Source organism: Festucalex cinctus, chromosome 1 (assembly GCF_051991245.1).
Source record: "Festucalex cinctus isolate MCC-2025b chromosome 1, RoL_Fcin_1.0, whole genome shotgun sequence".
Taxonomy (NCBI): Eukaryota; Metazoa; Chordata; class Actinopteri; order Syngnathiformes; family Syngnathidae; genus Festucalex; species Festucalex cinctus.
Genome location: NC_135411.1, coordinates 53,566,624 through 53,628,754, shown reverse-complemented (window position 1 = coordinate 53,628,754; position 62,131 = coordinate 53,566,624). Strand labels below are relative to the sequence as shown.

General features: G+C 40.8%; 1 protein-coding gene and 1 long non-coding RNA gene across 2 annotated transcripts; one reads left to right on the top strand and one right to left on the bottom strand.

Annotated features, from left to right (window-relative positions):
- Positions 1-9,609: 9,609 nt before the first annotated feature.
- LOC144000505 (uncharacterized) lies at positions 9,610-43,520 on the bottom strand. The gene is made up of 3 exons (XR_013278265.1): positions 43,472-43,520; positions 35,917-35,997; positions 9,610-9,811 (listed from the first exon to the last, which is right to left on the bottom strand). It is a non-coding gene; the product is annotated as an uncharacterized LOC144000505 (long non-coding RNA).
- LOC144000469 (neurexophilin-1) lies at positions 16,897-54,122 on the top strand. The gene is made up of 2 exons (XM_077494340.1): positions 16,897-17,499; positions 49,129-54,122. Exons 1-2 carry the CDS (start codon positions 17,200-17,202, stop codon positions 49,900-49,902), a joined length of 1,074 nt encoding a protein of 357 aa, XP_077350466.1. The 5' UTR covers positions 16,897-17,199; the 3' UTR covers positions 49,903-54,122.
- Positions 54,123-62,131: the final 8,009 nt, after the last annotated feature.

Here is a 62,131-nt window from a genome sequence, read left to right as displayed (position 1 = left end):
GTCAGGTAAATGCACCGCATGAGTGACACAATATCATTCTCTCACAGAAGGTCATCTGGAAATGGCCAAATTAACCCTAAAACGGGCGACATCCTGTGTCTTTCACGTCATAGGACTTTTTTTTTTTTTTTGTGGGTCTACCCATGATAGACTTACAGTGCCTTGTACAAGTGTTCTTCCCCCTTGAGTTTTTCAACATTTTTACACGGTACGACCACAGACATATACTGTATATATTTCATTGAAATTTTATGTGAAAGTTAAACACAAAGTAGCACACAATCATGAAGTGAAATAAAGTGGATATCTTATTTCAAAATGTTTTACAACTTAAAAAAAAAAAAAGTATGTGCAAAAGTATTCATCCCCCTGAATTAATACTTTGTCGAACCCCCTTTTGCTGCAATTACAGCTTCAAGTCTTTTGGGGTATCTAGGGACTGAAATTTTTGCCCATTCCGCCTTGCAAAACTGCTCCAGTTTTTTTTGATAAATCATACTTGGAGCCTTTGCCTCTGTCTCCATCATATACGAGTCTGTTTCACCAATCCAACATAAGACGAGCTAGCGATGTTTGACTCCAATACATCTATCAAAGAAAGAGCAGCGTGTGACTCGAGGTTGGCTGACTCTTGACTCAGATGACCTGTAGCTTTTTCACCCAGCACTGTGAATGGTTACATGGGGTGTTCATTAAAAACATGAAAACCCACAATTGTTTGTGTGCTATTAGTTGAAGCAGATTGTGTTTCTCTAGTGTTGTTACATGATGGAGACCAGATCATACTTTTTGACCAATTTATGCAGGTTCACATAGTTGCTCTCGCAACTGTATATCCTCTCAAGTTGTGGTTAGTGTGATGTGTAAATAAGTTTGTTTCAGGAGGGGATTCTCACAGTAGTGGTACCACTAGTGGTATGCATGCTTCCTCTAGTGGGATGCGAAAGAATTACAGCACAAGTTCAGTTATATTTAAACTTGAATCATTAAGAGCTTTTTTTTTTTTTTTTTTTTTTCTGTTTCTTTTAATGTTCAAACTGCGTAGTGATAAAATGGATTACAATAATGTTAAATTAACTTCTGCCCTGTGATTGGCTGGCAACCAGTGCAGGGTGTCTGCCGCCTACTGCCAAGAGCCAGCTGAGATAGGTGCCAGCACCCCCCGCGACCCTTGTGAGGAATAAGCGGTCAAGAAAATGGATGGATGGATGGATGGATAAATTAACTTCTTACATTAGGGGTGGGAGAAAAAATCGATATCACGATATATTGTTGCGCTCTCTGTTGCAGTAAATTATCGATACGCTGATGGTAGATATCGATGTCATGTGTCCAGTTGTGCAGTGTTATGTTATAAATGTTTATGCACTTTAATTTGTCTCACTTTACAATGTTTACAGTTAAAAGACTAAGAGGCAGTGAGGCACTATGCAGAACTTTGTACATTGTACAAAGTTTTGGGATTGAATAAATGCATAATTACACATTTTCCTGTTTATGGGCATTAGTTGGCTTTTTCAGTCACATATCGTGATATATTGCTATTTTTTTTGGACAATATATCAAAAATCGTAGATATCGTGTATTGTGATATTATCGAGATCGTGAGCCAAGTATCGTCACAGTATCGAATCGTGGTTTACCAGTATCGTCCCACCCCTAATAGACATGTTGATCATATTGGTGATTTATGAAGTATTTTTATTGGAGGAAGGCCTACTTGTGTAAAATGTTTGTCAACCACTCTTCTACAAAAGCCGCTGAGCTGGAACACCCCAATGCTAACCCTCTGCCAAAGGTCCACTAAATGTTTACAGGTGGACCTGCCGGAGGTTAAAGGTTGAAATACAACATTGTTGTTTGATTGACACTGGAGAGGGGAGCCGGAGAGCTCCATCATGCCTCTTGGCTGGGACCCCCAGACCCCTGGGATGTGTTTATTTTCAGTATCGATGAGGATGTGGTGGGGGAATTGCAAGCATGGAGGTGTTACAGCCGGGATGAGTCACTGGCACCATTTCTTCCGTGTTGTCGAGAGCCAAATAAACAGCTAACAGCTTGAGACAAGTCCATTGGGCCACAAATTTTGAAACTTTTGTTATTACCTCCACCAAAGACTTTTTTATTGTTTGCTGTGTGGATCTCAGAAATCAAGGAGCAACCTGTTCCATTCTGGTGCAGATCCAGAGTTACAGTCCGCTTGTATTGGGGCCATGTATTTTTTCTTTTCTTTTTTCACTTTAAACCCAGGAGGTTTCCAATTTTTAAACTGAATTAATGTTCTGCATACAGTAAAGGGCACTAATGCTAAATGGAAAGAAGCTGATCATCCAGTAATATTTTGCTTTGTAAGTACTGTAGTACAACACGGCTAACAAGAGGCCTGCCTGTAAGGCAATGCTGGGATGGAGTTGAGTTTCTGACACTCACGTTTCCCAACAAGTATTTCATATGTCATTGGGATGTTGTGTAGCCATGTGAAAGTGCACACATTTAGGGCAAAATCCAGCCTTGCTGTGTTCGCAAATTTAGATAACGGAAACTCAATCTAAAACAAGTGATCCTCGCCAATTTTGTGAAACTATGTCAGACAGAACAAAGTTGAGCAAATTTGAGGTGGGAAAGCGAGTTGATTGCATAAATGCCGCAGTGCCTGGACTTTAGAGGGGGGAAATTATCCGACTCTGGATGTCGCATACCTGCGGGAAAGCTTGAGGTCAGCAATGGTTTCCTACTGTGATGTGCCTATTTTGCAGAAACTGTCCAAGTCGATCTAAGTTTAGAATAGGGGCTAGTGAGCAGTGGTGGGGAAAAAAGTGCATTTTGAACAATACATTGTAATGTTCACTACCGACACCTACAGGAATGGAGTGGAAGTGCAGCAACTTTCACGACGGGTATTGAGAACATTTTGATCATTTTTCTTATTTGTTTAGATTCCTGTGTGGTCTTTGTGTGCCTATCAGCTCCTTGCATTGCCTTTCATGTACGAGTCTGGTAGCAGTTAATTTTATTTTCTTTTGCATTAACTGCATGCATAAAATTCTCTATCATCATTATCCCCACTGGGACAATGTGGGAAGATCACTAGGATGTGGCTAATTCCCGGAGTTCAGGAAGAGGTGAGGCGTAGTGAAAGTGATATTTGGTTGCCTGTTTTTAATCGGCGTTGATGTGGAAGGGGAGATGGCAGGGGGCTGTTTGGGGGTAATGTTTGACACATTCCAATGGCTTCTTCTCCAAGTGTCATTTTCTTTTTGTTTCCCGTGAGAAAGACAACGACAACAAGCCATTCTCAGGATTTCTGGCCACTTCGTTAGGTTATGTGATCGTGTTGCTTGGCAATGTGAACCCGCTGCCTCTTTGACATGTTCAAACACCCACAGCCGAGACATATGTTGTGATAGACCAAGGCAAGAAAATGAACTGGAATTAATCCAGAACAGATGCACAATCAAGCGTCCATGTTTTTTTTCCTCTTCTTCTTTTTTTGTTTCAAGTCTGACCAGTGCATTGATGCAGATGAGTCGTTTAGGTATAGGCTACACTGAATTCCTTGATCTACTCCTGACAACACAACCATAGCTGAACAGATTTGAAGTAACATTTGGACGAAAGATCTGCGTCTGGAAGTAATCCACTCTCCTCCTCCTCCTCCTCCTCCTACTCCTCCTCTTCAACACAAGAGGAAAACACAATGTGTATCATTTATCCTACATTCCTGCAACTCAATTTACCCTTTGCGGTTCAAATTTAGAATAACTGGAAAGACAATAAAGAAATATGTGTTAGCATTATGACCGATTATAAATCATTATTTTTCATGTTGAGGCTGTCAGAGCTAATGTGGTTTGGAATAAATGCATGTTGATGTGGCCTTACTGGAGATAGAAACCTGCGTGTGGTTCTCCCTGGGTTACGGCTCCCTCTTGTGGCTGTTTTGACAACACGCTGACTACCCACAAAATTACGCTTGCAGCGATTCTCTCTCTCTCTCTCTCTCTCTCTCTCTCTCTCTCTCTCTCTCTCTCTCTCTCTCTCTCTCACCACCTACAGCCACCGTGCCGCAAACATAAATATATTTCATTGAAATTTTATACTTCAGCACCCCCGCGAGTCCGCGACCCTTGTGAGGAATAAGCGGTTAAGAGGATGGATGGATGGATGGATTAATAAAATTTTGTGTGAAAGTTAAAAACAAAGCAGCACACAATCCTGAAGAGAAAGGAGTGAGTATCTTATTTCAGACTTGTTTAAAAAAAAAAAAAAAAGAGAAGTAGGTTGTGCAAAGTAGCAAAGGTATTCAGCTGCTTTTCTTCAGAGGTTGCCTGGTAATGTCTTAATGGATCACCTAATGACAAAATGTAATGTGTGTAATGAAGTCTCAGTATAGTTGTAAATGCAGATGTTCTGTGATAGTATCAGAGGTATGTTTAAGAGCACACAGTAGGGGTGTTCCATATCATACCTTCTACGGTATTACCGGTGTACTTTTTTGGGTGATAAAAATTTGAAATATCGCAAAATCGAGGTGATGACGTAATGCGTAAAATTATACGTCTTCGTGTCAATTTGGACATACACGCATCGTTTGCTGCTGCATAAAAAACAACGGAGCGTGTGAGGCTGCAAGACTTCTCAGCCAGTTCTGTCGTGTCTTCGGCAAAGTGGGAGTGAGTTTCGTTGTGTGGAGACTGTTTGGTTACAAGAGGTCGTGGTCGCGTATTGTTTGGCAAAGGTAAACAATCCGCGATGTTTATTTTACCGTGACCGGTAATTCGCCATTTAGTTTACGTGAGTTTGTGATGCTAATCAGTGGCTAAGCTAACATGCTCTCAACGAGATGGCGTGTGCGTTGCTGTCGCACAGTGGCGTAAACATGCACATTTGTGGGGGGTTTTATACCCGCTAGTAATGTCTACAAGCAATCACAGCATTTTCTCGCTCCTCTGATTAAACATTCAGAGACATTCACGGCAAAATAACGCTCGAAGAGGGTTGCCGGTGCCGGCGAAAAATAACCACTGCCTAAACAATCAAAGAGGGAAAATATTTTTTAATCATACACTTGCCTGCGATGTACAAAGCATGACGCCACAAACTAGCTACTACCGTATCATTGGCGATCCCCACCTGACTCATGTAATTTGCCACCAACTTCTGAAGGTATGTGCTTTAAGCAGTTATGTTACAATTCGCAGGGTGAACACTACCTGGCCTGTTTTATTTCAATTTTATTCCATTGCAGTTGCTATATTTGCACTTTGTTTACATTTCAATTGTGGGGAAAAAGGTGTCTTAAATATTGTTGCAGCAATAAAAGTGCTATTATTTCGAAGTGCCAATCACAAATCTATTTGTTCAGTAATTATTACCATTATCGTCATAAATATCGTCACCGCAAATTTCTTTGAAATATCGTGATGTAATTATTAGGCCATATCACCCACCCCTAGCACACAGCGCAGAAAACAGCATTATGAAGACTCAAGAACACACCAAGCTGGTCCGAAACAAATTTGTGGACAGATTTAAAGCAGGAGAAGGAAACAAAAAGATTTCAAAAGCTTTGAGCATCACAGAGTACTGTTCAATCAATCATCCATAAGTGGAACGAGTGCCAAACAACCACAAATCTACAAGACAAGGCCGTCCCTCCAAAGTTTCTGATCAAAGAAGGGCACTCAACAGAGTAGTAACCAAGAGGCCTTTGATCACGCACACAGTGGTGGGCAAACGCTGTCTTTGAGTCCTGCAGGTTTTAGAGGTTTCCCTCCGGCCTGAGTTTGCCCACCACTGCTCTAAATAAACTGCACAGCTCCACAGCAGAAGTAGGGGAATCTGTCCATAGAACAACCATCAGCCAGAGTACTGCACAAATCTGGCCTGTATGGAAGGGTGGCAAGAAGAAAGCCATTTCTAAAAGCCATCCACATGAAGCCACGTCTGTAGTTTGCCAGGAGCCATAGGAGTCACCGCTGACGAGGGGAAAAATGTGCTCTGGTCAGATGAGAACAAAATTGAACTTTTTGGCCAACATGAAAAACACTATGTTTGTCGTAAGAACAACACTGCTCAACGCAAAGTTGTTTTGCGAAGGAACACAATCTTTGCGAGGGCACGCAATCTTTGCGGATTGTGAGGGAACGCAAAGATGTTTGCAAGGGAACGCAATGTCACCTTAGGGGCTCCATATTAGTTCACCACTAGATGGCACTAAATATTACACACTGTCAGTTGAAAAGAATGCAAGATGAATAAACTGTCTATCAAATCAGTACTTTATTTTAGCATTACCCTATGAGACCACATTTCTGCATAATAAGTCTTGTAGCGAGCAGTGACGGGAGTCGGAGGCAGAGTGTTGAAGTCCGGAGCCAAAGACCGGCGGTTTATTGATATCAGCTTCTCATCGTTTAACAGCAACAACAACTCACTCTGCGCGAGGCTCACAGACGTACCAACATTTTGTTCTTTTATCCTTTCATCCTTTCATCCCAACAAACTCCCCCTTCGTCCCAACGTTCCGTGGGTGAATTATGTTCTAATCACTACACAAGCCCCCCCAGAATTCACCCACAATCAAACTCCGGATGACGGGGCGGCAAAACTGCCCGACCCCTGCGGGTACAGGACCCAGGGAGCGAGGGCGGGAGGGACACAGCAGAAACACCAGAACAGTCCCGCGCACCAACTGGCGGGGATGCAGGAACAACTGGAAGGGACCCCACACGGTCCACAAGGCGCAGCCCAGGGGGGCGGCCGCGGCGGGGGAGCGGGGCACGTCCAAGTGTCCGGCCAGGTCAACATGAGCCGGTTTAACTTGCAACCCGGTGTCGGAGCCCCGAAGCGACTGGGTGTCGGCCGCCATCTGGGAAAAGTCGAGGCCCAGCTGTACCGTGCTGACGGCTGCCCTGGACAGACAATCCGCGACCACGTCGTCCTTGCCAGCGATATGTCGGATGTCCGTGGTGTATCCAGATATGAACGGCAACTGTCGCTGTTGCCGCGCGGACCACGGCTCGGACAACTTCGACATGGAGAAGGCGAGCGGCATGTGATCGACGAAGACCGTGAACTCACGGCCCTCCAGGATGAAGCGGAAGAGGCGGAAGAACCTGTGGAAAAAAGTCACCATCCCGAGGAACTCCCGAAGACCCTGGGCCGTCCGGGGTCGAGGAAAAGCGGCAACAGCTTCCACTTTTGCCGGGAGCGGGGTGGCGCCGTCCTCGTTGATGAAGTGGCCGAGGTATTGGATGGAGGGCACACCAAAGACACATTCTGTCTTAGTGCCGTAGGTCCGGATCGGTGCATCGTTGGCCGCTGACAGGTGCGGGCCGTGAGTGCCCCCGGCAGCATCTTCAGCCGAGGCAGGCAACACGCTTCTGCGGGCGCCGGAGTCACAGAGGAACTTGAGTCTGGAGAGGGTGTCCATGATAAACAGCAGCCGGCACTCTGCGCCCCCACTCACAGCTGCAACTGAGTGGAGGCGTCGCCGTTTCCCGACGCAACAAAGGAGCAAGGGGCGCGGCCCCTCTTTGCCTTGGTTCAAAAACGTGCGTGAAAATAGCATAAGCCAGGGGCCGATCGGCCATCCACGGCAGTGCGTGCCTTATGAGGTGCCGTTGCGGCCGCCGGGACCGGGAAGGCGCGTGCAGAGGCCAAGACCTCGTGGTTGTGACGCTGGGTGGCCAGGAAAAAGCGGTCAGCTTCCTCCGCCAGAGCACGTGGCTCGGAGATGGTAGTGTTCGCTAGCGCCGTAGCTCTGGCCACCGTGGAGCTCCCGAGCGCGGACACGACGTGGTAGTAGCGCGTGGAATCGTCCGTAATTCCACGGATGGCAAACTGAGCTTCAGCTTGTACAAACCACGTCGCCGCGGCCGACTCCCAAAACTCCGGTAACTTCGCCATGTCGCTCAATTCGATCAAATTCTCAGCCTCGGAAACGTCAACGAGGCGGATGTCGGGGTCACCAATGTAGCGAGCAGTGACGGGAGTCGGAGGCAGAGTGTTGAAGTCCGGAGCCAAAGACCGGCGGTTTATTGATATCAGCTTCTCATCGTTTAACAGCAACAACAACTCACTCTGCGCGAGGCTCACAGACCTACCGACATTGGTTCTTTTATCCTTTCATCCTTTCATCCTTTCATCCCAACAAACTCCCCCTTCGTCCCAACATTCCGTGGGTGAATTATGTTCTAATCACTACAGTCTGATATTTATTGCAGTACAGATTAATTTATTGCTTGTATTTGTTTAACAAAAATACATGGTAAGAGGACCCTGAAAAAATAATTGTGTATTAAATCGCAATCACAATATCAAGAGGGGAGAAAAACATTGAAATTACATTGCATGTTATTTTTCAAAAATGTTCAGCTCTAGTATGTATATTTATGAGATAATTCCACAAAGATGGCATCCACTTGTCACGTTGCTATTTGTTTTGTGTTTTATGGTGAGTCAGCAAACCTTGCAGCCATGATTCAGCAAAGAGGGGAATGGGTCTTAAAGGGACAGTTATAACCAAAACAGCAGACATCATATGGGTCTTTTCAGGCACGGATTTTTATTTTTAAACACTATTGTTGTTTGACTCATGATTCAAATTTTCTGTCGCTCATTCAAACTGTCATATCCTGGGCTGGATTTTCAAAAATCCCACTAGATGGCAGCCCATGCTCACCATTCACACTGAGATGGTCCCCATCTGCCACATCTTATTGGCCTGCAGCTTCCCATTCAAAAGCAAATGAGTGTGTCCAATCGGATTACGCGGGGAGCAACAATAATTTAAAGGGAATTGACAAAACAAAATAGGCCTTCCACTTTTTTTTTTTTTTTTAATGATTATTGCGTGGGACAAGATTAAAATACGTTGATGGTATCTGAGGACAAGCATCTGCACACACACACACAACTAAATAATTTCTTGCGAGTGTGTGGAAAACCAGGGGGCGCTCCCGGGAGGCTGCGCAAAGTGAGTTACTGCCGGGCAATTATGTGCCAAAGTGAAAGTGTGTGGCGAGAACGTGAGGCGTTTTAGGATGCCTTTTATTAGGCTCGCTTTTGCCGACAATCGCGGGCCGGGGAGCTTCCGTCTCCCTTTATGGGGCTCAATGTTTTCCTCTCTCAAATAGCTCCCCCATTCCCCGGACTGGAATTATTCCCACACACGTTTAGCCTCCGGAAGGATCTCGCCAGGGAGACAAAGGAGGGGAAAATGGAGATGATTGGCATCTTGCGCCTGTGTCGTAATGACTGGGTATCAGGGAGACAAATTTAAAGCCACTTCCATCAAATTTAAGACCTCACTTTCACTAAATATAACCATTAGGAAGAGGCGGTAAGGGCTCAATATTATAGCACAATACAGGAGGATTTCTACTAACAGTTTCCAGAATCTTTACTTTTTATAGATCTTTGGCCTCACTGAAGCTAAAAGACTCTAATCACGTGCTGCAACACAAAGGTTTTCTGAACCTCTGCAAATTTGGCCCACGATTAAAAAACCAAAACAAAAAAATACATACACTACTAAATTCAGACACTAGCTTCTCAAGTTAGCATTCCTGTAGTTCTGAAGTAAAACGCACTATTTGTAACATTGTTGGAGAATCTGTGTACAACTATATGAGCAAGGAATGGCAAAGACTTGCATTTTGGCCACAGCTGGCTTCTGCTCCGTCTCGGCTTTGATCTCCCGGGGTGGTGTCTCTTGGTGTTTGCCAGGCTGAGCCAATTAACCTGCGACCTGGCCTCAGTTAACCCAACACCGCGGCTTCTAATCTTCAGGTTCGAGAAGGTTATTCTGTGGAAAAAAAAGCCCGACACTGACCAACCATGTCACAACCTCCCTCTCGGACAGTACAAGACAAAACAAAAGATCGTCTATGGTTCTAATTAAGGTGGAATTGAGCTGTGGACACTCGCTAACCTGCCGTTAATGAACTGCGGTGCAAGGCCGCTGTCTTTGTTCATCACGGACCTGCTGGGAGGAGATACAACAATAAACACTCTCCGGGAGAGCTTCACATCTCTGGAAGGAACCTGACAGACTCAGTATGTCACAAAATGTCATAAATCCTAATTCATTCCAGTTGGTCAATCATGCTTCAATTACATCACCGCTCCAGTGAAGTGGGATTTTCTTGCATGTCCCAATATTTTTTGTTCAAATTTCCATTCTTTTCTTCAGGAGTGTCCCAAATTTTTCACCTAAAAAAGTCATTCACTTCCTGTGGGTGTCCCAATTTTTTTCCCCCCCACATTTGCTACACTATCTGTGCCACAAATATCTTTGTCCGAACTGAACCGCCATCATTTCACATACTGTAAGGGTCACGGTAATTTTGTCCACATTGGTGGATGAATACTAATGTCAACATTTTCTTCACTTTATGTGGCATGCATCTGTTTGGGGACAAAAACAAATCACGTGTCCCAATGCTATTTTCCAAAATGACACACAAGGTAAATGACTTAAAGGGGAAGTCTACCCCCAAATTTTCCTTACAATTTTATGTTCTATGCAGCCCCACTAATCTAAACTAACCTGTGTTCCGAAGCTGAGCCGTGATTAGTCGTTATCTGAGCAACTGGGATGTCATTGTCAGTCAACAGCAAGTGACAAAATGGTCGTCACCTGAGATGGATAAAAATGGGTGTATTTTGCTGCTCTCATATTCTACAAACACAATATTAATCCGAATACAGTGTTTAGACTAGTGGGGCTGCTTAGATAATGTTATTGTAAATATTTTTTGTTTTGGGTTGGGTCCCAGTACTTCTTTCCATCCATCCATCCATCCATCCATCCATCCATCCATCCATCCATCCATCCATCCATTTTCTTGACCGCTTATTCCTCAGAAGGGTCGGGGGAGGTGCTGGAGCCTATCTCAGCTGGATTCTGGCAGTAGGCGGGGGACACCCTGGACTGGTTGTCAGCCAATCGCAGGGCACACGAACAACCATCCACACTCACAAGCTCACTTAGGGACAATTTGGAGCGCACAATTAACCTGCCATACATGTCTTAGGAATGTGGGAGGAGACCGGAGTACCCGGAGAAGACCCACGCGGTCACTGGGAGAACATGCAGTTCCAATACTTCTCTTTCCGCAATCATATTAAATTCATCACTAAAACAGCCTTTTACCATCTGAAAAACATATCCAGACTGAAGGACTGCATGCTTCAAGCAGACCAAGAGAAGCTTATCCATGCTTTTATCTCCAGCAGACTCGATTATTGTAACGGTCTTCTGACTGGACTCTCTCAAAAGAACATGAGACAATTGCAGCTCATTCAGAACGCTGCAGCTCGAGTTCTGACCAAAACAAAAAGATCAGAACATATTACCCCAGTACTTAAGGATTTACACTGGCTCCCATTCAGCTGTAGAATCGATTTTAAAGTTCTGCTACTCGTCTATAAATCGCTAAATGGTTTGGGTCCTGAATATATCCAAGAAATGCTGATTGAGTACAAACCCAGCAGGGCTCTGAGATCTACAGACTTGGGCCAACTAGTGGAACCCAGAGTTCGAAGCAAACATGGTGAAGCTGCATTTAGCTATTATGCTGCACACAGATGGAATAGGCTGCCAACAGAAGTGAAGTCAGCCCCGAGTGTAAATGCTTTTAAATCCAGGTTAAAAACTTTGCTTTTTTCAGATACCTTTGATTAGGGACTTTTAAACAGCTTTAATTATGTGGGTTTTTTTTCGTTTTTTTTTTTTAACTTCCTTATGTTAAATGTTTTAAAGTTTGTTGAATAATGTTTTAAGATTGTTATTGTATGTTCTTTTTAGTAAATTTTGTAACCTATTTTCATTTATTTTTCTTCCTCTGAATGTTAACTACTGTTTCTTGATGCTTATGTGTTGTCTTTCCTTGTGTAAAGCACATTGAGTTGCCTTGTGTGTGAAATGTGCTATACAATTAAACTTGCCTTGCCTTTCCATTTTTAATTTCTTTTCATTTTTTTTCATTTCCCATTTTACTTCCCACTCATGCGAATGTCCCAATACTGTTGCCCCATTTATAGTTTGCTCATTTGTGGGTGTCCAAATATTTTTGTCCACATTTTTGATAATGTTCCCTTCTAGTTAGTGTCCCAACAATGTGTTCATATTTTTCTTCACCTTTCCCATCTGGTGAATGTCCCAATACTTTTGAGCAAACTCCACATGTTCTATACTTATTGTTTCCTGTACGTGTCCTAATACCTTTGTCCACATTTACGTTCTCTCCTTCCAGTACGTGTTCCAATACTGTAGTCCATGTTTTCTTCACTTTGGACCTGACTCTTTCAATTTACACAGATTCCCCCACCTTCTGGCACAGGCACCACCCTTTAAGTTGTGAAATGAAGACATCCTTATCATACAGTGATTCACTGACAGTGAAGATTCTCTGGAATTCATGGGAGATGGGAGTCTATGAGGAAAAAATGTCATTTTCAATATCTGATTGTAATATTACTATATATGTAATGCTCCTGACGATTTTACATATATTTGTTTTCTGTGCCTACTGCTGTTTTACTTGAGGTCATAGTCGGGAGGTTATGTGATTGGGAGGTTGCCAGTTCGAAGAGCGTAGAACGCGAGTTGAATACAACAGAATGAACAGTTTGTCCTAAGTACTCCTTCAAGTCAAGTCGGTCTGAACAAGAAGACATTTGGCAGCAGTTCTACTTAAATTTTGAAGAAGAGAATGTTTTTTTTGTTTTTTTGTTTTTTTGTTTTTTACTGTGTGAAAAATAAATCCAATAAAAGTAATTTCATCAGAAAATGGAGCTCAAGACTGTGTTTGAAGGTTCATCAATAAAAAAGAGGTCCAAATACCGTGCTACACATGATTCAAATCAATAGCTACACTGTGTTGCAAAGTAATGAAATACATTGACCAAAATACAATGAAATTAATTAAAATGTAAAAGCACTCAAATTAGTCAAAGAAAATGAAGCCAAATTTGGTGAGGTGAGGCGGTGTGAGTTGAAGAACTGGTGCAGTGTGTCAAAAGGCAACATGCAGTGCACTTTGGTCAGGGAGCGGTGAAGGCTGACTTTTGCCAAAAGGGCACAATCTGGGCCAAAATTTTCCAGGATGTTGCTGCTATGAGGAGGTGTACATGTACCGCCAATGAACAGGAACACAAATGGAGACTTACAGACCTCTGTGAAAAACAAAATTTCCATGTACCACAAGCACATATATGTGTGTGGTCCAAGGTACCGATACCTTGGAATAAGGCTGGGTATCGGCCCAAAATGATACCTGCTATCAATACTCACACGTCCCTATTAGAAGTAACTGCCCTTAACACACACCATACACATAAAGTCATCAGCCACATTAGGTACACCCACATGAGCTCATAAGAATAGAAAAAGATTTTTCCTTTCTAAAATAATACTACTCACTTTATTGACACTATCAAAGAGGCATGAATTTTACTGTATGCATTAGGTTGTGTTATGGTATAATTGTTTCCCATATTTTTGTTGCCTTATTTTGATACATGAATGGGATAAAATCATAAAATAGGGCTGGTTATACCACTTTTTTGAGACTGATACCATTACGAGTAGGGATGTAACGATATGGGCAATATCGTGATATTAAAACTGACACAATATCGTCGTCGTCATGTTCACCATATTTAAAAGGAACACATTTGTGAAAAAAGTCAGGTTGATTTCCATTTGTGCAGTTCTAGCACCCTCTGGTGACTAATTTACTAGTGCAATTTAATTTTCTATTAGGGATGTTTTGGCCTTCTACGTTTAAAATCTATGCTAATTGTCAGATGAAGGGGAACCAAATTTGCTTGTGAAGCGATCAATGTGTGCTTGCATTACCAAGTAAGTGCCTCAATATTGTTATCAGAGATTGTAGGTGGTTTATATGCATTGCTGTTATGTAAAAAAGCACAATAATGTGCTTTTTTTTATTTTATTTTAATTTTTTTTAGTATGAGCTCTCTTTTTTTACAATATTGTGATCTTTTTTTAAATATCACCAACGCCCCCATAATATCGTGATAATTATCGTATCGTGACCTTCATATCGCGATAATATCGTATTGTGATGTTTGGATATCGTTACATCCCTAATTACGAGTACTCAACTGTTGAGTAGTTATCAATACAGATAATCAGTACTGGTACCACCAGTACTCGTACTCTGCACACCAAGTGCCGAGCCGAGTCTTCCACATCTGTCATGATATGGGGGTGAACTCAATTTGTGTGGTCACTTTATTCACCAATGTACTTGAGTTTTGTTTTTGTTTTTTTTGTTTTTTTTTTTAACCAACAACCCCTTGCATCACCTCAGGATAGCTCCAAAACAGCATTTATGATGAGTCTGCTAACATATAAAGCTACAACTTGGGCCATGGGCTTCTATTGCAGTCAACCCGGACATTGAGTATCCTCCTGCCCGATTAGACCACCCCGCTGATCCGTACTGTCTCCAGCTCAGCTGGGTCAACGACATGTGGCGGACACAGCCACCTGTTCAAGCACAGGTAATCATTGTGAGCGTGAGTACCCTGAGAATGAATCGGAACCAGAAATCAAAGACACTGCTCTCGGGTTCAGCGTTGTAGAAATCCTTAATTTTCGGGTACCAGGCACCACTTGGCTGACATAACAGCACCCCTTTACATTGAAACTCTCCGGTAATCCATTGTGACGTAGTGATTCCTTGTTATGTCTTTGAAGGCTGTCGTTCTGGGGTTACCATGGTTAAAATTTCCTAATCCAGAAATTAATTGGGACACTCCAGCAATTGAAAACTGGAGTCTCTTTTGCCATTCTCATTGCTTAATGTCCGCCGAGGGAAACAGTCCTCGCCAAGAAGACCCTAGTCCAGAAGTAATACATTTAAAAAATGTTCCCCCAGAGTACCGTGATTTAAAGTAAGTTTTTAATAAAGATAGGGCTTAATCTTTGCCTCATCTCCCTTATGACCATAGAACTCATGTGTAATGTCCATTACCCACTTTGAGACTGTATCAAGTATCATAACCTGAACAAGCAGCACTACGGGACAATATTTCCAAGTCACCAGATGCCAGCCTCGTTCGTCCATCGTCGTCACCCGTAGGTGTGGGGTTTTTCTTTATCGACAAAACGGCTAAAACCCTCCGTTCCTGCATGGACTATCGGGGACTTAATGACATAAAGATAAATACCGTTGCCTCTTTCGGATTCTGCGTTTACACCCCTTCAGTCTGCTACAGCCTTCACAAAACTCGACCTTCGCAGTGCTAATCACTTGGTAAGGATAAGGGAGATGGGATGAGTGGAAGACTGCGTTGACGACCCCATTGGGTTATTTTGAGTACCTTGTCATGCCTTTCTGTCTCACGAATGCTCCAGCTGTGTTCTAGAGACTTATCAATTATGTCTTGCGAGACATGCTCATTGTCTTTTTTTTTTTTTTTTTTTTTTTTTTTTTTTGTCTACCATATTTTCACGACTATAAGGCGCACCTAAAAGCCTTCATTTTTTTCAAGAGCTGACCATGCGCCTTATAATCCAGTGCGCCTTATATATGGATCAATATTGAGCCGCAACAGGTCTCGCAGTCAAGACGCTATCGGTGACCCTGCACGATCGGTGACGTGCATGCGCAGAAGATCCCGCCATCTTGGATTGCTAGCTAATACGAATACTTTACCCAGAGAAAATAATAAAACAGCTGTTTATTCATTTTGGGAGTAAATAAGAGTTATCAGAAAGCTGGTTTGTAATCTATTAATAAAGTTTGACTGACCTGTCTGACTGTTTTGTTGACATTCCCTTTAACGCAGTACCATCTAATGGATGCATAACGTAACCCCAGCCTCTACTGTAGCACCTTATATATGGAAAAAGTTTTAAGATATGTCATTCATTGAAGGTGCGCCTTATAATGCGGTGCGCCTTATATATGGAAAAGTTTTAAAATATGTCATTCATTGAAGGTGCGCCTTATAATGCGGTGCACCTTATAGTGCGGAAAATACGGTACTTAGATGATGTCCTGGGGTGTATTTCACAAAGCAGGTTTAGTGAGAAACCTGAGTCAAGAAACCGTGAAATGTGGGAAATACTGCGTCTTCCGTTTCAGAAAGGGAGGTAGCTGAAACCAGAGGATAAGCGGCAACTCGAGCCTGTGTCATAAAAAGAGGTCATTTAGTCTCTCGCTCAGTTATCATCGTAACATTGTCCATGAACCTATCCTGGTCGGTAGCAGGTTTTTCACAATGAACCTCAGGTTTTCCCCTGTACCTGCCTCCTTTCAGCCACACACGACAATTCATATCCTCATTCATAAAGTCCGCTACAGCGACTTTTTGGATAAATATGCCTATAATCTATAGCGTAAAGTCCACTTTTGTCACAAACATGGCATGTCCTTTTGACAATGAGCCTATTAATGAAGGTGCTGCTTTATTGCACAGGGAATTAAATATTCATTGCGAGAATTCGTCGCGCAGACATGCTGGCATTTCCGCATAGTTATCTTTTTGAGCGGTATCATTTCACATCACAGCCCATCACCTACATACACAACTTTATCCGTCCTTACATTTGCAACATTACCAGCCGTTGTCATATGCGCTCACATCGCAGCATATGTGTTGCGCTTCGTTTTTTCTTATTTATACCCCATTGAATGTTTTTATATTTCATCTAAGTCACCGCTCCCTCAAAATTAAGGAAATTGGCGTCGATCCAGATCCCGGCCGATCACCCCTAATCATAATACTTTTGTTCACATTTCAACTTTACGTTTCATGTCCCACTTCACTCTTCTGGATGTGTGCCAATACTTCTGTGTAAACACCACCGTCGTCTGGTGTAGCTGTTGTAGGTGTCAGGCACATTTGACAAGAGGCGGAGCGTGTTACATTCCTAATGAACGTGAGAAAATGGGTGCCCGAGAGTGAGTGTGTGTATGAGAGAGAGCGAGAGCGATAGAGAGAGAGAGCGAGAAGGCAAAAAGGAGGTGGTCTTAGGAAGAGAGTGGCGGGAAAGCGGCTAGAAAGCGAGAGCGAGAGAGAGAGGTGTTAAAACGTGTGCCGGCTCCTCTCAAGCTCAGCACCGCTCGGTCTGAGCCGGAGTCTGCAACTCAACCCGTCATCAATTCCCACCCTTCCCGGGGATGCGCACTACGCAGGAAGCTTTTGCCATGGATGATAACGGCATGGAATTCCTCAGACACAGGTAATCAGACTTTGACGCACAGAAAGAATATCAGAAAGGCCAGCCCCGAAAACGGACATGACGGGACGGCGTGCCAGCCAGGACGGACTCCGTGTCGAAGGCTCGTGAAGAAGAGAAAGAAGAAGAACAAGTCGACGAGCAGGAGGAGGAAGCGGAAGCTGATTTCTTTTTTCCCCTCAATAATTAGGAGGGAAGAGTTGTGGCTTTTCAAGTGTGGTGGAACAATGCGTGGCTTCATCCTGCTGCTCCTGAACGGAACCGCTTGTTTGGTAAGGAAGACAAAGTCACTCAAGGGGGTGCGGGGGTTCATAGGGATGCATAGGAGGATGTGGGCTGCTTAAAATTGGTTAAAAAGTTGTCAAACACAATGTGAGGAGCCATCAAAGTCAGCATGTGGGCAGAATATCAAAGACTTCAAGTAGCCGACAGAGCGTTGTGACTACAGATTTACGACATGTTTTTATATGGAATACATTCATACACCGTAAATGAATATGTACTATTACTATGAATTAAATACTTAAACAAGTCTGTTATCAAAATTTATAGGCAGTAACTTTAAAAATACAATGAATAAAATGATAGGAAACAACCAGCCCAACACGGTGATTTATTGGTTAGCATGTTTGCCACGTAGTGGACAGTTTGTGGGTTCAAATCCTGAGCTTTCAAATTCTCCCCGTGCTTGCGTGCTTTCTGCGGGCACTGCAACTTCCAGCCCCTTTCAAATAACTAAAAACAAATGCCTATTTGGCTAATTAAAGACAGCAAGCACATTTTTCTCTCAGTGAAAAGAATCCAGATTCAAATCTCGGCACTTTTCATTGTGGAGTTTGAATGTTCTTGTGTTTTTCTCTGCTTTTCTCCTACATTTCCAATTGTGAGTGTGAAAGATCATTTGTCGACGCTATATGTGCCCTGTGACTGACTGGCGAATAGTCCAAGGTGTACTTCGCCTCTTGCCATAAAGTCAGCTTGGACAGGCTCCAGTTGTACTGGAGAGTGCCACCTTAATACAAGTGCGATAAAAAAAAAATGGATGGATGGATGATGCAAAAATAACAACACAACCCTAGTAAATATGTCTGCCATACATTTCTGAGGTTCGGGGTTCGAATATGACCTTGCTTCATGGAGTTTTGCATGCTCTCCCTGGGCTTACTTCAGTTATTCTCTGGGTACTCCGGGGCTTCCTCCCACATTCCCAAAATAATCACGTTTGGCCCGCTGGCTTGCATGTGAACAGCATCAAATAGTCACTGTAGCAACAAATTAGAAATGCGTATCCTATCACATGATCTATCATGAGAAGAGAAAAAAAAAAAAAATTAGGGTCTGAAGCGATCCAGAGATTGGTCTGCGACCACTCCAGAGAAAGGGTGTCTATTTAACAATTAATCGAATAATTGGATAAAATTAAATTTTGCATTCAAGTGTTTTACAACACCATTTTTCTTGATTGCTGCTTATTATTAACCAGTTATTCTTTTTATTTGGTTTCAATTAAAGAACAATTAAGCAATATCACACAAGAGCGATTGATACTGTATACGGCAACTTTTGAAACAGATTCAGTTACGGTTTGGTCATTTTCTGAAGTAAAAGCCGATGTTTGCAAATGTGTTAATTGATTAAACACAAACAATGAGTCTGCTTTCATGAAAAATGACATAAATCACAGAATGACTGTTGAGAGACTGAAACCAGAAGATTTGGACAATTTGAACAGTTAGACAATGGCTCTAAACAACTACTTGATTATTAAAATCGTTTGACAATTGATTAACCATGACACCTCTAGTCCAGAGTTGACCATGCCTCTTGCTTCAAAAGTCATTTGGCACAGGCAGGAAGATTGATGGGTGAATGTGAAAAAGTGTAGTTTCTTGTACGAAAATGACATGGAAAAACAACTGCACCACAAGCAAAATGTCTATCAAGACAATGTGTTTGAAGACTATAAAAAAAATTAATACAAAGTATATAAACGTGATAGGATGCCACATGTAGGAGTGTGTGACTTTTGCCACATTGTCTCCTTTTGTTCACGCTCTGCATTAATTATGAATACGGTTCAATGTGACCGTATCAAACTTTTTTTTTCGTGCACTTACATCAACTTAAACGCATGGCGAATATGCCAGGCCACAGTCGTAACATCAATGACATCAAATTCGTATTCAAAAGGCAATCAGGAAGCTCGCATTTACCTGCTATTTTCAATCACTTGAACTGTGTAGTTACTATGTAATCATGAACGTTGCACTTGTGATAGTTTATCATAGGAAATACAGTGTGCATGCTGTACTTTTAGACATGTTTTATATGCATTTCACTCAATGTGACCTCTGATTTAAATCAACCAGCAATAATAAGAATTCACGCTGCAAGCAACAATGAATAAGCAATTAACCCCATGATCTTTGAGGGGTGTAAAATACGGGAGGCACGACGAGTTTAGAGTGTGTGATGCGTGTGGCAGTTTCTGCCAGCAGGGGGCGCCTATGACTCTTGTCATCCTCAAACACAGGATAACTTGGGAGATGATTATTCCACTCATGTTTTGTGGCGAGCCATCAAATTAAGCCACTACGGCCACACACCATGGCCAACACTCAAAATTCTTCACAATTTGGCATCACCCATCTGTTTAGAAGGCTAAGTTTCATTGCCACCAGACAAGCTCACCTTTGAAGGGCTCTAAGAAAAAGACCCAAATTTGTCAAATTTAGAATAGTTGCTTGAAACCAAAACGACAGACTTTCTGTGGGTTTCTGTGCGTCTATTCATGATAGGTATGCCAACAAAACTTGAAGTTGCAAAACAAAACAGGTGTGGGGTGATGAATTTAAAAGCATTCATAATCTGTTTCTTGATTTATAGCGAGTTATCAAACTTCACTGCTACGCTTCACCAACGAGCTAGCCAAATGTCTTACAATCTAGCGTGGCCCATCAAATGTGGTTGTTATCTGACAAAATCTGCAGAATGAGGTTGTAATTCAAGGACCTAATGGGCAAAATGACTTAAAATGGCCCGTTTCAAACTAAAATGGTAGACTTCTTGTGTAATTCATATCAACTTGAGACTTTTTTTTTTTTTTAATGATAGACATGTCTACCAAATTACATATTGCCAAGTGAAAGTGGCTTTGGGGGCTGAATTTGCAAAACATTTTATTTATTTATTTTATTTTTTTACTGAGTTAGTAAGTTTAGTTCTTTGTAGCGAATTATCAAACTTCGTCGCCGATAGCAGACTTCTTGTGCTTTTTCAGGTGTGGCTTCTTGAAATGTTTTTGTTGGTCTATTCATGATAAACAAGCTGAGCAATTTTATTGGCTTTAGGGACTGCGGTGCTACACAATTTTTGGGCTGTAAAAACAAAATGTGGATCGTTTGAAATTGTGCAAGTGTGATACAATTAAAAATATGTCAAAAACATTTTTTTAATCCCCCCCCCCCCCCCCCCCCCCTAAATTGGGCTCACCCACTCGCCTTTCATGTGTGCTTGCACACACACAAATAAATAAATAAATTTTCCTTTAATGAGAAATCAGCTCTTTAGTCACACGAGGGAAGTTGAAAACATCCTCCTCCTCTTCTTGCTCGGAAGCCCGCGGGCTCAGCTGCCTCATTACGGAAAACCAAGGGGAAAGGAGGAGGGGGGAGAGGAAGAGGAAGAAGCGGGTGCGAATATTCAGGTAATAGTTTAAAAAAAAAAATGTCAGACTACACGCTCACATTCACGTGATAATAGGATTAACGCTCACTTTTCTTGTACCCTGCATGTATGTAAGATGAAAAAGAACACATCAACAGGGGATGGGTAATTCATTAGCTCCATGACAGTGATGAATTATGGAGCAATTAATGAATTAAGCCAATTAATGAAAAAAAAAAATAGAGTAATTAAAAAGAGGATGATTTAAACTGCAATCATTTCTGTTGCAATGGTTTGCAAATCCACGAGAGAGAGAACGAAAGAAAGCCTGATCTCCGGGGACCTTCTGCAAATGGCCACAAAATACACACTCATTCGGTACACCTGACGAATCCTCCCATGTAACAACAACACTCCCTTTTGATACCATTGTACTATTTACTGGACATTGTGCTTCCAATACTGTATCATACCGACAGCAGCAGTGTTAAATAATTTGCTTATTTAGTCAGATGTGAGGATCTAAATGATCAAAACATCCAAAATATACTTTGTATTATTTTCTTTTACTGTACAGCGGCAAAATAATACTTTAAAAAACAAAAAACAAAAAAAACCCCACATATATATAAAAAACTATAAGGAATGTATCCAAACTGTCAGGTGGAAATCTTTTTTGTCAAAATTTGTTCAATTTAATATTTTTTTCCACAAATGGATACTATTGATATTATTATAAATTAGTGACTCATCTAAAGTCTTCCAAATGGTTTTCTCTTTTTGACGATGGAATGCTAATACAGTAACTCAATTAACAAGCTGTTTTTATGGTTGTATGAAAAGTGATTGTTTGCATAGCTGTGCGGATTTTGCCTGATGCCAGTGATTTAGTTATTGTCACAAAAGTGCTCTATCATAATCTTTAGTAAGTCATTGCTTATCACTAAATGTTATCAATACACCAATCAAAGAAATCATTATCAGTGATATTGTCGTGTTTCGTAAATATTCACCTTAATGGCCAATCTGTTACTTGTGTGCACTTTATACCAAGTTTCAATGTGCCCGTTAAATCCCCTTAGAAAAGCAGCCGTTCATCATCAAGCATGTGCGCTAAGTTAATTGGGAATTTAATGTTGACATATTCCAATAAGCAACAGTTTGTTCAGAAAGAAGCTCACAGAGAGACTTAGAGATTTATTTTTATACTTCTACTTTCTATCCTTAATTAAAGCTGCTTGGTTTTGAGCAGAGTGGGAGTAAGCAGAACAGTTTATACCAGAACCAAAAAGGCAATTCTATGTGCTTGTTTGACTCTATCGTGAATTGCAGCCAGAGTTATTTTAAATCAAACCATAATTTTAAACAAATTGTGACTTTGAGGAATGATTCTGAACTAAAAAGCACATTAAATCGGCCGTTCAGCATTTGATAATGTTTCCAGAAACTCTGCGTGAATAAGGCTCATATTTTTAGGTGTCTGTAGGTTGCGACCTCAACCTTGCAAGGCTCATAAAAAAGATAGATGTTGGTTTCCAACATTTAAAAATTTAAATAAAAATTAAAATACAAGATTTTGAGTTTTACGGTAGGACAGGTTTATTGTTTTTCATTTGATTGTTTTACATTCATGGCATGAAAGTCTTCGATACAAATTTAATGCAATTATGACTTTACTAGTACTTTTGTGTAGTTTAGTGATGGACTTGAGCGCATAACTTTACACTTTAGTGCCAATTTGCTGTCGAATGACTGCAACACCACCATAAACAAAGGACACAGTGTTCTGCAATGCTGTATACCAGGGCCACATATTTATTATGCACTATAAATGTCGCAATTATTTGCTGCTACAGTAGAAAACAGCCGGTGTTCTCCAAGGATGTATACTGTCCACCATTTTTTGCATTATATTCTAAACGTCACAATTACTCGAAGCGAAAGTACAAATCGAGTAGCATTCCACAAGGGTTGCAACGCAGTCCACATATTGTTACAGTATAAGCCAGTGATTTCCAACCAGGGTGATGAGCGAGACCACAAGGGATGACACTGTAAACTATCCAATTTATTGTCTGACATGTATTATCTATTAATGTACCTAGAAATATACTATATCAATTTGTGAATAAATTAAGACGTGATCATCGTTATTTCACTTTTTTTATTTATTTATTTGTCCATGTATAATAGGTGCTTTGACGCAGTAAACTGATGTTGTCCATAAGTCTTGATATTATAGCCATTCTACAATTACTTGGTGTTCCAGTACAAAAGGTAGATTAGATAGATAGATGGATAGATAGATAGATGGATAGATGGATGGATGGAAGGAGGGAGGGATGATAGATAGATAGATAGATAGATAGATAGATAGATAGATAGATAGATAGATAGATAGATAGATGGATGGATACATAGATAACGATAGCACACAATCTTTTGTGTTTTTCATCAAAAGTACAAATACTGTGGTAGGTCCCAAGTTGACTTGAGACATGCTGCTTAAACTCTAAATAATATGGCTGGGAATCTTTGACTGTCTCATGATTCAATTCGATTACGATTTTTGGGTCTACGATTTGATTCAGAATCGATTTTCGATTCTCGATTCGAACGATTTTCGATTCAAAATTATTTGATTGACAAATGATTTCTGCTTCAATTTACAGATATGGACAACATTGTCATGATCTACTCCAATCTGCATTGCAAGACAAAAGGACAAATAGAGACATTAAAGTGCCTTTTTTTTGTTTAAACATTTATTAATTTTGTATTGTGCCTTTTTTCCACAAAAACAGCATGTGGGCTACAACTGCCTTTTCCCCTTCTTCATTTGTAATTTAAATAAAATCGATTTTTGGATATTAAATATATCATTCGATTCAATTAATAAATGAGAATCTCGATTCTTTTATGAATCGATTATTTGGCAAACCTCTACTAAATAAGTATGCAAATGCGGACAGCAAATGAGTCCAAGCTCTAATATAGAGAGAGGGAGAGACAGAGCATGAGAGAAAGAGAAAGACAGAGAGAGAGAGCCTATGAGCCCTTTGATTCATGGACAATGTATCTGTACCTTCTTTCTGTACATACGTTACGACCCAGAGTGGGCGCTGTGATGTGGACCGCGGAAGACGGCTCAAATGGGCTTTTTAAAATAATTGTTGTCGCCGCTCCATATATCCGCAATTTCCCCCGCAAGAATCCCAGAGCGCCTCTTAAAAGTCATCCATCCAACTGAGCTCGGCCGCTTTAATTGGAAAGGCTTGCTTTGAGGTAGGCCCGATCAGCTTAGAAGATGAGGAGGTCGGTCTTTGGACGTTAAACGGCGCTGACAGCAGTCTACTTTCTGTCCAAACACGAGGGGGGCAGTAACAGGTCGTGTGTGCACAATTTCAAGATAGAATGTCCACTGTGGACTTTTATTATATTCTCTAGGAGAGAGTGATTTTAATTAAGATTCCCTGGCGGTGGTTACACCCAATTGCTTTCCCCCTGAGGCTTCGAGGCAATGCACTGTGCATCACCCTTCACTCTTGAAAAGCAACAATTAAAAAGCACCTGCAGTTCCCAAATCATAGTTTAAAAGAAAAAAAAAAATCACCAGTTTTCCAGGCCTACACAAAACTGAGCGGACATGTCTATACTAGCAGGATACACAATAAAGTCACTAGGACTCATGTGAAGGAACAGGAAATTGGTTATTTTAGCTGAAAGCTAAGATGTTGGACAAATTCCCTCAGTAGTGCCCCTTAGAAAATTAGAAAAAAATTCAGCCCCACTCAGGAATCACGAATTGAAATGAGGTATCTTAGCCATGTTATGGTGTCACACAATCAGAGATGGGAAAACTAGACCGCGTTTACCTGCTGGTTGAGAACAAACACCTGTAGCTAAGGCTAAACTGTGGCAAGGTTTTTCCTTTCTGGACCTGGATTTCCCATCTCAGCTCACAATGTAGATTCAGCATTCCAAAGTGTGCCGAACTGAACTCGACTGTAACCTCACAGGCCAAAATTGATAATTTTGATTCACTCAAGGGAGTTCATTCTGCGACTTCACTCATCAGATCCATTCAGGAAAGGAGGGACTTGCAGTACAATACTTTGAGCTGATTGGACGATGCGGCATCTTTGCACGTTTGTTTTGACCAATCAATGTCGTCTTCCGTCTCATCTTAGGGGACACAAACATCTTCATCAAAAAAAAAAAAAAAAAAATGCATGAAGTGCCTCTCTTGCTGTTCAAAATCAACAAAGAAATGGTAAGTAATTCTGTGAGAACAGAATTAATTGCAGCGTCCATTCATCTGTTAGGTTTGTTTGTCGAACCCCACCCTGAATGGTTTCGGCCCGCACTAAACGACGCCTGATTGGTCCGACCTAAAAAAGGTCGGCTGCAAACGTACCAGCGGGAGCGGTACAAGATGTATTCTCCGGAGTTTGTGAACTCACAAATACCGCGAGAATGCAGCATGCTGGCAAGGTTACTTGACTGTCCAACCGGGTGTAAATGAGCCTATCAAAGGCTACTCTGCTTTTGTGGTGACACCTCAGCTTGAGAGCCTGAGGGGGTGCAAGAAGTCAGCTGGTGTATGATGAACCCCTCTGCGGCGTGTGTGATCTGGTCAGCATCAGGTTGGTGGTTGTGCATGAGTCAGGCAGTTTCAGCCTGCGGGCAGGACGTCTCTATTAGCACAGATGCAGTTGTGCTCACCTGCTGCGTGCGTCTCTACAGTGTTGCGAAAGTGGGACAATACACGTAAGGTAATGTCAATTTACTATTGATATGCTAACATGAGGATAAACAAATTCAGAAAGAGGAGATTTTCAATAGAGATAGACCGATATGCTTTTTTCAGGGCCGATACCGATTATCGGTAGTCAAGGAGGCAGATAACCGATATTTGAAGCCGATATTCATTTGCAGTAAAAGTTAAAATGTTGGCATCAAATTTTTGAATAATGCAAACCCTAACCGTTCTTTACAATGCACTGCACTTTTCATTTTACATCCTTCCATCTGCAATAAGACGTTGGTGGCGGGGGGAGTTAAATGTGGGGGCCAATGTGACATTACCTTTTATAGCATTTGGGATACTTGTAGTTTTATTCTATAAATGTTATATTTTTATATTTTGAAGTAATAGGAGGAACCCTGTCATTCAAAATGTGCATCAGCTGTGGCATTACTTATTACTACAGCAAAAAAATAAAATAATAATTCTAGTTTACTGCCACTTAGGATGCCCCAATCAACGCAGAAAAAGGTAGAGTAAAATAACTTGGTTATAATAATAGTAAGAATAACTTGGTTAAACAGACATTGTTGCGGTGGACCGCAGCCAGTTTCTGCTGTTTAATGTGTTTTACACTTATAGACACGTGTGTGTATATGGGCCCACTATTCTCTCACTACTGTACTGTACTGTATCACTTAGGCACAGATTTACTTGTCTAAATAATAACTGGGCTGCAACATTGCTAATTCACATTAACAAGCACTATCTTAGCTGTCCACATGAATAGTTACAAACACACGAGAAAGTTATACAACACACCAAACATGAGCTCATTATTCAAAGTATGATGCACGTAACGAAATTACATCACTGAACATTAATTGCAGCCGACTACGGCCGTAGATGTTACATATTAGTGGCATCCATTGAGAGGATAATGTCCCAACTGACGGCAGACATGATGTGAAAAGAGAGACAAAACGAGCAAATAAGCACACTATACTTTAGTGCACTTCTCTACTAATGCCTAACATACGAAAGAGAACACGTTCGTGTAGTTAAACGGTGTTTGAGACACTTAATTAGTTACGGAGCGGACTTTAACGAAGTGCACAACGAGCTGTCAATCAAATCGACGGCGAAGCTTAAGGCACACAACGGCAAACCAGTGCGACAACAAAACACAATATAAAGTAACTAAACGCTATTTAGTGTCACTGTGGCATCTCACTGCATAATAACAGCTATGCAACAAGTAGTGGACGTGACCCAGAATGCAATGTGTGCGTCACGAGAGGTAAATATAATGACGTTACTCTACTCTTAACATGGAACTAGACAATATAATAATGACAACTGTTAATATTTGGAGCCTTTCTAACAAACGTTGTTTACTAATTAAATGAAAATGTGTGTGATTCCCTCCCCGAGTAGTTCAAGTAGCGAATTAGCTACTGGGTGTTAGCCTACATGCTAAGCTGAACACACCACTGTTAGCTAGCGGGGATTCAAGGCAAGGCAATGCAGCTCCATTCATATAGTGCATTTAATACACAACATAATTCAATGTGTTTAGCTTATCATGGTGAAAAGTTCGGCGGAGTCTCTTCTCTTTTAACTTACCTTCGAAGCATGTGTCTCTCGCGTTGTGTCCGTGGGTGCGTGTGTGACCGGCTACTGTGATACACGGCATACACTACTGATTGGTTCTGGCTCTTGCACGGCTAACCAATCAAATGCTGCTATGGGCGTTACGTTGCTGGAGTTGGACTCCATAACAGACAGAGACGCTCTGGGCTGCATTCGAAGCGAAAATACGGAGTTTTAAATGGATCGCTTATATCGGCCGTCAGATTAATAAAACAGGCCGATACCGATATGTACCAATATAGCAAATATCGGCCCCGATTATCGGCCCGGCCGATTATCGGTCTATCTCTAATTTTCAATGTAACCCTAAACAAAGAAGTGAAATTGTGCAATGTTAATTGGCTAAATGCTGATGCGATTGTGCTTGTGCAACATTCAGCCTAGGGGGTCAGCAACGTGGTGGCCGCAGGCACCCGGTAACCCCCAAGGTCCACAAGCCCCTGAGCAAGCACTCTTCTAAAAATAGCTCAGTATTGGGACATTGAGATTTTCTAGGAATGTTGTAGAAGTGATCATTTGGAAATGCTGAAATATATCATCAACGTGATCCGTGCCTTCACATAAATTGAATTATTATTAACATTATTATAGTTACTTTGAGCACATTTGTTATTTCAGAAGTGTGTATGAAACTGGTAGCCCTTCAGCATTACTCAAGAAGTAGCTCTCTGTTTCCAAAAGGTTGCTGTTTTTTTTCTCTTTTTTTTGCTATACTACGGTTCACTTGTCTTGCTCAGTGCTTCTTTCGCAGCATTTTGTGTAGCAGGCCAAAAAAAAAAAAAAGACTCAGTAGCGTCTTACCTCTTTGAAAATTCAGCCCACAATGTCAGTTTCATTTAGAACCTTGAGATTTGGAAGGGATGTCGATGAGCAGACACTCGTAAAAGACACCAGAAGTCTGCCGTTATGTGACATTTTCATGTGACTTTGGTCCTTTCATGGTGGGCTTCTCAATATTTCTTCAGATTGCTACCAAATTTAATTCATTTAATAGATCAGCAGTTCAAAAATGGGGGCACGCAAAGGCACTCCAGTAGGTACATAAGATTTTAAAAGATATTTAAAAAGTACAGTATATGCAAATTTCAGAAAAATATAAGTTCATGAAATGAACTTTATATTTAGTAGGCTATTCAGTGTCCTAAAAAACAGCATCTCGCTCATACCAGAGTGGTTCAATCCAACTTGTCATATGCCACATAGCATTACCTATCAATTACTTGAAAACTTTTTTTTAAATTCAGTTAATTATTTATTTTTGAGAACAGCGTTTTACTATGATCCTAAAGGAGAACACTTCATGTTGATTTATGTGCACAATTATGTCTTTTTATTTCCAAATAGTTAGAGATCACATAAATACAGATTGATGTCCAAAGTTTAATAAATAAAACAATGATGGCACAGCACTGTTTTTGTTTGTTTGTTTGTTTGTTTGTTTGTTCTTCAACCACAAAAGCTTTGCACTGGTTAGGGGGTACTTGGCTGAAAAAATATTTCATAGGAGGCACGTAACTGAAAAAAGGTTGAGAACCACCGTAGTAGATAGAGGAGATTAGGCATGGGCAACTTAAGTGATGGAGGGGCCCACATTTTTGTTTTTTAAACAACGCTAATAGGAGGCTATTTAGGACACACTGTATGACAAAAATACATACAAATAGCAAAATATTTGTGGCCATTGAAATGCAATGGAAAAATTGTGTGTGCAACATTGGTTCCATTTCCTCTCTTTGGTGGCGTAAATGAGTGAATGGTTGTTTGTCTATGTGCCCTGTAATGGTGACCAATCTTCCGGCCTATGTCAGCTGGGATAGGCTCCAGTTCCCTGTGACCCACAACAGGATGGATGGATGGATGGATGGATGGATGTATGGATGGATGGATGGATGGATGGATGGATGGATGGATGGATGGCAGCAAGCACCAAAACTTGACAACTTCACATAAAACATGAAAAGCAATCAGAGAGCAAAACATTTGGTAGATGTGTCAGGGTTGTCCCTCAAAATAGTCATAGACTACTACTTCCTTGCACTTTCATCTCTCCACTACAGTATCAGTACAGTACAGTACCACAGTCCGTGGTTCAAATGTGGTTGCCACTGACAAAAATCTTGTGGATGAGTTTGTCGTGAAATTGAATTAAAACAATTGCTTCCAACCAAAATGGCAGACTTCCTGTGTCTCTTCTCCAGGTCTACTCATGATACTGATGCGTTTGGAGGCTTCACTTTCGAAGAATAGCTGAGGTTTGGGCTTCTGAACCAAACACAGGTCTAAAAAGAACAGTACTGTACTATTTGAGTACGGCGGTGAGATGTTAAACAAGACTGTGACATGCAATGAGCCAAGTCTCGTTTCATACCTCTCACGTTAATTTTCTTTGTTCCAATGCCACATGTAGAAACTGATGGGACAAAATACTGTATGCTGAATTTTACAAGTTAGCAGTCAGGCGAAGTGTCATTTAAAGCTGCTTCCCATTGGGGGACAGACACCACTGCTGTCCCTTCCCGCCCTCCGCCGACTGGTCGATATCTTATCATGCAGAAACGTGATAGCCAATTCAGAAGCGCTCGCCCTGTCGAGCATACAAAATGAACCAGTCTTCAAGGACCACACAATGGTGGAACACGGTGGGTCAAGAGTTGAAAATGAAAAGGTGGCGAGTGTGTTAACCCCACCAACCCCCCAAAAAAGAAGTAAATGATTCATCAAGAGTCAAATGTTTCTGTTGAAATTACTTTTTTTTTTTCTTTTCTCGTGCACACAATACAGAGGAATAATTAGTTCTAAGGGCAAAAGCCATTTTCAGACTTTTAATCGTGTAACACGGGAGAGCTCCCATGGCGAGCTTATTAGACGCACGGGAGAAAAGCGAATAAAGCGGCTGGGCCGACACTTAAGACATCTGAGCTGCGCCGCTCTTTAATTAAAAATTTATGTCGTATTAGAGATGAAGATTTGAGCGCGACAGAGATGACAAGCGAGTGCTTATTCAACTCCCCGGGACTGGGACCAGCTTTTCAGCTCTGCCCAGGCACACTGTCAGCCCGCATCACTTAATCTGCTCCCTTCGTAGATATATGAAGAAGCAACATACAGCGTTTAAATCATTACTGAACACGTTTGCGCAGAGAAGATGAGTAGAGCTTGTTTTTTTTTTTCCCTGAGATAACAGGATTTACTGAAAAACAAGATGCCTGAAAAGCTGGTTGAAGAAGCATTTTTCGTCGTTATTCATCGTTATACTTCTGTACTAATACATTTCCTCTCCATTTTATAAAATACTTATACTTAAGTACATTGAATATCAGTAAACTACTTTGGAAACTTAAGTAGGCTGCAACAAATATTAGATATACTTTAGGACTTGTCCATGAGCAACATTCTACAAGGGGACTTTTACTTCTACGTATTTTCTGTTAAGATACTTGTACATTCAGGTATGTATGTATGCAGGGTAAGACTGGACCTCTCTAATTGTTTAAATTCTTAGATTTACTGATTTTTTAAATTGTACATGTGGTTCAAAAATAATAATAAATAACTAACGATAGGTGAAGATCTGGATAAATATGATGTTTGTTTTGACTTTAAAACACATGGAGTCATTGTCTTTAGAAACCAAAAATCAACTGAAATTTTGAGGTGCTGATAGACTCTGACCTGACTTTCAGCAATCATATCAAATCAATCACTAAAACATCCTTTTACCAGCTGAAAAAAAAGGGTCACATGCGTCAAGCAGACCAGGAGAAACGTGCTTTTATCCCCAGTCGACTTGATTATTGTAACAGTTTTCTGAATGGGCTTCCTCAAAAGGACATCAAATAACTGCAGCAGGACAGAGAGATCAGAACGGATTTCTGTAGTCCTAAAGGCTTTACATTGGCTCCCAGTTAGATGTAGAATAGATTTCAAAATTCTGCTACATGTCTATAAATCACTGAATGGTTTGGGTCCTGAATAGATTAAGGAAATACTGATTGAATATACACCCAGTAGGGATCTGAGAGGTCAGAGTTTAAAGCAAACATGGTGAAGTGGCATTTAGCTGTTATGCTGCACACAAATGAAGCAAGTCGCCAACAGAAGTCACGTCCATCCCATTCTAAATTTCAAAAAAAAAAATTTTTTACATTTCAATCAGTAGCACAAACTACACCACTGGACACTAATGTCAAAGTAAAAAAAAAAAATCAGGACACTAAATTGAAAATGAAATATTAAATAAATGTAACCAAATTTAATCACTTGAATCTTAGGCAACAGGGTGATGGTGGGTGAGGATGTTGTCTGGTGGGGAGTGCAAAAGGCTACCGACATGCGCCAATGGGGATGTGGGGGGCAATCGCTAATGCTAATTGCTATCTTGGTTCACAGTTCAACAGCTCAATTCAGCAGTTGGAAATTTGCTGTGTCGTTTACCTTGCTCCGGTCATGCACTGTTACATTGGAAATATACCACTAGAATGCACATCTTATGTTGTTTGACCGGCAAGTGGGGGCCACAGTGGATAGTAGGACTACATTTCCCATGATTCCTAGATGCGAAAACGGGAAGGACAACTGTGTGACTGACATATGGGAAAAAACAAACAAACAAAAAAACGGTATGCTGGGACGGGACCTGTGTAATATCGGGACAAAACAATGAGGTTGCCAAAATCCGCCGGGATGTGAGCTCCCACAGCTAAAAAGCGGGATTGACCCCACCACTACGCGACGTCTGGTCACTCTACACTAATGCCAGCAACTGGCCCCTTTAGCAAAGACATATCGATTGTATCAGATAACGTATATTAGTCCCACAATCAGATCATTTGCATTGTTTCAACAATAATTGCAGTTATAGAAGTGGTGCTTACAAAACACAGTAAAGTACAAAAGAAATATCAAGCAAGGAGGGCAGAGAAATGTAGGCTAGCCATACATGTACCCGCAGTCCTGCACACAGTGCAGCGAGAAGATCGGTTCATGCAGTGCCTCACAAACGGCTCGAGTCAGAGACAGTCCAGTGTCAGCCCTGCCAGCCACGACTCCGTAAACAGCAGCAGGCTCATGTCCCCGAAGTCGCTCTCATGTCAGCGCCATGAGCTTGTCCATCTTATTGGGGATGGATCTAACGTTTGCCACGATAACAAACGCGAGGACGGGTTGACATTGTCTCCTGTTTGCTCAACGTCACCCGTCTCTTCCCCTTCAGCTCACTGTTGGGTCACTCCTGTAGCCATCGTTGTGTTAGCATGTAGCGCTAACAGCTGCTCTTGACTATAAACAAGAGCCTTGGCTCCGAGCCAGTACAAATTTTAGCATCCATGCCCATGTTTAGACAGTAGAAGAAACACTGAGGTTCAGAACACAGCACGAACAAACCAGGTAAAAAAAAAAAAAAAGATTAGAAAAACACAGTGGGTTGGAGCGGCTGAAACAGGCTGCCACTCTGTATTATTTTCAATAGCACTATACTTATGGTTAATTGCAGAATCATGTGATAATTATGCATCATGTTTGACTGGGTGACACTGGCTTGTCAGCAGTCACCTGCTTGAGCTCTAAATGATGGCTGAGATCCCACTTAAACGTTCCCCCTCCCACCCATGCTTTTTTATGCCGAGCGTGACCCTCCACCGCCACGGGAAGCGGTGTTAAAGTGCTGAGCTGTCACGGTAACAGGCTGGTAATCGCCATCCAGAGCCAGGGGAGGGCCGGGGGAGATTGCGCTTCCCGCAGAGAGCATAGGGGCCTGGGGGCCGCCGCTCACTCAGGCTGAATGACTCGCAATTACCGCCAGCAACGGAGCCGTCGTCGCCTGCCTTGCGCGCGTCCTCCGCGGCTAAGCTAATGTGACAAACGGCGGAATCGCAGCCAACCGCCACCAATCACTATATGTTTTCGTATACAGTAGTCTGTGTCATAGTCTAGCCAAGGCACATATTTTACATTTGAAACATTTCATGCCACCACCAACTAAAAATGTGAAAAATAGTACAGAGTGGACTCCCACAATTTTGCAGTTATTGCTATTCATTATTTCACCTATACCCATCATGGTAATCCTTACTTATTTACATTTGGCAAACACCCTGCTTATTTGTGTTTAATCAAACGTGTCTTTCATGGCGGTAATATAAAATATTCTGACTTTATCTATTCGTGATTCACTATTCACAAATTCACCATTCACTGTTTTTTTTCCCCCTGTGAAGCATAATCAGATATTTACTAAAGAAGAAAAAAAAAATGTATTATGTTATTTCTACAATTGATGATGTCACTAGATGGTGCCAAAGCCTTGGCTAATAGGAAAGTTGTAACTGGTGTAAAAGAAGTATGTTGAAGTGATACATTACAACTGGGAGACTGAGTCGTTGAATGTTAGGGAGTAGCTAAGTTTAGCCTGGAATGTCGGTGGAAGTTGGGGAGAGTCTTTACAAAATGCATGTACACGAGCACAAACCATCTGTAAGCCATTTATTTTTAAGTTAAAGGTGTAAAATGAGGTTGACATTATATTAAATATCACTCTCTCCTGCTGAAAGTGAGATTTTATTGAAATCATGATGATCTCACAATTTACTCACAAATTTTACTGGTGTGTAATATTACTTATTTTAAGAAAAAATAAGTGAAATTTGACAACCTGTTGCTATTTTCCCAACAATTTTTTTAACCGCCAACAGCTCCAGTTACATTCTGAATAAGTAAATTTGTAAGTCAGATTTAGATCATTATTCATAGATATTTTTTTTAGGTGAGCACAAAAATACAGTACATAAATTACTTGATGCAGTACCCAGACTGGCCTGTGAGAGGCAACAATGTGCCACAGGGCTTCCAGACCACCAGAAAAGGCAAAGAAGAAGATAAGCTAGCCATTCTCTTTTCTGATAAATGTAGTGGTAAATTTCTTCTTCCTCTACCAGTCTCCAATGTCATCAGTTAATGTTGATGCCATAGTTAATGCTAAATGAAAATTTACGATACAAATTGGACATTTGTATTGAGACATGAATATTGCTAGGGCTACGGCGGAAGTCTGCTCTCCACTGTTTGCAATACTAGATGTTCTTTTCCTAAGCAATACATCTTTTCCCATTTTGCTTACATTGCACAAGTAAAAGTTAGAAAGCGTGCTGCTGATGGTTAAATCTTACACCTCATATACTCCCCCGCCGCGCTTTAATGCAAAGTGGCGACAAAGTTGTAGCCGTGTGCATTCTTTCCGGAAGGATGTAAAGCATAAAAGTAATACCCGTTGTAATATTCAACAATAAAAAATAAAATAAAAAATAGAGGAGGTGTCAGGCCACAGCGGCGACCTTTTTGAGATGATTCAGCGTTCCGTGGGGATGGAAACGCTTCAAACATATGCAAATGAAACATAAAAAGACAAAAGCACAGGAGGCGAATTAAACTCTACTTAAAGGAGAAACACGGGTGTCCCCTTACAAAGTCTTTTATTCTTCTTCGGATATGTTCACACGCGAGACTCCAAAGCAAATTTTGCCAGGAGGAATGATGACACTGCATTCCAGAAATCTAGGAAGCGGGAAAATGTGTCCCTCTCCATTGTAGAAAGGCTACAAAATACTGCTCGGAGCAAATTGACGCACATCTGTTTGACGTCACACTTTAATGAAACCTTACATGGTACAAGTTCCACTTGTTAAGTTGAACTCCAGTACTGAAATAAGTAAATGCATCAAAGCCAACTATCATTCTCTGATATCGACGTATACAAATATTCTCCTTTAAATTATGTGATTCTGTAAAATGTTGGTGAACTGCCAAACAAGATTACATTTGTTGTCTTTAAATGCAAAAACAAGCTAATTGCATCCACTATTTTTCTTTGGCTTGCCTGAGCGGGATATTTCAGACTTCTCACTAGGAAAAGAGCAGAGAATGCTGCGACTTCAGGGCAAATCAATGCATATCAGACCTCCACAGCAGTCTGACGACAAGCTGTGAATGTTAAACATGAAAGGAAAATGGATTTACATGTATTTGTTACACTTGTTTTGGGGTTTTATTTGACACATTGAAATTTTTGCATGCTAATACTGCATCTCCTTTAAATGTTGTTATGCCCTAAAACATAAAAAAAAAAAAAAAAAAAAAGGGCTTACATTTTTAATCTCAACCATATTTTTATGTTTGTTTGTTTGTTTGTTTGTTTGTTTGTTTGTTTGTTTGTTTTATCACTGGACTGTCCTCACCGAAGTGGGATATTTTAAGTAAGACACCAATCACTCGCAGATTTTCATTATTTGTGGCAGAGCTCAATCCCGAACCCTCGCGAATAGCACGGGTTCGCTGTCTATCAATTAGTTATATACATTTTTCACATTAAGGCATTGAAATTTGTGCATATAAATGTTGAGTCGCTTCAAATGATATTATCTCTAAAACATTAAGGGCCAAATCCACGAAATGTTTGTGTGGCTTTTGTGCGGCATTATCCAGTATACATGGAGCAATCTGGGAGTGACATTTAACTTTCAATAAAAAACTTAGTGATCATAATCCGGGAACCTTAATTCAACATTTTATTACTTCAAAATTGATAGCGTAACAACTGTAGAAAATGAAGCAAGGAGTAGACTTCACGTACCTCATGATTGGCTGCTTTAAAGTGAAGACTTCCCTCCAATTCCATAAATTTCAGTAAAGAGGATGTCAGCAATTGGCGTCCCTACAACAACAGATTAGAACATTAGTTGTCAATGAACCCTGCTATTCATTTTAGGCATTTTTTTATTTTTTTGTTACGTTTTGCAACCTTTAGTAAACCAACAATTTTGGATATTATTATTACAACGTCAATTTTATAAGTTGGGTCCCTCATAAGACAAGGGACCACAGTGTTTATACTGTAACAGTCTGGTTATGACTTCTTGATGGATAGGCATAGCCATTTGATTGATAGGTAATAAGAGGACAGGCCATGCTTCACGGAAATCCAGATTACAAAAGAAGCAGAAAAAAGCAGGAATCCTCTCATCTGTGACCAAAGGGCAAAACGGCGGGAATTCCTTGCTGTTGTTATGAGAGGAAATCCCGAGTTTTTTCGGCAAGACAGAAAATCGATAGCAACCCGCCGTCCGCGGCGCGTCGGAACAAATCCGGCCGGCCGCCTCGGATCGGCGGAATGAAAACGAGTCGGAGTTAATCATCCCCGAGGAATCTGCCGCTGTCAGGACAGTAGACGGAAGAGGAGCGTAGACGGAGACGCATGCATAATGCATTGCGGCATCAACGTCTCTGTGGGTTTACGCACACACACACGCACACTCTCCTTATATTTGCATCGCTTATCATCTAAGTGAGGATTCCCAAAATGAGTGTGTGTGCGTACCGCTCCCATAGGACGCCATCATCACGGCGGGTGGCACATTACATGCAAACTACCTGCTAATCCAGTGGTAGGCAAAGTAGAGCCCGTGGGCTACATATAGCCCGCCGAGCAGTTACATCAGGAAAGGAAGAGTCTTGTTATATATGTGGCATGAATGTTTTTTTTTCTTTTCAATGTATTTCATCACGTCTTTTGTTATTTTTTAAATGATTTCATTTTTCAGTGTTGCCGCACTTAACGTTTGCTCAAAAGGAAACAACACCATCCATCCATCCATCCATTTTCTTGACCGCTTATTCCTCACAAGGGTCGCGGGGGCTGCTGGCGCCTATCTCAGCTGGCTCTGGGCAGTAGGCGGGGGACACCCTGGACTGGTTGCCAACCAATCGCAGGAAACAACATCACATCGAGGCTAATGTTTAGCCTGCGTGCAAATGGTGTTTCCCATTGTAAGTTAGCATTCAGCTAATACATTGAAACTGTTTTATGTTCACAACACATAATTTTTTGTTTTATGTTTCGTTTAACAGTAACCTTCAGCTACGAATGGCACACTTGAAGCCTCTTTTTTTTTAAGAATATTTGTTATATATCTGCAAATTGCTACTTGTTGAGAATTGAGTTGAGTCACCTGCCACCATACAGTGCTCGTATCCATAGGTGGGTAGTAACGAGTTACATTTACTCCGTTACATGTACTTGAGGAACTTTAAAAAAAAAAAAAAAAATGTACTTCTAAGAGTAGTTTTACCACACAATACTTTTTACTTTTACTTGAGTAGATGTGTGAAGAAGGATCGCTACTCTTACTCCGCTATATTTGGCTACACTAAAGTCGTCGCTTTTTTTTTCTCCTTTTTTTCGTTCATTATCTTTACCAGGGACGCCAAAAGCGGTTCTGCCACATGACTGCGTTTCACCAATCAGACGTAGTAACAATAATCACATGACGACTCCTTCCCTTAACATTCTACCAATCAGACGTAACGATGCAGTCACGTGACCACAGGCAGCGGAAACACTGTCGCCATTTGGAACATGTCAGTGGGAGAGGACGAAGCCGAACACCCATGGCCTCAAATAATTAGCATGTTTACCTTACACGCTGTGCGAAATAAGAGCTTTATAATGCGGTGTCTTATGTGTTTGCCGAAATAAACGGACATTTTGGCATATAAAAATTCCACATCAAACCCGAGTTAACATGTCGCAGTAAGTTTGACCTAAATTCCCTTTTTGCTGTATTTAGGGAGGTATTTGTCTTAAGTGTTGAAAATGACCTTTTCACATAGACTCTTTTGCAAACACTTTGTTTACTGTTGCCATAAATGAAACAGATCACCACATGTTATATGGAGGCATGAATTGGCGGTAGCCACAAAGTGTCAAATTATTCACGGTAAAAATAGTTTTGTTAACAGATAAACACTTGACTCCATGTAATGCCAGAACCTGGTAAGAAAACATATCAACGTCTTATTCAATGTAGCAATGATAGCATATGTAGACAAAAAAGATTTAGGCTAAAAAGTACAAGTTTCTAATTGTTATGCTGGATGGGTATTTACAGAAATGTAGTGACCACAATATTTTCAGGTGTACACTCAGATTTAACACATTAATCATCAGAAATCCTACTCTAATATAGTTAACTTAATTTAACTTTGCAAATTGAACTGAATGTGTGATTTCAATGGCTTACTCGCCTGTAAACTCATAGCCTGATATTTTTTGTGTCAACAGAGGGTTCACCCCAACAAAATGAATGTTTTTGTCTGTCTGATTACATTGTTTTTAAAAAATAAATCAAACAGTGTTCAAGCAGTTACTCAGTACTTGAGTATTCTTTTCAGCGAATACTTTTTTACTTCTACTTGAGTACATTTTTTAATGACTACTTTTTACTTTTACTTGAGTAATATTATTTTGAAGTAACGCTACTCTTACTTGAGTACAATTTTTGGCTACTCTACCCGCCTCTGCTCATATCTCAAGTATGAGCGTCATAGCAAAAGTCGGCTCGTTTGAATTTTTTCCCCTACTCCTTTCCCACACACGTCAGCTTGTATTTGCCTTGCTTATCGTTTAAAGTAAGAAGATGTGCGTCCCGCTCCCAGAGGACGGCATCATCACAGCCACTTTCGACGCAAACTATCTGCTAATATAGATCATTACAGCGGAATAATCTACCATTACTCTGCTGGGGCGTTCACACTGGGCTCAAAAAGTCACCGCTGAACACAACATTGATGTCTCATCTTTCGGCCGCCACTTTTTCACTTTTAATTAAAAGACTGCATGTGCTAATTCGACTTGAAGGCTTTATATCCTTTGTATGTAACCCCCATGTGCCCCCTGCCCATCTTCCAAGACTTTGATGCTCCAAACCCAAATATTTTGAGGCAATAAACGGCTTCCCTTGCGCATTTTATCCAGCTGTGAATTTTTTCTTTTAAGATTTGAGTTGAAGAAACTAATGATGATCTTTGAGTGACCTTCTCCAGCTTGACGAAGTATTCCGTTACAAAGTGTTGGGGTGCTTTTGGCGCTAAACGCATGCATACAGTTGGGATTTTGTGGTGGCTAACCGTGCAACACCAGGAAGCAGGATTATGGAAACAGGATTAATTTAAATTAAAGTGTTTGTCTTAAAGTCACTTAAATTCCAAATTCATGCACTGATTCCAAATCCTATTCACAGCAGCTGTGTTTTTCTAATGATCTGCAAACCCCCCCCCCCAAAAAAAAAAAAACAGTTTACTGTGAACAGGAATGGAAAAACATTTTAGATCAGGGTCGGGCTACTGGCAGCTTGTGGGCCGTGAGTGGCCCCTTGATTAATTCATCACCCCTACAATTCTTTTTATACGTCATTTTTATTTTTCCTCAGTTAAATGGGACAATCGAATAATAGCATTTTGGAACCAACGCGTTCACTCATAGACAGATTTTTTTTTTTCCACCATATTTTTGGCTTGCTTTTTGTTTTTGGTTTTTGGGGTGTTACTGGGAGCTAACGGCAAATTTTCATAAAAAATGTACATTATCTATACCCAGAAATTAGTTATACACCCGACAAATTTTGATTTAAAGTTACTTATATTGAACCAGCATTTTTTTTCCTGGATTAGAAATGACATACGTGTCTCCTAGAACAGGGGTCTCCAAGTGCTTCCTCGAGAGCCCCTATCCAACCTGTTTTCCATGTCTCCGTCCTTCAGCACAGCTGAATCTAATGATCAGCTAATCAGCAAGCTTTGCAGAAGCCTGATAACGATCCCGATCACGAATCAGGTGTGTTAGTGGAGAGAAACATGGAAAACAGGCTGGATAGGGGCTCTCGAGGACCCAACTTGGAGACCCCTGTTTTATTGCAAGTCATCAAACTTTGCCACCATGTGCCATCCACATTCTTATTGAGCTTGGTTTTTGAGAATATTGTGGGTTGTTGATTCATGATGGACATGCCAATTTTCATGCTGCCAATTGAAAGTGGTTTCTGGTTCTTGGGTTTAATTTTCTATGAAATCTGAAGAGCTGTGTTATTCATCAAGTTCTGTGTTTTATGAGTCATCACACTTCATAAATTTGGTAGCAATCGGACAAATTCTTTAGGATGGTTCATCTTTTGAAGACCCCTTTGAAATAAGCAAAATGACTCTAAAATGGCAGACTTCCTGTGTCTTTTAAGACTTGGCTTCTCAAAACGTCTTTGTCGCACTACTCACGTTAGACAGGCCAACCAAATTGCTTATCTGTCTAGTATACGTTGTGTCGAAGAAGCCGGTTGGTTCGCCGTGTCAGATGAAGCAGTAGGATATTTATTTAATGTGGGCTAAGAACTAGAGTGTCAATTTAGAAATCATAACCCTTTTCTTGCCACCCAAGCAACAGTCAGACATAGCCAAGACCCCACCCTTAGGGCCTAAAATTCATGCACATACCGAAGTAATGCTTAAATGACAGTTTGACATTATAAATAAATGATGATAAGTTGATGACACGTAGTTTTGACATACTGACACATACTATTGACATACAAGAAAATCATAATGACGAACAAAAGATAGAACACACGGCTGTTTGTTCTATGAAGATGATGTACCTGTTATTCTTTCATGACTTTAAGTCAAAAGATAACTGTCTTTTTATTTCATTTATTTTGTGCTTTTGTAGCAATGCTTTGAAACAGCGATATGTCATATATATATATATATATATATATATATATATATATATATATATATATATATATATATATATATATATATATATATTAGGTAGCAATCAGATCTGTAGGACAGGGTTTTTTTGGGGAGAGGTCATGAGGCGTGTTATGAGACTTGCAAACCCCTGTCCTAGAAGATAATAGGATGTTGTACAACTGGCATCACTGGGATATATATATATATATATATATATATATATATATATATATATATATATATATATATATATATATATATATATATATATATATATATATATATATATGTATTTGAACAAAAAGTGTCACGTCCAAAATTGTTCATACCCTTTGCAAACTGTTGAAGTCTAACGCAAAGTTTTAAACTATTTCAAATAGTCCAAACTGTTCTAAAGCATCCTAATTATCCTGATTGATTCGGAAAAAAAAGCTGTTTAAGTCAACTCAAACTCAATAGGTGAAAAACCGCAGCTCTCTGCAGCAGGTTTGACTGTGGACAGTCATGGCCCAGGCCACAGGATCACACCGTGTGTCTACATTTGTTGCTGCTCACAAGTGTGCAAAGAGCGATAAGGCCATGTCAAAATGTTTTCAAGTTCCAGAACTTCCAGTGGCTACTGTGTAAAGTATTATTTCAAAAGCTGCAAGACATTCTGCACTGTAGAAAATTTCAAATAAAAATTTCCCGTAAGCCAAAAGTGACACCTGTGCTGGACAAAGCGAGAGAGATGAAAAAGAATTTAAGGATCGCCACCAAGGCCATATTGGTGAATGTGGCCTCTGACGATGGCAATGTCTCAAGGCATCAAGGCAGACCATTCAACAGACACTGCACACTGCTGGGTTCTACGGTCACAGACCTGGGAAAACAACTTCTCCAGAAAAAACACTCACTTGGCTTTGCAAATGGTTATCTGGAAAAGTTGAATATTTCTGGTCTTGTATTTTATGATCATGACTACAATGATGTATCCTTTATTTGACGATGACAAGGGTAAGCCTTCAACCCGAAGAACACCATCCCCATTGTCAAACATGGTGGTGGCAACCTAATACTTTGTGGGTGTTTTTCAGCCCTTGGATCGGGGTACTTTATCACAGTAGACGGCATCATGAAGAAAAAAAAAAAAAAAAAAAAAAAGGGAGATACTCAAGATTCTCCAAAACAATATTGGGCAGTCTGTGGGGAAATTTGGTCTTGGGCACCAGTGGACAGTTTAGCTAGCATGACCAAATCCCGAAACACACAGTCAAAGGGGTTAAGAAATGGTTCGCAGACGAAAATATTAATGTTATGCAGTGGCCCAGGCAGTCCAGACTTGAATCTTTCAGTGTAGATGTAAAAGTTTACTGATTAGTATTTTCTAAATTTGACTTAAAAAAAAAAAAAAAAATCACAGTAATCGACTTAAAGATTTGTATCGGGATTAATCGGTATCAAATTAATCAAATCATTACCTATGAATACGGATATGGATCAAATTGCCAGTTCCTAGGCAATTCACACCCTTACGCAGCGGCATGACATGCACATTTTGAGGGGCAAGTGTTCCAGGAAAATAAAGGGCGCTTTTGCACATATGGAATACCTTACAGAAGCATAAAAAAAAAAATAAAAAAAAAGGAAAAAAAAATACAGATGTGTTATATTGGTTTTTGGATACCCATTTGCTCTTGCAAAAATGCAAAAGCTAATCTTCCTGGGGTCCATAAAAGACATGCTGAATGTCGTGTGTGTCGGTCATGACCGATTCGTTCTTTAGAACGAATCTTTTCAGTGAACGTGAGTGAACGGGTCACTTCTTGAAGTGATTCGTTCTCTTCTCAGTACATTTGAGAGCAGCCACGCTCCTGCCGTCAGTCTTCGCGAACGACCAATCAGAAGCGGGAGTTTACTACACATGCAGCCTCACTATTGGTGTTCAGGAACGAGTCACTGAGGAAGTTTCCTGTTCGCGAAGACGTGAACGGATCAGTGAGTGAACGAGTCAGTGGGTGAACGTGTTGGACGATTCGGGATTCGATGAACGAATCTTTCGAACGGTTCTTTTAAATGAACTGATTCTAGTGATTCAGTTCACCTAAAAGAACTGTCATGCCCATCACTAGTTGAATGCAATTTGACTTTTATGTGTTTAAAAAAAAAAAAACAGTCACACCATCAACGTATTAAGTCTATATCCTATATTAATTATAGAGTCGTTCTCAAGTGCTTCAATCAACTGGAGAGAGGTGGATAAACGGTATATCTACATTGTTGGTAAACTTTACGCTCTACGGCAAACGGCATTTCATCACATTTTGAAGTCAAAATAATCCTCACAAATCAAATTACAACAATCCAAAGTCCAAGGCTTTTCAATATACAGACCACTGAGAGCTTCCTCTCACCGTCATTATTTGTATGTAGTGGTCATTACGTTATCTTATTGATTTGGGGTGCAGCGTCAAACTAGCTAATCAGTTATCCAGTCGGCTAATTTATGCTCAGTTGTTTGTGCTGTGTAAGACAGGCTACTTAGCAACAAAATCAGTACAGGTAGGGCATAGAGTGCAAACAATACAATTTCACTGGATTCTTGTGTTAGTTAACACAAAGTTTACCTGGCTGGTGGAGCATGGGAGGAGATGCCTGTGTGTGTCTCACTGTGCCTGACCAGACTGTGGCATGTGACGAAGGGGGAGGGAAGGGGAGAGAGCTGAGAGAGAGAGAGAGAGACAGAGAGACATAGCGGAGGTGTGTGTGTGTGTGTGTGTGTGCGAAGGGGTTGCATATCGGAGCACGTATTAAATTGTACCGCTTTTTTGAAAGATTGTGTCAACATTGACCTCAGTAAACTGTTGACACACACAAAAAAAGCGAACTTTCCAAAGGGCATTTTTTGAGAGACGACCTGGACTCTATTTGTGCACACCACTATACTATAGAATGTGTTTTATTTGCTGTAATATCCAATAAAGGCTTTCCTATTGATTTTTGAGAAGGGTATGAATAATTTCAGACGTGGCACTTTTGTTCAAATGTATATAAAAGCTGATAAGTATTTTTTACACAGTGATGTGGTGCCTCTTGTACAACATCCTATTATCTTCTGGAAGACAATACAAGTAGTGGCCTACTGTAGCTTTAAATCAAAATTTGCTGGGGTTATTATGACTAATTTTGGGCTTGACTGTACATATTCATGATGCGATACAACTCAACCAATTACAAGACGATTCACTGCAATTACAATCTGATTCGATATGGTTCACTCCATTTAAATTGCAATGTGATATGATTCACTACGACCACAAAAAGATATGACGCACTCCAATTAAGATATGAGTCACTCTAATATGATCAAATGATCTAATATGAGTCACTCCAATAATGCTAAATGCTCCCATGACAATCTGATGTGAACCGACTGACTCCAATTACAATGCCATGTCATTCAATTCATACCAGTAACGTTATGGAACAATTTAGTCCAGTCCACTAAGTGATTTACTCCCATTATGATGTGATACAACTGACTCCAATTATGCAATACAATTCAGAGCAATTATATGATTCAGTGTAATTATTATAATTATAACATGATTCACTCCATTATGATGCCGTTTACTCCAATTATAGTACAAATCACTCCAATTATATTTACAATACTAAACTATTCAAACAATAACAATATGATTCATTGCAATTTTCTCCACCAACAATGCAAAGTGATCAAAATTGAGCTATAGCTCAATAATGATTGACAGTATACTGACAAGAGAGACAAAAGCCTGCTGAAAATCAATCAATCAATCAATCAATCCATCAATCAATTTTGAAACAATTTTTTAGGCCTCAAATTATTGCCAAATCAGACAATGAAAAAAATATCTTTTTTTTAATTGATGTTTGATGAAATTCCACCTCAAATTATATCCATTAGTTGAGTTTCATGAGGAAACAATGTCAGAACTAACGCCAATAATAGCTACTATTTTGGGCCCATGTTAACATCTTAAATCATGTCACAAAGATGTAAAATTGAACAGGATCCAAACTGATCCATCATTTGTGCACATAAAATGACATAAGAGTATGAACCCCATGTATACATACAATATGAAACAAGATTAAGGATTCTAATTCAAGTGTTGTGGTTCATTTCTCCATTGTTTGGTAGTTTTAACATGTTTATCTCATGAAAGTTCCATTCAGACAAATAGCCAGGCTACAAAACTGAGCTAACAGGCTAACTCGTAATTCCTGCGGGCAACAAAGAGCTCCACTGTAGATGTGATAGGTCATCAACACTTAGTAAGGGCCTCCTAAAAATGTCCGCGTGCCAAACACTGCAACATACAAGATTAAAAAAAAAAAGCCGGAGAGATCAATTTTATGAGCGTTTTACAGTGGTGCCTCGGATGAAGATTTGTAAATGCGCCTGCGGACCGGGCTCATTGACGTGTGAGAAACACCTTTGGAGAGCGTTTCTTAATAGCACAGCTTTATTGTTTAACAGGATTATAGCCCGCCCTGGCGTATATATCGACCCAACCGCCAAGACCGCGAGGCTAACGGACCTTGAATTTCGGATTTTCTGTCTGAATCAATTGCAGGATCCCTCAGGGCATCTCCAGCATTCCATTGCAGGGGTGCTCTGGGAATAACTCACACTAGAGAGTTTCTTTCTCTCTCTCTCTCTCTCTCTCTCTCTCTCTCTCTCTCTCTCTCTCTCTCTCTCTCTCTCTCTCTCTCTCTCTCTCTCTCTCTCTCTCAGCCAATCTAAACAAAAGAATGTAATACCGAAGTTTGTAACATTTACACACGTTATACAGTATCACATTGATCAAATGTCACCAACACCACCATGGAGGTGTGAACGGTAAATTAAATATTGATCAAAGCTTTAATTTGTTTTCGTGGCACGTTCCTTACCCCCTTGCTAATAACCAGAGGTGGGAGTAAAGTCACATATTGTCACGTACAGCAGGGGGGTGTTTGCTAATGGTATGTGGACACAAGTGCAGGGTTGCAGGCAAGGAAGGCAGGAGGATTATCCGGGAAAATTCTTAACAAGTGGCCAAATAAATGGTGATGGTGTAACAGAGATGGAAATCATATCATGCAACGTGGCGACCAGTGTTGCCGGTAACGCGTTACTAAGTAACGAGTTACTCAAAAAAATGTGCTTTTCAAAGTAACTAATAGTCTAACGCGTTACTTTATTCTACAAAGTAGTCTGATTAAAGTTACTGTCCAGAGATTCAATGCGTTACTCCACATTTTCATGAAGAAGGCAAAATATCTTACTGTTGTAACAGTCACAAACAACTGCTGCTAACTACGAAGATGAGGCGGAAGTCATTGATCACCACACTGAATTCAGCCATGGTCTGGTCGTGAATGGTTTGCACATTCAAAACAAAAGTGATGATACTTTTACTACTCGTTTTATTAACCAACAGGCAACAAAAAAGTGTACATTATGGACCATAAAAGTGGTAAAAACAATAATTTATTTCCATCCTCAACTGGTCCGTGAAGCATTATGGGATGAGGTTGTCTCCGCCCTCTCGCCAGGGGGCGTGACGTCAGACAAGTCACGCTTTCAGCATGCACGAGTCGACTCAAGTGTACACACTTGGAATAGCGGACCAAACAATAGAGGAATTTAGGGGATTTTCATTTTCAACCTGGATAGATTTTTATTTTTTGTTTTATAAAAAGTATTTATGTTACAAGAAGTCAAGAGAGACTGCCTATTTTGTTTTTCATAAAAAAAACACTTTATTTTCATGTTAAAAATGCACTTTCAATAAAGTATTTGGAACTCCGTTTCTACCGCATTATTTTTATGTTGAGATGATGTTATCGGCAGCTGCTGAAAGTAACTAAAAAAGTAACTTTTAATCTAACTTAGTTACTTTTAAAATCAAGTAATCAGTAACACAATTTAGTTACTTTTAAAACCAAGTAATCAGTAAAGTAACTAAGTTACTTTTTCAAGGTAACTGTGGCAACACTGGTGGCGACCAAATGAAATACAAAGTGACAACGAGACATGAGGAACAGACTCACTATCACGGACGACAGCCATGACGCGACATTGACCACATGACGATGGGCAATGAACTGAGACTGACGAGACAACAAGAAACACCTGGACGTGACAAGTGGCTGGAGGGAGGCGATTGCTAGATGCTACGAGCAGGTCTGGTGAGAACACGTGGAGAAGAAGACATAACAAGCAGACTGGAAGAGTATGAAAATAGACACAGGAACACAACATGGAACAAAGCTAAATCTCATTTAAAAAAAAAAACAATACAAAAATGCAGTGCATGGCACATAGAAGTCTCATGTTTTAATCTTCAAGTAAAAAAAATAAAAAAAGTCCGACGTTACTATGGCATTAATAAAGCAAGTCGAGACCCCACTAAATTAGAAAGAAATCGACCCAAGTCAAACCTTGGTCATTCAGTATCTGGACTTGTGCTAATTAGCTGTAGTACTACTAACAGTACACCTTCACAATATTTTTTTACCAAACCAGGCCTTTTACGTTAACATCCGTTCAATTAAGCTCACAACGAAGCTTAGTTAAAGTCCCTGTGACGTGAAAATGTCTTATAAATGTGAAAAACCACGGAGAAGAGTGTTGTTAACAAGCCTACCTAATCTGAATATGGAAAATTTTTTCGCTAAGTATTCAAATCAGGCTAAAAAAATAAATAAAAAATGGTGAAGATTTTACATATCCTGTCAACTTTCTAGACGTTGTGGGTGTATCTGCTGAAAGTGCTGAAAACACGTCCCGCTCTATTGTCAACTGTCAATAAAATATGTTTAACTTGGTGCTTGCCAATAGCTAACTAACTCACAGGCTAACATGCTTCTAAGCCCACCGGCCACCAGATCAACCAATATGTCATCGCCTTACTCTGTGTTGTGCCCCAGTGTGTAGGGTCCATATAACAGAGACACTTGAGGGAAAGTTAACTGGTTATTAAACACAGCGGCACACATAGTCTGATGCTATTACTGAAAGACATTTGAGCACAGAGCTATTTCTTGCTAGTCACAAATGCTACAATATTTGTGTTTCAACTGTTAGGAACCCAAATAGAGTTTAATGCCACATCTGAACTAGGGCCCAACCGATATGTTTTTTTTTTTTTTTTTTTTTAGGCCGATGCTGATTAATGGCAGAAAAAAAAAAAAAAAGATTACTGATTAATCTGCCGATTATTTATAAATTTATAAGGCATAAAATTAACCCCTTCCTCAATTCCTTTCAATGGATGCCACTTATGCACAAACTTTCGCTATTAATATTCTTTGCTTTGAAGGACAAGTCCATATATATATATATACATATATATATATATATATATATATATATATAAATCATGAAATATACAAGGTTATTGTATAGATTTATGTGTCAATAATAAAAGCATTCTTTTTTTTTTCTTTCTTTTTTTTTTTATTTATTTATTTTTTTTTACAACTGTTTTAAAGCATTAACCTTTTCTTTTATATATTTTTATCTTGTGTCATTTTCACAAGTCTTGGGACTTACTGGGCTAACCCGGGACCTCGGGGATTGTATTTCGTGCCATGACATGTGTGTTAAGACAAAAAAAAAAAAAAAAAAATCCTTGAATTTTGCGAAAAGAAAGTCTTTAAATCCTTGAAATATCAACTTCATAATAGTATAACTTGAAAGGACAATGACAAAATAAAAACTTATTCTTTCCTGCATGACCGGTTTCTGTTCCATGTACAGCACTTTGTATACAGCAATGCTTGTTTTAAAGTGATTTATAAATAAAATCGAGTTGAGTTGAAGTTACCTGTCTTTGTGGGTTATGGAGGCTGAGACGAAGTTACATAAGTAAACCTTGCATATTGCCAAACATTTTCTCTATTTAATCAAAAACATAACCCTTGAATTTTAAATGCAATCATCTTCTGAGCTCCCTCTGGGATACTCACTTCATGAGGTGGCCTCTGCACCCCGCATTGCAGCACACTGGTGGGTTGCCAGGCTTGTGTACATGCACAAAAACTTTTTTTTTTTTTTTTTTTAAAGCAAACCAAAGGGCACACTATGTGGAAAATTTGGATTTTCAAATGTAAACAGGCAAGTACAAGCAAAAACAAGTTGAGTTTTTACATTTTGACGACTTTAGCCAGACTAGTCAAGTTTTGCGACTCAAGTCCCTGACTTCTGCTTTAACTATATTTTTCCCTGCATTGTCCCGCTTGCTTCCAGGTGGCCCTGAGCCAGGAGGACGACTCGTCGAGCACCAAGAGCTCTTCGAGAGACTCCTCTAAAACGGTGGGCCTCCTGAGCAGCCAGGCCACCCTTTCGCCACTGAGCCGCTGGATGCTTCATGGCAGAGGTCGGGCCGCCAATGCCACCTCACTAGAGCTGCCCTACCGCACACCGGCCGCCTTCTCCAAGCAGGAGTTTTCCAAGCAGGAGTTCTGGGAGATGCTGGGCAGCGACCTGCTTAAACCAGATGCCTCGGGCTCACGGGTCAAGCGGCGGCCCATCGTCAAGACGGGCAAGTTCAAAAAGATGTTTGGCTGGGGGGATTTCTACTCCAACATCAAGACGGTGCGGCTGAATCTGCTCATCACCGGCAAGATTGTGGATCATGGCAATGGCACGTTTAGCGTCTACTTCCGCCACAACTCCACGGGCCAGGGCAATATCTCGGTGAGCTTGGTGCCACCCGTCAAGGCGGTGGAGTTCGACCTGGAGCGCCAGAGCGTGGTCTACCCCAAGGACTCCAAGATCTTCAACTGCCGTGTGGACTATGAGAAGGTGGACCGCAGCAAGCGCACCTCGTTGTGCAACTACGACCCGTCCAAGACCTGCTTCCAGGAGCAGATCCAGAGCCACGTATCCTGGATTTGCTCAAAGCCTTTTAAAGTCATCTGTATCTACATTTCATTTTATAGCACGGACTATCGCCTGGTTCAGAAGGTCTGTCCGGACTACAACTACCACAACGAGATGCCCTACTTGCCATCGGGCTAGGGGACTTGTCAAGGTGGGGAGGGGGAGTAGGGTGGAGCTAGATCGCGGGTTGTTTTCGATGCCACTGTGTAGCCTGACTGGAGTAAAAGATATATGCAAAAGCCAAACAATATACATATGCACATACCGTGGCAGTTGGGTAGAGGCACTCACAAAACAGTAGAGAACGTCATCGTCAACACACAAGTTCTTACCTCAACCCTAGTCAGTCTCCATTAAGTCCCATCACTGTCCTTGAAAAACATCGCACTGTTCACCGCATGAAGAGTCTGGCTTTACCACCAGCCCGTTTCATGTAAGAGTTTCCGTAAAATTGGCGTAGCACAGTAGATCCGGGATTTCTCAGCCTGTGCCTTTTCTCAAAGAAGCAGGAGAGTGGAGCTTGAAGAAGTCTGCAGTCTAAGTCCAAACTTGTCATAGTGGTCCTGGCTATCCACTTTCTCCTTTCACACTGCCGCTGTCCTGCCCCTGACATTTGAGCTGCCCCCACCACCCTCACCATCATTTACGCATCTTTCACACTGCACATCGACAAGCTAGTGTCAAAAAGACAGAGGCGTGTGATCGCAGAACTATTTGAGCATTTACTTTTCACCGGTTGAATGTATAATGCAAAAACATTGTTTCCAGTCGCAGTTGAGAGGAAACCGCCATGTTCTGGTCACTCCTGGTGTTTAATGCATGGTCATGTCTTGAACGAGGACTTGCCATTGGATCCCCACTAAGCAGGAGGCAGCGCTGCCTTACAATTAAAAACATTTGGTAAAAACCCCATGATTGCAACAAGAAAATTACTGTACAGTATTTGAACCCACTGGCCGTATAAATTACTGGCTTATTTTGAACTGGTCCCAGGGGTACTTGGTTTAGAACAGTTTCTTCCCTACAGCAGTGACATAACCCACATTTCTATGGCGTAAACAAGGCACAGCGTAGTCTATCACTAACCTACACAAATGGCATAGTAAAGTAATTACAGTACAGTTCTAGGTCATAAATATAAAACAATCTCCACCTCAATGTTGCAACCATTGTAAACTGAAAAGTTCTCTGTCAACCAATCAACAGACAACAGTCAATCTATCTTGGGGTGGGCAAAGTTTGGCTCGAGGGCCACATGTTTCCCGCTCCGTTCTTTAATCTGGCCCACCATCACATACATTCTCAAGAGTTCTCTAATATTTTCTTTTTGCATTAATGTAGCTATTCTTTTTATCTCATTCAATAATATGTAGAAAGATTTCTTTTAACAATAAAATGAAAATATTGGTAAAATGATGTAAATAAATACATATACGGTACATTTATTCTAATTGACTTGATTAAATGAGGCTGCACGGTGAATGAGTGGTTGGCACGTCTGCCTCCCAGTACTGAGGACTCGGGTTCGAGTCCAGGCTCCGTCCTTCCTGGGTGGCGTTTGCATGTTCATCCCGTGCCTGCGTGGGTCCTCTCCGGGTACTCCGGTCTCCTCACACATTCCAAAGACATGCTTGGCAGGTTAATTGGGCACTCCGAATTGTAGCTAGGTGTGCTTGTGAGTGTGTGTGGTTGGTTGTTCGTCTCTGTGTGCCCTGCGATTGGCTGGCAACCAGTCCAGGGTGTCCCCCGCCTACTGCCCAGAGCCAGCTGAGATAGGCGCCAGCAGCCCCCTGCGACCCTTGTGAGGAATAAGCGGTCAAGAAGACGGATGGATGGATGGATGGACTTGATTAAATATTGGCTAAATTAATATACAAAAATAAATGTAAAGATATGGTATTATTTCATTATGGAGTATTTTTAAAGATATATTTTACATGCACACTATTTTTTTAAATACATCATCTACAAATGATATCTGTCAATTTTAAAATCCAATGAATTCCTTGTTTGGTACACAGACAGAGGTTTGACTATTTTGGGGCCTTTTATAATGTGTATTGTACCAAAACAGAAAGTAAAAGTAGAAATGTGGCTGTAGACCCAGGCAGCCCACCACAACTAGCTCTTATAATTAAAGTAGGATGTAACAGAGAATGTGGCTTAGTCTTTTGTCCCTCTGTGTGTGCGGGAAAAAAAAGATTACATTTTGTTGCCATCAGGATTTCTGATTTCACGCCTCGATAACTTTGACTGTTACAGGCGAGATTGCTCTCTCCCAACAAACATGCTCGCTCGCAACGCTCACCCCGTTATCGGCCCGAAAATGAAAATATTATCATAATAATTGCGTATAATTTAATCTCCCTTAGAACTAATTAAGCTTTCAGCGAGGGGCCCGGACGTATTCCTCGATGGCTGGCAGGACATTAACGGCGGGGATGTTTTAGGTCCAAGTTCAGCTGTGAGTTAAACACTCTCATTAAGATAAATGGCCGTCGGCTGATGTCTGTCATAAACAACAGTGGAGGGCAACGCACTATGGAGCGATGAATTAGTATGGACCTTCGGCTGCAATGGACAACTTACCATCTGCGAATAGTCTGGGTTTTAATTTGAACATAAAAAAATAAAAAATAAAAATAAAAAAAATAATAAAAAATAAAAAGGATTGTCTTCTCCGGTGCGGAATTGTTTTATTGACTCCATCTAATAATAATGACCAAACTCCTAATATTACAGAAAAAAAAAATTAACCAAATTACTAGACAGCCTGACCAGATAAGTTACTGCTTGCTTAGTTGATCGCCCAAACTTTGTTGACAATTACACATTTGTTTTCTTTGTGGCTTGGAGGCAGAATCAGCAGGAAAAAATAAAAGACGTCTGGGCACAGTATGCCGCATTGGCCGAGGAAGAACCTAATAAATTATGGTGTATATCTGCTGACTGGAGCTTTTTTTCCCCCTTAAAAGAAAATATCCAAAAAATAAATAAATAAAACGATTGTCCTTTGCAGAGGCTTGCTCCCTCAAAATGCCTTGCTGGCTTTGCAATGTGAGATAAACGATCTATATAGAACAGCAGTTAAAAAGAGGGAAAAAAGAAAGAAAATAAGTGTATTTACTGTCATTCATTTTATTAATTAATAAAGAGTGGGATGTGAAATAGGCATTGAATGAATGTTAAAGAGATTATTAGTGTTAGGGAGGGTAAGGGATGATTACTGTAAGAATTAGGATTACAGACAGGAAGGGTTAGGGGCTTGATTAAGGCTAGAATTAGGGTTCGAGTCAGGGAGGGTCAAGAGGTAGGAGTAGGTTATTGACGATTAGGATTAGGGTCAAGGAAATTTAGGGACTATTAGGAATCAGGGTTAGTGAAGTTTAAGGTTTGGGTTAGGGTTAAGGAGAATTTGAAGTAAGGGTTAAATCAGTTTTGGGGTTATGATTGGCAACGTTTAGGAAAAAGGTTAGGTCTCGGAGTTCGGTTTTAGGAATTATCTGGCTTTAGGGCTGGGTTATAGTTCAGGAGGGTGAGGGATAGGGCTGCTTCAGAGTATTAGCACAATGACCCATGTGGAGCCCCCTTGCGGAAGGCGACATCTGCCGAGCTAAAGATAGTCCCATCAAATGTAGGCGGGGGAGAAAGGCAAAGCCTCAGGGAGCGGTGAGGCACATGCGCATGTTCCTCAGCCATATTCCCCCCGTGACCTCCCGGTGCCTCCCATAACCCGCCTGTGAACCCCCAACCACCCACCCACCCCCTGCGCTTGCCTCCACACCATCCAGCCCACCCGCCCATGATCACTGCAGCCGAGCCAGCTAATCCCCCGGTGAGTTTAGCAGTAAGAGGTGATCCTTTTTCGCCTTTTCTGCTATCTACCCCGTCATGAAAGTGCACCCATCTTGTCCTGTGTTCAAAGTATCTTTTACTAAGACTTGATTGTGAGGGTGTGGTACGCACGCCTCTGTAACCTAAAAAATTCTACTCCCCAAAGGGGAAGCTGGTATCACTCCCGAACACACTGCAGAAATTCTGGGTAGTAGCCTCTTCTTCAGTCAGGCCCTGTAGCTACCTTCTCGGATTAGCAGCAATCGGCACCCTCCAAACCTGCGATGGTGGGACTAAGAGAAACCAGGGGCAAACCCCTTGCTTGGCAGTTCTACTTGGCCTTAGAGACTGTGACACCTCAGCAAAGGACAGCAACAGAAAATCTATAAACACATATATCAATATATATAAATACATATATATATAAAGACTCAGATATGAATAAAGTGGTATTTAAATGTGGGCTTTTATTTTTGTTTTGTTTGTCACGTGGATGATCAAGTATAATGTGCAGATGACATGGCATTTACTGTGATTTTATTATTATTTTTTTGGAAAACATTCACATTAAAGTGCTGAAAACTTTAGTCAGTGATGGTATTGTGGTTCATTCGCTTGACGTCCGTGCAGGCTGCACAGGCTTTGTGCCCACTCAGTGACAGTGCGAATTTAATAGATTCCCACCTTTTTTTTTCTCCTTTTTTTTTTGATACATCCCCTGAAAGGCTCAACTTTGTTTTTTTGTTTTTTTGTTTTTTAAACCACATTACGGCCAACATACTGGACCTTGCTTATTTTATTTTGCTATCTTTTAAACACAACCAATCATGGCTCAGCTTGTGAATGTCACATGATCAAACTTGGAAAACAGGTCAAATCAAGTAATCTGAGCCGTGATTGGTTGTTACCTGAGCCCTGAGCAACTGTGATGTAATTTTTAGTCGACAAGCAAGTGGGAAAATGGCCGCCCCGAGATGGATAAAAACTGGTGGATTTTGCTGTATAATTCTTAGTTCACAAATTCAATATTAATCAGAACACATATTTGACAGAAAGTTGTGGGTTGACTTCCCCTTTAAATAGGAAATTGTGAAGAATTGTGCCACCTAAACATTTATGTACACAAACATTGTTTAATTCGTGGATAGCAAAGAGGGAGCTTTGGTGAGAAAATGCATTTAATAGCTGTAGAATGAATAAAATTTGTAAATGTGTTTAATATTTTATGCCAAAATGAAAAAAAAGAACCAATTTACAGTATTTCACAAGAGACATTAAGTAGACTGCGATTGGCTGGCAACCAGTCCAGGGTGTCCCCCGCCTACTGCCCAAAGCCAGCTGAGATAGGCTCCAGCACCCCCCGCGACCCTTGTGAGGAATAAGCGGTCAAGAAAATGGATGGACATTAAGTAGACACATCAAAAGAATGTGGCGGATAGTACGAGATGTGCTTTAGGGTGACCATACATACTCTTCATAGCCACCATAATTTAGATTACTTAAGGTATTTTATCCTTAAAATTCATCCTCAGCTTATTTTTATCATTGCGAAATGATACAAAAGTCAATTGTTGCCTGTCTTCATATGTGTGCTGTAATTGATTGGTGACCAGTCAATTGCGTAACGCGTCTTTCACCCCAAGTAAGTTGGGAAAGGCTGTGGCTCCCCTGAAAAGAATAAACGCCTGGCTGACGTGTTGAAAACTATTACTACTGCACTAAGAATGTGTCAGGAACGCTCGAGAGGCTGATTCTTCCGCTGATGATGACGTTCGCCGGGGGGCTCTCGCAGATAAACATGAAGGGAATGTGTGTGTGGTGGTTAGCAGGCAGGAAGCGCTTCAACTGGAGGGAAGCGTTTCAACATAATTCCTAATTAGCCTCTCCCTTCTTATATTGTTGCACCCTCCACAAAGGGTGGGAAAAAGGCTAAACACTGGAATGTGTATGTAAACAGAAAAGCAGTTGCTTGATGCGACAAACAACTTGGTGTCTGTCACTCGTTTATCTTGTCAAAATACCAAAATTCTCACTTTAATACAAAGGTGGGCCAGACAATAAACCAACAAGTCTACAAAAACAACGAACAGTGTTTGCTTTGTTCAATGTGCGAGAAGAGGAGAAAGCTGTGGCACCAATCGTGAAACTCTTGTGCGACAGCATTTTCACCTGTCTCTACCAGTCTCGTCTTCAGGAGGTCAAATGCATGCTCCATTACGTTAAGCCCTGGTGACCTTCCACTTTTTCCTCCTTTGTTATACCAACTATATTTTGGTCAATATCTTGTTGCATGATTAACTCATTTGCTCCCAATAACGTGTAAATACGTTTTTTTTATGTTTTAAGCGTCCCAAAGACGTATTTATACGTTTTTTGTTCTTTTTATACTTGAGCACACAGAAGTGTTTGATGCAGCCTCTCAACTGCAAAGAACGGTTGCAGAAATGGTAGTTATTACACAAACGGCCAGCAGGTGGCAGTAGAGCAAAGAAGATCAACCAGGGCCATGTAGAAAAAAAGCTAAATTACTTACAATTTTAAATAGATTTGTTAAAACTGATGAAACTTAGCTCTATTCTAATGCTAATTGCTGCAAAACGGAAACAGATCGAAACATACTTTTTTTTCCTGATGAAAGAAGAGACTTTAATCTTTCTTCCATGCTTTTATAGCAATTGAACACAATATTCTGTGGGCCTTGCAAAATCAGTCAAAATCTAGTAAAACAGCCGGGAGCGAACGGGATTGTTTCTGTGAAAATGGCTGGGAGTGAATGAGTTAACTCCTCCAGATTAGATTTGACATTTTTTTTCTGTAAATTACCACACAAAATGGTTTTGAAGATTTCAGAATGCTGTGAAAGTGCAGCAGAAAATCAGGACTAAACTTTAAAGGTGTATGTGGTTTCTGGTTGGTGCTGGATTTCACTTTGTTCCATCTTTCTTTTCTTTGATCCTTTGTCTGGTCTCCTGATAACTTCACGACTCTGGTGGGACTCTTAAGCATCCATTTAAGGTGAAAGGTATAGTATTTTTAACAGGTTTCAGGTGAATTAATGAGCACAAACTCGCGCGCACACATACACATGCGGGATAAAGCAAGAAAGAGAGAGAGAGAGAGAGAGCGATGATGATGATGCGTTGATTCACAATAAATATTGTGAAAAAAAGCATTAAACTATAAAAACAGAAAAACAGTTGCACAATGTGACTATTGTAAGATGATTTGTCAAGCATGATGACTTATTTTTACTCATTCTGCAATGTTAAAAACAAGTACTGTAGCCCTAAAGGGTCAAAAAGGCTCAATTATGGTGGCCCTGGAAAGTAGCTTTTATCAATAACCTGTCCTAGAAATTCTCATCCACTCTTCTCAGGTGCAAGTTAGTTACCACTTGAAGGTTACATTTTCACCATTTCAGTCCCACAGCACACCATGTCCCGCATCCCCCTATGTACTATGACTGGTTATTTTCTCAACTGACTGCACTCCAACTCGCCATCACTTACGGCCCTGCAGCGAGACGGCTAAAAGCTTTCGGCTTGGACGTGCTCCTCTCCAATTAGATGGCTGTTCTGCATCTTTTTGCTCCCCTTTCATCCTGAGATTATCCGCAGATGGGCTTCCTGTTCAGAAACAAGAAGATGGGAGGTGGTGGTGGTGGGTGAATAGATTGGGACCGCCACTGCCAGCCACGCCTTAATCGATCTTGTTTAAAGCAGAGCCGAACTCCTGTCTGGGATTTAATTAAGAAGTAAATTGAATTCAATGTCAGTTAGGCCATAAAGCGATGGGGGAGACGTTGACAAAAAGGGAGAGAAAAGGGAGGCTCATTAGGAATTGTGTACAGCCTACATATGAACGTGCTGTCAGCATCGCCGAATGAGTCCAAGCAAAATGTTGTGTGAAAAACCTCATTGCGTTTGTCACATCAGGCACATCTTTCTTTCCATTTGCATACACAGTCTAGTATTGACCCATTTTGACTAGACTAATACGGTCAACTACAAAATTTGGTTAACACAAATAAAACTATAATAATCTTAAAACCATATTTTTGCGACACCTGGAACCAATATACGGCCACTTCCGTGTTTACAGCATGTTGCTTTAAAACTATAGGAGGACAAAGTTAAAGTTTGATGTCGTTACTGCAAAGCGGAGCCTGAGGACAATAATACATGAACGTGAACGCGTGAGGATGTGCCGGACAGCTGTTCGACGGATGCCTACTACAATATGTAACTCAGCTTTGATGTGTTTTTAAGTAGACTAACAATGAAGCAAGCTTAGGCCTTATCACAGAGCAATAACGGAATCAAAGCATCATCCACTAAATTGTTGTGCTAATTCAGTTTGGTTAAAGCTTCTCCATCTATTTTAGCTTAGCATAACCTTCAATCTCGATATCAACACATTGCTAAGCCAGGGGTGTCAACAGCCATGAAATGAGCGTGTGACACACGATCATTTCTCTTCATTCTCACGCTCTCACGCTTTACTTTTATCTCTCACGCTAAGAAAAATTATCTGTAACCAGGATGGAAAAATTCCAATTTTCCAATTCTATTTTTAATCATTAATTACAATAAAAAATAAAAATCTAATTTCCAATTCAATTTATAATTAAAGCAGCTATATGGAAGATTTAAAATTTCAAATCTCTACTGCCACTTGTGGCCCGAAAACAAACTGCACGCTCGTACACGCTGCGCGCACTCGTACGTGCACGACCTCAATACTGAAGACTGGGCTCTTCATATCCAATGAAACTATGTTTTCAGAGGTAAGAAGTTTTATAATGTTATACAAAGCTGGCCACTTCACGGAATGAGACTCTCGATCCGCACTAAACAATTGATGTCCACGGGACGTGCAGATCATATTGCTTTAGTCGGTCGAAGTCCAGTCCTGTGCTGTACTCCAAAACGATGCGCAAATTACATCAATTAATTGGACCTCATTCCGACGTCAATATGCAGTTACATATTGTAGTCACCCCGCTCGACTGACGTGAATCTGATTCAAGTCATTATTAGTTTGTCGCCCCCAGACTAGCGTCATTGTGCATTAGCTGAAAGGTGGGTCAGTTATGGAAATTGACGATTGTGAAAAACATATAGACTCATTCACTACTTAGTGTGATACGGCCGTGAATGTTATCGTCATTCAGTAGTAGCGTTCACATTCCGTTAGCATAATGTAGCGACAATAGGCTGTTTTCACGGAGGACAATAAGGCGACATTTAGCCTGATTGAAACGCCGCGGAATGGAACGTCTGTTCTTCATAAAGTCATTCTGTTCTATTACATTCAACTTTGCCGCCCCTTTCACGCTAAATGTTGCCGTCCACCTCACTTCCACCCCAATAGTTACGACCGAGAAGTGATCGATCTTGAGGTTACTGCTATTTGAAAACAACCCATTTTTTTCTAAACGTCAAGATACTCGCTTCTTACCTTTTGGAGTAGAAGAAAGCCAGCTGTGAATCACTTTTCTAATCCAAGTACGATCTCAACTCTCTCCACCGCTGAAATGTCAAACCAAATGTTCACTCTCGGTCTTGCCCGGATTCGGTCACTATCAAGTTTAGATTTTTTTTGTGGCACTTGACATTGTTTTCTTTTTCTTTTTCTTTTTTTTAAAGCAGTCTTCCGCGGAGTAACAGCAGGTGTTTGGGGCAGCGAAAATCTGTACTAGTTCCGTCTTCGCAACGACAGAAAACAATGAACGAGAACGCGCGTGACATCACATCCCGCAGACAGAGGGCGGGAAATTCGAAGGCTTCCTAAATAATATTGGCCAGAGGCTTGTAGGAGTACCCATTGTGAACAGCTAAGATTTTGATCTACTAATTAGAATATGTTTTAGTCATACATGGTCAAATAAAAAGGCTATTGTTAAGATATTTTGGGGGGAAATCCTCCATATAGTAGCTTTAATGTATTTAATTTGATAAGTGTAACTTTTGTGTCAAGCGCACTCATCCAGTCGCGTAATGCGGAAGCGGCTAGCCGCGGGACGCGCAGTGACACTGGGCTGGTGAAAGCTTACCACAGGCATGTTGTTGTTTTGCTTATTACAATAGCAAATGATTGCAAATAATTTTGAACTGTACTGACCGAATGCCGTTGCTGCCGAGCGAGTTAAACGGAGCCAAGTATAGTATGATTAAATTGCGAAGTTGCAGAGTTGTGTTTACATCGCTTTCCCCCATTGTTTGAATGGGTTAGCCTAGTCAGTAATGTAGGACTACAGTCTCTAGCCTACCCATTCATTTGAATGTGTCAGCCTTGCCTAGCGTAGCTGTTACCTGGCTGTTGTTTTGTCGTGTGTGTCGTGATATTTCTCTCAATATGATTCATCAAGTGAAATGCCATTAAAGTGACATATGATTGTGTATTACTGCCTGGAGAATTTTGAATGTAATTGGAGTGCTTTAGAGCCTAGTCTCTTGGTTATTATGTTGTCTTTTTTTTTATATTCGAGTTACTGTGGTGAACCTCAGTCAGTCAGTCGAAAAATGAGCCCCTTGCGGGAAGTTGGCAAAAGTGACAAAACATCCACCGAGAGATTTTAAATTCAATCAACCTCAGTACCTTCTTGTCACTTCCTTCAATATAGCCAATAGTCTATTTTATATATATATATATATATATATATATATATATATATATATATATATATATATATATATATATATATATATATATATATATATATATATATCAATCGACCAATCAGGGCTCACCAGTTTTCTGAGTTCAGCCATGTCGTGTTTGCAAGATGAGCTGTGATTGGTCGTTACCTGTGGCCTGAGCAACCGTGGATTTTGCAACACAATATTTATTAGGAATACCGTGTTTACATTAGAGGGCTGCATATAACTTATTATTGCGCCTCATTTTGCGCAAGTGGAAACATTGCGATCATCGAGTGTATGTTAACGCTCCGACACGCATGTGGAATATAGTTCAGTTACCCCCATGGGGTCTCCCCGGCCACCCGGATCTCCCTGCCCCGCCCCTGATCGATCCTCGACTGCAGTCTCATTCCAAGGTTTGGTCAAAAGTTGACAGCCCTGGCTAAGCAGCAATAGAGAAATATCGTTTACTTTTAAATGAGTATAGTGTAACTGTTAACATGTGTCAACCTTTGCAAAATGCGTTATTTGTAAGACGCGTGCTCATCACTGTCAGATGTTTTATAGACCAAAAAGTCAACTTGGCAATCATTGTTTCTTTGTGTGTAGTTACCCGAGCAATTGAAGGACTAATTGATTGTACAAAGATTCATCATAGTTACAGGCCTAATTCTGACCTTTTACGGATACCATACGGTAGATTGTGTTTAGCATTGCAGAGTAAGTCAAAACATGACAACGTTACATTTGTCACATTGCACAACTGCCCTTCAGTCCACTATTGACACTGTTTAACCTGACCTGACCACGGTACTTGAGCTTGTTTTGATTCAGTGGTTCTCATATAAATGCTGCTCTGGTAGGGACCATGGAAAGAGGTAACCTTGAAGTGGAGGCCAACATTTGTCTGGGCAGCGAGCGCACAAAATATGCGAGAGGAGAGAGGACGAGTGGGAGAAGACAGAAGGGACGACGCTGACTCATTGTTAGCTTGGCCCACCTTCTGAATAACATGATGCTGCTGTTATGTCGTTCCCATGACAATTATGGCATTTTTAATCTATTTCCTTAAACTCGAGGGCTCAATCCTCATTTTTAATATCATCAAGGTGTGATGGGTCACCCTGTGTCTGGACACTTCATTAGTCTTCCTTGTATGAGGCCTTGCTAGCTTATTATAGCATGAAACAAACTCGGGGGGACTTGTCTCACCTTTGAAAATTTTAATTCCCGGAATTAAATTAATACTGGAGGGCATCAAAGCATATTGGATGGCCAATTAATATGGTATACATATCTCATCCCGCACACACGCACACACACCCCCACAGGTCATAAAATTTGCTAGACTGGATGAGGGATCACTAAAGGCAGAGAACTACAGAGGCCATTTGCCCAAAATGTCTGACATCCTGTTCAATTTCAGGGATGGTTTGAGACTTGTTAAGACTTATTTGTGTGTCCTGTCGTGATAAATATGGACAGCTTTTGTCTGTCAGATAAACTAATATTGGGCGCCGACTGAAAAGGAAGAAAAAGGAGGAAAAGGAATGCCTGAGTGAAAAATGAGCTGGATGTTTTGGTTTTGGCACAGCTATGGCCAGCATTCACCATTCACGTTCACAATAAAGACTGCTCATCTTCATTTCATTGTCTAAGCAGATGCTGCAGTAAATTGTCTGCCTGTTCACCTTTGGTGAGTAATGCTGACGTTATGTGGATTTTGTAATCCCAACAACTCAGATACTGTTAATACATGCCTTTCCAGATGAGTCTGTATTGATTAAAACTCCAACTCATCGATACGCTGAATGGAGTTGTTGTATTCTTTGGACTGTAACCCAAGACTTAATTGCATATAAGCCTATATTGTAATTAACCAGTCTAAT

Bases quoted from the DNA above. Each gene is read 5' to 3' on its own strand.
- LOC144000469 (XM_077494340.1), top strand. From the start codon at position 17,200: ATGATAACGGCATGGAATTCCTCAGACACAGGTAATCAGACTTTGACG. The intron at 17,500-49,128 runs GTAAGGAAGACA...GCTTGCTTCCAG, and splicing joins TGAACGGAACCGCTTGTTTG to GTGGCCCTGAGCCAGGAGGA.